Below are 61164 nucleotides of genomic sequence, written 5' to 3'. Positions count from 1 at the left end.
TGAACACAGATACACCCTCTCATGCTGATAATTCCTCAACAGAACAGCTGGTCTTTCCTTGGTGTGTCTCACTGTGAGGATGTGTAAACACTCAACATCTGAATAAATAAAGCATAGATTTGTGCTTTAACCACCATCCCTTATTTTAAAAACAGCAGGCAGTGTCCTCAAGAGGGATGACTGTGATTGTGTCAGGACAGATCATCATTTTATTGCATTAATCATCGCTGCATGGGATTACCGTCGACTGCTGTCCTTCCTGTGTGATCAACGAGCGGCAGCAATGTGGCTTGTGAACTTTGTGATTCTCTATCGATCCCTGAGCTGTTGCGTTGCCGCTCGCCTCCCCCCACCTCCACCACCACCAGGAAGGTCAGATGGCGGGGTCAGCTTCTCGTGGACCCGATAAAGATTTAGAGTCCTGATTAAAAAGGACACCTCTGCAGGGTGGACGCTCGGGGCTGTTATGAGGATCGAATGTGTGACTTTATGGCTTACAGGGTGGTTCTCTCTGACGTCGTGGCTACTCTGCTGTTGTATGTCCTCGAGGAAACGCAAGATAGATTCACACCTCGACCACCAAGAGCAAATAAATAGCTCTTCATTTGTGCACTGAGAAGCAGAGCCAGATATTGTGCCATCGCTTTGGAGAAAGTCTCAGCCCTTTAACAGTCTCACAGCAGCAGAAATGCTGCATGTTTAGTTCCTGAGGCACTAACAGTTATGTTATATATATTTTTATCGACTGACTGCTTAACACCTGCATTTCAATTAAACATCTTCACATCCTAAAAATCTCATTTATCTAATGCAATATATACAAATATCTAAATTATATTTAACATACTGACAATATTATTTATACATATATATATATATATATATATATATATATATATACACACATCATAAGTTGGAAACTCCATGGCAAGAATGAGATTTGATTAAAAACTGGAGAACATGTTTTTGAAATTTTATTATTACATTTTTGGTGGTATATAAAAATACATCATGCTGTTCAGTAAGCCTTCTAATCCTAAACTAAATTTTAAAAAATCGCCTATGAAATCTTACAGGACATGTGCCCAGAGTTATTTTTCTGCTGCTGGAAGGAAACCACATATTTCTGAAAACCATGGTGCACCCTGGGGATTTTTCTGGACCTGATTCAGTCTGATTGAGTCAACTGCAACTGAGATATCACATCTCAGAATGTGTTGCAGTTGAGAAAACTGTTAAAAGGTTAAAAATGGCATCTTTGGGTACAAATATTGTAAAAAAAATAGACAGATTTTCTTCTATATCCCATATGTTTAGCTCTGTCTAAACATCCATTGAGTGTTTTTATCAGGGGCTGCCTCTGTGTTGTCGCTTTTACATATTTGGAACAAGAAAATTGCTCATCCTCTGTCTCTGAGTGAAAGCCAAATTGGATGTTGGGCTTCCCCCTAACCGCCATGTTGGCAGCACCCCTATCATCCAATTTGGTGATAGCCCTGCCTATAAAAGACTACTACCTGGCCAAGCACAAACTTGTCGGAAAGATTTATGTCTCTCTAACTCTAAATTCCAATCTCAGCCTGTTAGTTATCCCTGGCTTTAGTTTAGTTGGCAGAATGATTGACAGCTGGCTGATTGGGGAGCCGCGGATTTCTGTGCCCTCAAGTCAGATTCTGGAGGGATTCAACCAATTACCGCTCAAGGGCATCAAGACAAGGTGCACAGGGGTTGATGCTGGTGCAGGTTGTACTCTAACCCCTCATGGTGCTCGTGCACGCCAGAGGGTACAGTAAAACGCAGAGAAAAGGAACAGCAGAGATTACGAAAAACACAATCAGACCTGGCAGGTTATGTCTCTTGTAATTGGAAGAAAAAGACGGCTTCAAGGTTTCACTCTCAAGCTGCAGAAACAAAGGAAGAAGCAGGAGGTGAATGAAAAGCTCGTTTCTTTGTCAGTTATCGAGGGTATCTACTGAAAGAAACATCACCACACTGCCAGCATCGGTATCACTTTAGCTTTCCTCTATCAATGATATTATTCAACACAAAGTATAAGGTAGAATGCTAAAACAACTACTATTACTCTTAATTACATTGGTAATTATTTTACAGGGCCATTATTTCTTAATGATAGATCATTTTCTGGTAATTTACCTGGAAGTTTCTTGGAGAGGTCAGTGTAATTTGGTACTTCCTTGATAGAAACCCTCTGTTTAAACCCAATTTAACAAGACTACACACTACTTGTGCCTGAACAAGTATCACATCGTAGATCAGCTTTAGCCATTCTATTGTGTAAAGTTTTGGGCTCCAGGGAGATTCATTTTAATTTTCAGATTTAATTTATAAAGAAGTGACGGTATAGCTAATGAATAAAGAGAAGAAAAAAAATATGCATAGTTTCAGCTGTCAGCTTGGTTTAGACTCAAATTTGTAAGATTACAGGGCCCTGGTTTGGGTTTTGGACCGCAATGACTGAAAGCGTCTGGGTTATTCTGGCAATTAATTGTAATAAATTAATTAGAAATATACCAGTTGTCTCCCAAATTATTGGGAAATTACTGACCCGTAATGTTAAAGCATTTTCGCCACTTGCTCATTTTATGAATCCCCTCTCCTGTGTGAGGTTAAGAGGGAAATGGCATCTCAAACCTGACCTATGAATCTTCCTTCAAAAGGTTACAACAGAGCAGTGTAAATTTAATAACACCTTTAGAAAAGATCATTAAGTTCAATACTCGTGCACCAAACCCATTTAATGCCAGCATGCACTGTTGTGTTAAAAGGTAACGCAGCATATGCCATACTGAGTTATTACTGTAGCTGGTGACATCCATTTGGAGTATTTAGAGAGTGTGTGTGTGTGTGTGTGTGTGTGTGTGTGTGTGTGTGAGAAAAGGCACACAGAGGGAGAGCAGACACCTACTTGTAAATGATGTCTTTCATCTCTTGACTTCAGATGTGGCTGTCACCCACTTCCATTATACAGCAGGATGAAATGGGACACACAAGACAGACTGTAAGACGTGAGTGTGAGAACAAAGGAAACTGAGAAACATGCACACACACACACACACACACCCCTTCCTGCTCTGGTTGGACGTGTCATAATCACAGAAACAGGGGAAGGAATTAGTCTTTTCTACTTGAACGTGCGACGCGAGATTTCTGGACAGATAATCTGGAGGATGTCTAGGTGTGGAAAATGAATGAGCAACACTCTCGGCTCCCTCAACAAACACCACTGTGGTGCCCTTGAGGAAGCCACTTAAACCCCAAATCGCTCCAGTGGAGCTGCTCAGTGGCCAACAGCACCAGACTGCAGCTGCACTGAGTGAGTGTGTCTGCATGAATTTGAAACGCAAGGCTGGGGAAAAAAAAAAGCAGCCAGCAAAACCCCACTCCCAAGATATATTTTAAAGAAATCTGAATCCAGGCAGTACCCAGGGGAACGGCAATTCATTTAAGCCAAAGCTACAAGGTGTAAAATAAGAGTCCCTTGGGGAAATTAAAGTGTGATAAAACAAGACATTCAAATATTACAGTAATACAGCCAGCCGTGCTCAACTTGGATATCCCAGATCCCAGTATAATTCCTTCCACTCTCTCCTATCAGAATCAGTCCTTATGTTTTTAGTGACAGCTCAGACAGCAGTCAGCAGTGACTGGAAATCGAAATTGCTTTTCACTGTCTTCAAACTCCCATTTCCAGGTAGATTTCCTTTTACAACAACAATCCCTGGCTGAATTTCATGAGGAAATCCCACTTGTCAGATGCAGAAAATGTTCAATGTCCGAGCCGAGACACAGAATATGGACTTTTACCAGCTGTAGTGATTTATTAAGTTAGTGTTATATCAAATTACCAAGTTTGTAAAGAGTGATAATTTTTTTTAGCAATCTTTTCACACACTCTCCATCACAGCGTGTAGTATTCATGTTACAGCCGACTCAAAGCCTCAGTGTATTTTTTAATTAAACTGTAATTTCTATTTGTATATGCTTTAAGCTGGTAAACACATTAAACAGGAACAAAATTAAAGCGAATTACACCTGTCACATTATGGTCATATTGATGGATGTGTTTTATCAAGTTGAGTTTAATAAGAGAGGAGCCTATGGATGAGTTTAAACTGTTTTAATTTGTACCTCTGATCTAAAAAAGTGAAAACAGACCAAACTGATGTCCATGAGAAGCGGAAAAAAATGTTTGTTTCACTTTGTCTTATCAAAGTTCTCATTAGCTTATACCAGAGGCAGTCACCACTCCTCCATGGCTCAAGATGTGCCGAAAACACAATTAGATAAACCTATAGTGCAGTGGCAATTCATATCACATTAGGGCAACAATGTTAAATAAGTTTAACAGACATTTGCTTGAGGACAGAGACAGAAGAGACGAGGGGGTTGTTACTATTCACCAGCAAAACTGATCTTAATGAGAGCTGCATGTAGAAGAGGATAAGCAGCACTCTTCACCTTACATACCAAGACCCTGGCTGCTGAGACGGCTTCATTAAGTCCGGCAGACTATGGGCTGTCACTCTCAAAAACGGGCAAGGCGGCAAAGGAATGGGGAAACAACAACACAGTAATAACGTTGACATTTACAATAGGCGTCGGATATCATATCCAATTTCTCCCTGCACACCCTTAATTCCTTTTTAATTGCTTTTCCGTGTTGGTTCCGGGATAAGGCTGTCTCTCTTCATTTATGAAAGTGGAGAGATGGGGACGGTGGTGTGCGGGGGGATGTCTGGTGTATATGTATGTGTGTGTGTGTGTGTGTGTGTGTGTGTGTTTGGAGGGGGTGGGTGGGTATCAGATGCTAAAGGGGGTATGGGGGGGGTGTTGGTTGCAGGCCAGTTGCAGGGCCAGAGCTGAGATAATTGGTGGCAGTTTCAAACAAATCAAATACTTTTTTAAAAAAGAGTTTTGATTAAACACTTTAGAAATCTGACTTCATTTGATGAAAGTAACCGAAGAATTAAATGATTATGATATACATGATTAATTACACCGTAGCACAGCCCTGAATGAATATGTTCAGGGTTTCAAATGCTTGAACTTAAAGGGTGGATTATGATACAAATGAGAAACAAGAAGCCAAATTTGTTGGTGTGTTCATGGTATATTTTCAGAACTGAGCATATTGGACCATTGATTATCAGAGTTAATCAGACAAGTAAATGTCAAGCGGTAGAAATGCCCATAAGAAAACAGTTCAACATTTTGGGAAATATCCTCATTTGCATTCTTGACAAGAGTTAAATCAAAAGATTGTCACCATTCTCATGTCTGCACAGTAAATATGAAGCTACAGACAGCAGTTGGTTAGCTTAGCCTAGCATAAAGACTGAAAACAGGGGGAAACGGTTAGCCTGGCTCTGTCCAGAACTAAAAAAGGCTGACTTTGACTCTTCAGCTTAGTAATGAATATTTCTTTGTCCAGTTTTATATACAAGTTTGTCAGGGTGCCTTTAGACAGCGACATGCTAACAATGACAATGCTAAGTTAACCAGTTGCTAGTATTTACTCCTGAATAGGTTGGCTATGTATTCTATTTTATTCTATTTTAAAGGTGGTATGTTGTTGTTAGCACATAAACAAACAAACAAACAGTTTGCAGAGTTTATCAATAACAAAAACCAAACCAAAAGTACAACAAAAACTCACCGGCTGGTCAGGCGCAGGAAAAGGTTCAAAACACAAGAAGTCCATAAAATCTAAACCAAAAAAATCCAAAAGCTCAGGGAAATGACACAAGAGGATCAGTGGGGAACAACATGGCACAGGGGCACACATTACATACAAGACTGACAACTGAAAAGGGGAGAGACAAGACTATATAGACTTGGGATGATTACAAATGGAACACAGGTGTGGCAGGAAAAAAGGCGGGAAGCAGAACAAAGGCTGGGCACCAGGAGCATATTACAAAATAAAACAGGAAGTAACAAGGACACAAGAGGAAGGGATACCGAAATAAAACCACCACCAGGAGATACTAGTGAAATAATAATGATCAAAGTAAAACCAAGAAAGGGGCAGATCATCACAGGTAACACATGACATAATAGAGTCAGGCTAGGTGTTACCCATGTTTTCAGTCTTAATGCTAAGCTAAGCTAACTGCCTCCTGGCCGTAGCTTCATGTTTAGCACAATACTTCCCAAAATGTCAAACTATTCTTTTCATAACCAGCATAAATCAGTACATTATTTTGGGCTGCTCCATCCCCAGGACCAAACTAACCAGGAAATCCATTAAAATACACCAGTTTTGTTCTGTGTGTTTTTTTGGGGATGGAGCTGTAAACAACATCAATCAAGCATCAGGTCCATCACACTGCTGACTGACTGGCGGCACAGCCCAGTGCACCACATAACTTGGCAACCCCGGAGTTACTTTTATCCAGCAGAGTGTGTGGTGGTTAATCAAAGCCCATAATTTCCATAATTCATGGATGCCCATCTGTTTGCCACCTACTCCCATGCCCAGTGCAGAATAAACAAATTCAGGAGAGGGGCCAAGGGGCTATTTAATGACAGCATCAGCCATGGCTTGTGCAAATATCCACACGTACACACAGCACAGCAGAGCACACACACACACACACACACATCACACACACAGCGTAGTCTAATCAATCTTGCGGCACAACTATAATTCACTCCAAACACAATTGTTTAATCCATCTAAGGTGTGATATTTGCATCATAATTCACAAACTGAATTTAACCAATTAGGCCTCGTAAGTGTAAGACTATTACTCATTCCCATCACACGGTGCCTTTTAGAAGACTCTCAGATAACTCACAACTCTTAAAATCTCAGATCTCCATCCAGACAGATTCTCACAAAAGTCTTGTCACACTACAGATTTCCGTCTGATAAAATCAAACTACTTTGATGTTATTGCAAGCCCTGGGACGACAGTGTGATTGAATCAGTAGAGCTCAGGATAGAGAAAGACGCTGATATAGCTTAGAGGGAAGTGGATTTGTTGTATGAATCAGGGATAAAGTCTTACCTAACAAACATTTAGCTGTAAAGCAGCCAATAAAAAGCTAAATCTGACTCTTCCTGTCATATGTTTTGGTCTGGGAGTGATAAGATGCTGTAATAATTCCATATTTTACCATTTCTTTATAAGTATGTAAGCATTCTTACACTCACTGAGCACCTGTTATTAATGTAACATAAGTAATTAGAATAAAATAAAATCCAAGTAAAGCAAAATAAGCAATCTTGTTTGTTCTCCCCTTTCACGCTTTGAGTACAGTGTAGTTTCCAAGTAGTATTTCATTGGTGCAAAATGTTTACACTATAGTTTTTTAGCTGTAATCTAAAGCATTACTCAAAATTTCCATCCTATTTCCTCCACAGCCTCCATTTAAAAACACTTAGACTGCACCAGTTGAATAATACTGTAGTATTTTAATGGCTGGAGGCTTGGCTGGTGCCTGCATGCTGAGAGCTGCTGTCACTTTCTTTGGAGTATTATTCCCTAATGAGATACACTGTATGATACATCACTAAAAGTGATGCCTGCTTGAAAAAAAAAGAAAAAGAAAAGCCAAACTATTAAATCTAATGATGGCACCTTCTAAACAACAGGAGACAACTGGAGTTTTAAAAAAAAACTTAACAGCATTTAATGCTATAAATCTTCAAGTATCGTCTGGTGTGACAGGGTCACAGATGTAATCAGAGCCCCTCTGACCCAGCTGTTGAGCTCCATTTAAAGTATTAAAGCTGGAATACACAGGGGAGAGACCGAGGGACAAATGACTTTTCCCACAAAAACACCTGGTGTGATAACCAAAGTTTTTCAACTCTGTAAAGTATCAAAAGTGTCCCTCCAAACTTGAAAATAAATCTGAAATGGGGTCGTATTTGAAGAAACTTTTATTCCACTCAATCTTGGCAGTAGTCTGTCTCTCTGTCTTCCAACACAAAGCCGAGCTGGCCGGAGAGCTGGGAGCGATTCTGACAGTTACTTGACTCCTGAAGTGCAGGTAAAGAGGCTGCTGCGGCTCCTGTGCTTCCTGCAATTCAGAAACATATTAAAAATTAAGTTGTTTTTATCCTTCGTAGATGTAGAGAAGGTCATCCGTGCTTTTATCTCTCCTCCTTTAGACAACTGTAAAAGTCACCCTCACGTCTCTGGCTCATTTGGGATGCAGCAGCAGCTTTTCTCTGCCGTAAGACTGGATTCTTCATAAGTAGCACTCCACAAACAAATCTACCTTTTCTTGCAGGATGAATGTCATTTACTTTTCCAGCTGACATTACCAGGATTTGAAATGGTGGCAAGCATTTTGATTTTGGTGATACAATACTAGTCTGTTCTCTCCAATTTCTTCTCTTCCTGAGGCTGGATTACAGAGGCAACTGCCCCAGGGTGTGGGGCCCTCGGAGTTCATTGCACATTTTGGTAATTGACCACTTGCTTAAACCCCTTCCCCGATCAGTGATGCTCCAACTGTGATAGGCACAGCGGCCATGCCAAGCTTTGCATTTCTTCCACGTTGAAGCAATAGTAGAGCGATGCTTCACACAGTTTGAATGGTAGTTTCTTTTTTCACCCTCTCCAAGCCCAAAAATACAACAACAAAAGTGCAAAGAGTGGATTACAGTTTGTCTGCTGTTATGTAAGCTGTAAAAGTCCAGCTATCTTACAACTTCCAACCATTGACCCAGTGTTATATCCAATGCTAGTGATAACTCACGCTATGTTTTTTGGAGTAAACACACTATTTCCTCATTGTGTGTGAGCCTGGCTACTATTATCATAATTATCAGTTATCCTAGCAGGTGTCATTAACTCGAGGCTAGCTGGTGTTTTTGCTTGGGAGCTTTAGCTTCAGTCTTTTAGATCTCATGTATGTAATCAGGTGCATATTAGGGTCCTTTATAAGGTTCATATTTTAAAACAAGTCAGCTGGAAACACTGGAAGTCGGCCAGAGACGGCATTTTAAACCAACTCACAAAGCTAACATTAGCTTGCTGAGCCAGTTAGCTGCTGTTGATTAGCTAGTTTTCATTAGGCTAAATGAGATAAGCTTCTGTGTCGCTCTGTTTGAAAATAAGCACCCACTGTTTTGTGTCTCTTGTGGCTTGTTATTATTATTGTAAACTGCATTATCATGTACAAGAACAAAGTTTGAAAAGTAGCAACAGTAAGGGTGGTAGGACTTAGCTAGCGGTTTGACAAATTTAGCTTTGGGCATGTGAAGCAGTACCATATGTGTCTGGGTATGAAATGCAATAATAAATAATTCAACAAATAAATAAATAAATAGCACAGCATTCAGCACTGTATAGCGGTTTATTCATATGTCATTTCTGCATGTTTTTTAAATATATTTTTTTCATTTATTTATATATTTTACATTATTGAATTAGATTTCATGTCTTTCATACATAGCGACTGAATTATAACCCAAAGAAAGAAACCAAAAGCTAGAAAATAATGAATTTGTAAGTTAACAGTACAAAAATTCATAATATACTTGTCTGAATGAGTTGAGTTAATGCAAGTTAGTGATAACGGCCAAGCACAGTTCACCGAGCACAGCATGTTTACAGTGAAGCGTTGTATGCATGTAAACACTTTGAGGGGTGTTTCAAGGAACAGTATTACACTGCAAATCCAATGGCTCCAGCTAGCCCCAGTTTGTTCCTCTCCTGTGTCATCATACATAAGACAAATTAGGACTAACTGCGACATAAATCATGACCTAACAGGCTTTGCTTTTCAAATTAAAGCTACGTCTTCTTCGGTTGCCCAATCATTATGTCACTTACATCTGTTGTGTTATGTCTGCTACATGTTAAACTCGTCAAATAGCTGCTCAAGTCTCCACAAGAGCAAATACACGATTTAACTTGTCAAATGGCGCAAGGCACCGTGAACAGCTTTTATCCCTAATTACTTCCTGCCCATTTTTGTCTGGGTAATTCTGTGTCTTGAAATATCCCTGAGCCGCGACGTTTCTAAAATAGTCTTCAAAAACCGCTTGATGGCTGTCTCCATAATGGCTCCATCATCTCATTTGTATATGCACTTTTATTGAAAAGCACCACTGATGGCATACGAGAAGCCAATTGTTGGCAATGCGTCTAAACAAAGACATAGCCAGCAGACTTATTGCCATGTCTCAAAGCAACATGGATCTCCACTACATCCATAAATGTTATTTTTGCTCAAATTAAACAAGAAGGTAAGAGAATAATGTACATTTTTCTGCTAGTATACACTGAACTGCCTGCCTGCTCTTTAACTAAGCTCATATCTCCATCAGTGAAAATGTCAACGAGACAAAAAGGAACAAAACAAACCAAAAACTAACTGAATCTCAGATGAATTTTCACATCCTTGGTAGCCACCAGAGTCCAAATATACCAATCACACACTGTTGCATGCACACAGAGCTGCCTATTGAATGGCAGCATTATAATCTAACCTCTCTACCATTCTAGCATAATCAGACTTCAATCTACTAGTCCATAGACTGATTATTTACAGTTTTTTTTAGTAAGGCATGCCATTTTATTCAAAAGAGAGTTTGCCAAGTTGAGATGTGAATTCCTCCAGTTTCCTTTGCACTGCAGAGCAAACAACAAAGCAAGATCCTTCACACCGGAGGGAGGAATTCACTCTGTTATTGTCCATTCACATAACAAATACGAGCTTCTGCTCATGTGCTCGTGTAAAGGTCAGTCAGACTCTGAGCTTGGGAAATGACCAGAAATAATTTCAAAGCCTGTGGTTGTATCACTGGAAAAAACCTGCATGAGAAATTCAAGTTTGTGAATGGATAGAAAAGACTGTACTTGTGCACAAATGATAAACAGGTGAGTATGGGTTCAAAACTGAAAACTGGATGTGAAACTCAAAGTTCCCACGCTGTGTATGGCACTGAAGTTACACATGCACACACACATTTAAGTTGCAAGTGTGAAACTTAAGCCCTACTTTGGGCATTTATGTGCATGTCACTATTGATATACATATATATTTGTTTTTTGTTTTTTTTAAACCTGCAAATATTTTGTACACATTTACAATTTGCAGAGTTATTCACGTTGGTAAACTTCATCGGAATAAGCTGCATACATGTTTAAAAAAAAGTACATTCATCTAACTATTATGTTTTATCAGACTAGCTTTGGTTCATATGAGACATCTTTAGTTCAGTAAAATGTTATAAATCAGATGGAACAAATGAATACTGCTTGTTTTATTACCGAATATGTGTGTGTGTGTGTGTGTGTGTCCCTGCTTAACAAACACAGTGAAACATGTCAAACACTTGGCCAGTATCATAAGTGGCACCTCAGGTAAATACACTGAAAGCTAAAGTGCTGAGGCTTTGTTATTAAACAATATGAAAATGAACAAAGATAATCAGCTGAGGGCAGGACCAACTTTCACACAGTTAACTTTCAGCTGGATAAATAATGTATGTTTTGCCACCACCCAGTGGTGAAACTGAGCACAAAGTTCATTGTTGGCAATTCTTTTTTTTTTTTTTTTCAGGCTGGATTTTAACTGCAGGCTCAAAGGCCTCTGTCATCGCTCATTGCTTCATTCAGAGTTTTTGGAGAAAGAAAAACAAAGAGGAGATTAATGGCTGTCGCACAATGCAGACCCAAAATAAGCCAAACTGGAGCCAATCTGTTTCACCAAAAATGTCAAACAGTTGATGATATGACTTCATGGCCCCATTTTATCACCTCTATTCCTTTAATATAATGTGTTTCATTTGATGGGTAGAGATTTTTCCACAGGAAATATGAGACAAATTTCCTGTTCAAATCAATATAAAAGTTCAGATTCATGTGGAAAAAACAGGATTGAGCCATTGTTGAGTTTTTCTGACATCAGTCACCGTGACAAGGAATCACCTGAATTGGTGCCAATAATAAATTTATATGGCGCATAGTCTTCAGTAGCTACCTTGAGTTTGTTTCTAACATTAGATTTATTGATGCCTGGTCTTTAAACACCAGAGTAAGGCAATCAGATATGGCTGTGGTTATAGCACAGGTGTGGCGTGCATGCTCGTGCGTGAATTATATTTTTGTCTATGCATTGAACTCTGCATCCTGAAACCCTCTCCTGTTCATGGTTTAGAAAATAAAAATAAAGTTGATCCACACTGTTTGCCTCAAGCCTCCTTATTTTGACAAGAATACATCTGCTGGCTTGTTTTTTTTTTTTTTTTTTTTAAATCTTCACTCATCCATTAGAGCACAGAAAATAGACTGAATGTTTGTTTGCTAATGGATATTGACATCAGTTTGAGTGGCAGTCCTGGTAAGATGGAAGAGGAGGCAGTGCAAAAAAGATGCAAAACAGATCAAACTTGTCCATTATAATACCCCACTGATCCTCCATCATGTTTTTTCTCCAAACATCCTCCACAGTTTGGATGTTCCCAGAGCACTAGCAGTCTGTAGTAGTCCCTATAAACATCAGGCTACATCTTCTGGGTCAAACGTAGATGCCCTCTGGGTTGAGGCTGGAGGAGACGGCGGTCTGCAGAGCGCGGAGGTCGCTGGGTAAGAGACGCGAGGATCCACGTCTCGTCAGAGAACCACACTCCGCTTCTGGAACAAAAACCAAACACAAAATTGACTTGCTGTTGATAAAGCAGGATGGACACCTTTCATTAGAAGAATCAGACATGTTATTCTTGTGATTTAAGACTCCGCTTTTATACATTTTTTCCATGTTTGTTTTCCAGTGCAAACATATCAAACTGTAGCTGGTGAGAAGTAGGAAAGTTTAGTACGTGACAAAAACAATTCTGAGGGATTTTTCCTTTCAGAATGAAAATGGAGGATTTTCTTTTTCACTTGCTGTGAAACTCTTACAGCATTTCAGGGGCTGCTGCTGATTTGTTCCATGTAATAGGGTTACAGCCTTAAGCTGCCTCACCAGCTGCAAGTCTGTAACCTAACCTGCGATTCGGAGGTCGACCACAAGGGGGCACTGTGTCCACACACATTTAAAAACATTTGTGTAGAGTGGCTCAGCCAGAATGAGGTTGGCCATGAAATTGAACTTAATAACAAGGTGATGGTAATGTGGCAAGTCATGGAGTCTCTGCTGGTGTGTACTTGGGTTTATATATATGTGTGTGTGTGTGTGTGTTTGTGTACGTGCCGTTGTTGTTCTCTCCTGTAGGTAGAGCGGGCAGCACTGTGACCTTGGTACCAGTCTGCTGAATGAACTGCTGCAGGTTGACCTGTCTTAGCTCTTTTGTCAGCTGCTCCAGCTCCTGTTCCTTTTCCTGTGCCAGGAAAAAAAACAACAACACAACAACGACAAAATAAAACACTCGACCATCTTTCAAATGGTAATTTTTTTATAGACGCTGGTGCAGGAGCACACATGACTTCAACTCCTGAGCCCTGATTTGCATCTTCCTCTACATTCAGTCAACTTTATCTGTGGAGGATTTAATGTGAAAATCAGTGAGGGATCATTCTCTGCTCAGGATCTCTCCAGAAGTCATAACCCAGCTGAGGCAGCTAAAGAGAAGAGTTCGCTCCCAGATGGTTACGCAACTGCAGGCAGGGGATTGTGTACTTACTCAGGCCCCTCTCTAATCAGGCGAAGAATGCTGTAACACTCCCCCCACCTCCCCTCCTCCCTCTCCCTTCTCATTACCTCACACTTCCCACACCCTACTGGACCTCGCCTGTACATAGAGCACTTCAACTCATACTAGGATGCATGTAGCCAAGGATCCGCCGCACATCCCTGCAAGCAAGAGATTAAACTTCGCTTCGCTGCCCACAACTTAATGAGCTTAGATTTCTATGGTTCCACCTGGTTGCTGGGGACTGAATTTTCACACACACACACACACACACACACACACACACACATATATATATATATATATATACACACACAGCTGCAGCGCTGAACTTATCCAACTTTTTAATTAGCATTTTTAAAAACATTTTCTGAAATCTAACTTCCTCAGCATCCTCCAAACAAACTGCCAAAAGGTGCCTCAAATTCCAGACAATCTTGAGGTTATGGTGTTAGAAAAAGAAACCAAAAAACCAAAATAAAAATACTAAAAAGTCGAATCCGAGCTGACCTGTAATCTCTTGCCTGACTGGCCAAGTGAGCGTTCCAATGCCCTGCAGCTGCTCTCCAGCCGTGCCGTTTGTTGGCTCTGCATTTCCAGCTCAGCCCTCACTTTCTCCAGCTGGGCTTGCACCTGAAATCCAGAGTGGAAAGGAGTGAAGAGCGAAAGCCAGAGCTCAACTCCACTTTTCAGAGGAGACGGGCAACTAAAGTAACTTAATCCTCATTGTAAAACATGTAGGAGGATTCTTTTATGCTTCAATGTGTTCAGAATTTAAATGACTTTTCTGTGAAAAACGATGCCATGTTTCAAGTTGTATTCATGTCAAAATTTGTCCATGTTTAAGAAAACTCTGTAGCTATACACAGGGGAAATCTCCTATTACTTCCTTTGTTTATAACCAGACGAGTGGATTACACATTTCTTCTCTGTGTTGCACTGAATCCTCTGTTTGGAAGAGATTTCACTGATTAAAGTCACTGATTGTGTGAAGGACAACTTAAATTGAGAGGGACTGTGAGTTCTCAGCAGCTCAACAGACGACCGTCCTCTTTATTTGCATGTTACTGAAGAGTGTTTTGGAAACTGGGCTAGACTGAATTCTACCTCCTCCTCGTTGACCTTCTGGTTGAGCTCGGCCTCCTGCTGTAGACGCTCCTGCTCCAGGCCTGTCTCCATGTTCTACACGAGAATACATGATGTGATAAATGATAAATAATATGGCAAAAGTGGCGTGAAGTAGTCCTTAAGTTTTTTATGCAGCAGAAAATCTTTTCACTTTAACCATGTTTTTGAAGACACATGGCTCACCTGTATGCGTGCTAAGCTCTCCGAGAGCTTGGCCTCGCAGTCGCGTACGCGGCTCTGCAGTTCGGCTAGCTGTTGCCGGAGCTGCCGCTCGCTCTCCTGCTCGATCTGCAGCTCGTTCTGCCAGAATTCCTCCTCCTCCATCTCGGCATCATTCCTCCTCACCTGCTGCTCTAAAAGCAGCAGTTCCTCCTCCAGATTTTCTCCCTATTGATGAAAAAAAATATTAAAGATTCAATTTGGAAACTCTAAAGCCAAATAGATGTAAAGACATGACTGCTTTTTCTGTATGAAACACTAGCAGTTTTCCTCACTTCATTGGCCTCGACGCCGGCCTCCTCCCATTCTCCCAGCTCGGCTTCACAGCCCAGCAGACGGCTCTCCAGGGCCTGGAGTTTGTCCCTCTGCAGCTGCACCAAACGGCTTAGCTCTCTGGCTGGGCTCCCAGGTACAGATGCCACTCCACCACCAACTCTGCTCAGGTTCAGGCTCACACTGCGCTGCTGGGCCTGTTTGGCTGGATGGAGGATGGATGGGTAGGTAGGTGAGATGGCAAAGAAACTGTCACTGACACTGGTAAACATGGACACACTGGACAAAAAAACACATAAACACACTAACTCAACACTCTACCTTCAGCATCTCTGCTTTTCCCGAATATCTCCCGCAGACCTTTGGCCCCTCCAGTGAAGGTCAGCGACTTGCGCTTGGGTTCCCTTCGTTTGAGCGAGCGGTCTGTCCCTGACGGGCGGAGCTTGGCCAGAGGTGGGAGGCTCTGCCGGTAGAAGCCACGCTCTGGGACGCGAGCCTGCCCGTCAGAGGTCGGCCGCTCGCTAACGGACGGGCCGGTTCGCTGGAGGATGAGCTGCACGTCGCTGGCGTACTGACCCCACTTGTTGAGGGACACCACAGGGTTTTCGTGCGGAGCCAGGTGACGTTCTGTCTCCCGCCATTTCTCTATCAAAGTGTATCTGCCAGTGCGTCCTGGGCAAATTGAAAGAAATGGCAGAATATTTAATATTCCCAAGATAAACAGAAAGAGAGTGAGCGAAGCCAAGCATTCTGGGGCTTTAATGTTGCTCCTTCACAGCCACATGATATTCTCCAGACTCCTTCCTGTACACTGTCATCTGGCTTGCCAACTCATTTTGAGTCTGTTTATAAGTGCACTTCAGAGGACGCTAACCCCTGTTCTGTCCTTTGATCTTGTAGCATCACTGTTCAAGTTCTGAAGAAGGTCCTAATATCTTACATACTGCAAGTTGCCTTTTCCACTTGATCTCCTGCTGACTTACACGTGCAAAGGTTTATCCTCTTGAAGACACACGATCCTGACACTGGATATTCAAACCACAGTTTAAGTCTTAACAGGAGAATGACGAGATCTCGTTGAGGCCATCTCTTAGCTCTTTATCATGCTTGAAGAAAACTTTGGCCAGTCTCTGTTTGCCCTTGAGTATTACTTTCATTATGGTTTGCATTTAAAAATGTAGTTTTAATTATTTTTGTTATTTATACTGTTATTTTTTATGTTCCATTTGTGGAAAGGAGTGCACACAGCTTCAGTTAAAAGTTAGAAACTCATATATAGTCATTTCAAAATGCACCTGCATGTTTTTGCATTTTGTCATTTAAGTTTTCTTAAAATGGTTTTCCAATCTTGTATTGTCTTGTATTGTTTTGTGAGCTGAGTGCATTATCACAACCCTAAGTTTCAATTTTAGGATTAACAGAGAGTGGAATACTCTAAATTAATCACTTACGAATGAAAATTAGCAATCCACAGATTATATATACCAATGTATACCAAAACACCAATGTTAACTTTATGAAGTGGCCAGGGTATCAGTTTAGTGTTGCAGCAACCCCTGGCCTCTTGTTAGTTCACATAAAAAACTATTCCAATGAGATCGATGCAGTGAGGTAAACGGATGTTAAATTTAGGAGAGATCGATACTCAGTGTTTGCAGATCACCTAAGTGAAGGTACTGCAGTCAATAACAGGAAAGACAAAGTTGGCTTGGATAAAAACATTTAATCCAGTGTCTCTGCTGCACTGAAACTGAACTCATCGAGGAGACTTTTTTAGTTTAACTTTTCTTGACACTTTATCTGTGTCCTTGGAGCTCTTTCTGACCTGTGGTGTTCCCCAAGGATCTATTCTTGGTCCCCTTAAACACAATAGTTGGAAACACAACATTCACTTTCCTTGTTATGCAGACAACACCAGATTTCTGGCTGTTAAAATATAACTGATTGACTTGTCAATAAATGTCAAGGATAAAACCAAAACTGTAATGTTACAGACAAATGAAGAAGAAAGTAGAAATTACTCACATTAAAGAAAAGTAAAGTGTGTGTCACAATGAAGAGGCTCAAAACAGAGAAAACTCATTCATTCAATTCTCTTACAACTCTCCCACGCTCGTGCACCATTGGCAGATTCAAAGAACTTAAGCAGTGTGTTTAGTGAAAGAACTTTACAGTGGGAAAATTCAACTCAAACAGTAACTGTGTTGGGAAAAGGACTCAGTTCAATGGTTCACGGCTTTATGTGTGTGTGTGTGTGTGTGCGCTCGCCTGCATTCTTGTCTGTACACATATAGATAAGAACTAAACACTGCCCATTGCACCCTCACCCTCATCTTGCACAGTAAGGGTCCTTGTAAAAGAGGCACATTCATCACCGCAGCCATTCACTTCAAAGTGCCCTGGCCTGGACAAAAGGCACAGGGAACACAAAGGACAGTGAACGCCGTAACTCCTGCTACACTGTCACTGTGAAAGACGCACATGTTTCAACTCTGAGAAAAATCTATCACTGGCTTTAGGAAGAAATCAAGTGTCTGTTTTAAACACAGTCTTGTCTCGTATTCTTGTGGTTTTGGATTCACAAAGCTTTTCTGTAAAACACAATCCATGCAGATGACAGAAGCAGAGTGTCAACTTATTTCTTTGCAATTGAACAGAACACGTCAATAAAGCAAAGTCTGCAGCATGACTCATCTTGTTTCGTGCAGCTCATTTATGGTGAATCTCTCTTTGTGCCCTCAAGCCGCTTTTCATTTTCATGCAATTTATCATCTCCAGTGCGTCTGACAACCTGCCTGGCCAATATTGGACGCAGCCCACATCACAGAATATCCCCGCAGGGACTTTTGTAGGACAAAATATCATTAACGCCGCTTCAAGTTTTCAGCATGAAACCCAGATCTCACTGTGTTAAATCCACTCTTCTGTGGTGGTGGTCTTTGTCATGTTACTGGTTTGTTTTGTGAATTCTCCAAGACTTTTATGTGTATTTATATTGGGCTGTGAATTCCCCATCGAGTAACCAATAACACATAGTTTTGAGCTTACCAATGGCTTGTGCCAAAGCAATGACCACTTCCTGGCATGTGGTGAACTCTGTGACCCCGCACACGATGCGCTGCACTCCGTCCACCCACACTTTCAGCTCCATGGCCTTCATCCAGAGGCCCTCATTCCTCCACACCACAAGGGGGTGCTAATAATGAGTCATTGTCCATCCTAAGGGGGGGGAAAAAACACTGTTAAAATATTCTTGTAAAACAGAAACCTTGAACCTGCATTAATTAGTTTTTTATATTAAGAAGGGATCAAATAACAAGTACAACGTGAAGGGTGTTGGTCGTAGAGTCAACCCACAGGGAATTATCAGCAAACTCTGCGTTTTAGCATCTTTCAGCTCATTGTTTTGATTGTGTGGCCTTGTAACTGTATTGTTTTGGCTCATTCTCATGACTTTCAGCTCCCAGCTGCAGCAGTCAGCTGTTTTCATTTAAAAAGCTCTAAAAACCCACTGTATGCTATCCATCCAGCACTAAACAGCAAGTTAGCAACTAGCTTAGTGGAAATTGTGGATTTTTTTTTAGCAGTTAAAGAGTCAAATATTTCCCTCAGCAGCTGGTGGAGACCAAACCAGAGATAAATTGATAGTGAATATTAGACTTACGTTGAAATTATTAAGTCTAAAGACTCAAACTCAAGATTTAATTACAATTTGCTTGGAATCACCAATGTGGACAACAGAGTTTTGTGAAACAATAGCACAATATGATTGTACTGTCACAAATACAACACCAATCAAAATGTTGATATGATACTGATCAGCTCCTGTTCCCAAATGACTTCACAACCACTACAGAGCAAGAATTAGCTAAGATTTGATATAAATATCAACCAAACACACACCACATGCTTGTGTACACCAGCTCCCTGTAAACCAAACTTACAACACTTGTTCTTTTGAAGCAGTTTCCTGCTGATAAATTGCTGCAGCGACAACACTTGTGGTGCACCAACTGTAACAGTCTAACAGGCCTCATTCAATATATTTTTCATTTGCTGGTGTCAGTGCCGGAAAGCTTAGAGCGAACGCATGCACGCAGAATGGGAGCCATTTCAAACTGCTGACACAAGCACCTCAGCAGCGAGGCAGTCATTACGAACCTGGCAAGGCCACGACAGCAGTCCGGAGCAACAGAGCAGTTCAGGAGCAGGTGCCTAATGCTCAGAGTTTTGCAACCCTACCGGGCAGCAGCCCTCCTTTTTCCTGACTGGGCCATCAGCTCTGCTCTGATCCTTGACTCTTCATATTGCTTGAGGCCTCCCTTAACAATTTAGCCGCCTTCCATCTTCATCGCAGCTGGAACGGGACTCCCGTCTCTCCTGCAATTTAACTACCGATTCCCCCTCGAGGGCCTTTTCCCTACTGAGACTGCATTGCACTGCACACCCCTCTGTACTGAAGGCATCTGGTAAGGGCGAGGCCTGCATTTGGCTGAGAGGGGGGGTGGGATGATTTGTAACTGTAGACAGATACTGCAGGATGCATCTGAACCCAGACGCCAGTTACAGCCCAGTAAATGAGACTGCTACCATGAATACAGCTCAGTGGGACAGGGAATAGAGGGGGAGATGGTGAAAAGACAGAAAAGAAATCACAGTAGAGGGACAGATGGATGAACAAAGCAAACACGGTGCATGGAAAGAAGAGTAGGAGGTCTGACGAAGCAGTGTAAACAAGTATATATCCACAAACATGTACTTCCAAGTTTACAAGGTGAAAATACTGTGTAGGTTTCTGATAAAACTGCAAAAAGAATCAGACATTAAAAAGATTCTCTCATCAACACATCTCGAGAGAAACTATTTTCTAAAAACTTCACTTGGAGTTTTTTTTTAACAGCTCGTTGACAACAGGTCTGCGACACGGTTTCATAACACACAGTACTCCTAACAGATGATGTGATGACGCCTTCCATTTTCACAGCTGTGGTCAAAATGTTGTAATACAATGTTTATTCAATGACGAGCGAAATCCAGATCACACTGAGGTTTCTGAGAGCCAGTTGACACAAGCTTGTGAAACTACATCTTGTGTTGATGTGTAGCGAGTACTTAAGTCATTCACTCCTATGTGATGCAATTATCGTAAACCTATCATCAAAACAGAGCGAGTTCAAGTAGTGAGTCAACAATTCACTTGCAGAAGAGATTTGTGCTTTTGCTGATGATTTAAGGTGAAATTACTTTTATAAAAATGTTAAAAATGACAAATGTTTCTAAGAGACATGAGTCTGTTAGAGCAGGTTTCCACATAAGACTCCATTAAGTGTCTTTTCCAGACTACAAGTCACCTCTTCCACTAAGGTAACTGTTATATTTAATTAAAAAGATGATTCAAGTCCTCGGAGACACTTTCTCCAGCTGCAAGTGCAGACGTGCGGAAAGAACACGTATAGAAAGAGACATCAGGTCGAGACTGACCGCACCAACAACTCTTGTTGTTTTGTTGAATCTACAGTAATTTTCCTTCCTTGACTCACTTGCTCCCACTGCCCCATGACACAAACATCACAACATATGCTTGGAGGTGTTTGCTGGATGCTGCCTCTGATAAAAGCACAGAGCCATAGGAGCAGGCAGCTGCGTGGGAGCAGATGTTCGGAGGTTGTGCAGCGGAGCTGAGTAGATCTATAGGTTCATAGGCTTTGATCCTTTTCATAACGACAGAGGTGCTCTCCACAGGAGAGAATCAAAATCTTGTATGTAAGCAGTAGCGAACAGGATATAGAAGCTGCGACTCGAGTTTAACGCCACACTGACTTCAGACTCATCAGCCTCAAACTAATTGAATTCCTTGCTGAGCAGCTCAAACAACACAGCCACCGAAGTCTGTTTCCTTGTGGAAACGATCTTTGATTTTCTTTACTCCACTAATAACTTCCAACACTTGAATCACTGGGATGCCTCTGCCACTCTCTCCCCAGCCGTTGCTGTTATTGTCCTACATTTTCATCATACCATTTCTACTTGCTCAAACGTCTTTGATCTAAATTACAGTTACTTTGAAGCCCCCCCCCCACACACACACAACCACTGCCACAGTGTGAATAAATAAATCATACAGGCTACATGGTGAGCACACACAAATTAACATGTGCGCTTCTATTTTGGCTCTGCTTCACTTTAAACCTCCACATTTAGTGCCAGGCTCCGTTCACTGAGCTTTACATTTCTAACCTCAAACCTGTGGGAAAGGTGGCTGAAGCTGCTGGAATTTCCTTTTCCATTAGTCACAGTTTAATAAACAGACAGACTCAATTCTCCACATTCCTACTTAACGTAGTAATCTATTCACAGAGCCCAGGACAGTAGAGTTGGTCTTTTATTGCAGGAGAGGCCTCCTCCTTCAGCATGGAGACAGACTAAAATCACTATAGGTTAGATTCAGGTGGAATTAACCTTTTTTTAGCCTTAAATTTGAATGTCTGTATATTTGTGCAGAGATTAATGTCCCTTGACTTTTGTCTTGGTGCCAGAAGTTTGATTTACAACCAGATACCAGCAAGACTAATGATAGTCCCATCCAATGAGGTATTTTGTGTTAGTTAGCATGCTAACAGGCTACACTGATGGTGGTTAATGACGGTGAACATGGTAAACAGAGAGCTGAAGTCTTACTGTCACAATAAAACATATCATTCAGCATTCAGCAGCTCCCATATCAATAAAACCCACTTACACTCTCTTCGTAGGTGATTATTTATATTTTCTAGTCATAAAAAAAACCTGTTTGAGCTCATGGACTTTGATGTTTAGCTCGCTAATACCTGGGGATATCAAAAAAGCCACTGGATTATTACTTATTATCAATTTTACAAATGTCATTGAGGTTTTGAATGAGGTTTTCTGTCCTCAGGAAAAAAAATTCTGGTTTCACTTCAGCTCTATATACCTAATTAACACCAGCAAGTTAGCATTGTTACTGTGACCATGTTAGCATGCTAATGTTAGCATCTAGCTCAAAGTACATCTGTTGTTTGGTCTCTCTCTGTAAATATTATAATTTAAAGACTACAGTGTAAACCTGCCCTGTATGAAAAGTGCCTTCAGCTTACTTCTCTGGTGATTTTGTGTTATATAAATAAAAACTTACTTCACTGTGTATTTATTGTATTTATTTTCAATTTTCAACAGCAAGTTGACATGTTCCAAAAGAAAGAGCAACAGAAAGACAAACAGAGGATTGATGAACAGAGTCTCTGCAGTGAAGAGAAAAGGTTGCTGCTATCTGTATGAATCAACAACTTCTGCCGCAGCCATTTAGGTTTCAGACACAAAAAACTCTGTCGTCTGGGCTGTGAACCGTTGAGCTAAACTTAGTGGTGACTTCAGTCTGCCTCCCCTGAAGTTTCATTCTCAGGATGCCACAGAAAGGCAGAGTTAGGGAGGGGACACAGTGTGGCAAGTCCGTGTTTATTTGTGTTTCCTCAAACATGGATAGTAGTTCATGAGACACGAAAATGCCACTGAAAGCTTCTTTAATATCCTCTAAACTGAGCATTAAGAACATACAAGGATATCAAGATTTAAGTGAAATATAAGGGAAAGCCTCTAATGCCACACTAACTACATGTCTGGGTTTAAATGCAAAACACCCACAGAGTTCATTTCCTGTCTTGCTCAGCTCAGTGCTCTGAGTCCATTGCTAAATTAAACTTTAACAAACTCATTGATTAGGTTTGAACCCCTGACCCTCGCTCATCTCTGCAGCAGCCTGTCAACAAACAGAATATCCAATTAAACCTGCAAATTTGTTGCTAAATGTCAGATACAAGCAGTATATTATTGCGTATCTTTAAAAATGCACTAATGTCAGTCTAATAAGCAGTGACAACAACAGAGGATGACGCAACCACAGGTCAGTTTTTAACAGTGGCAGCAGGAGGGGGTCCACTGAAAGATGTGGTGCACAAACAAAAGAGCATGCTGTAGTGTGTGTGTGTGTGTGTGTGTGTGTGTGTGTGTGTGTGTGTGTGTGAGCCCACATGGCTAGCGGCATGACTGGATGCAAACAATCCCTCACCATGGCGACACAGCTCCGGCTTTGTCCAAGGCCTCGCACAGATGACTGGATTGATTGGAGGGCACGGTCTGGGAAAGTAAGCCAAACAATCGCTGACAATTAAGAAGCAGCCCGTGCTCTCCTGTCACTTCCATCTTCGTCCCCCCACACACACACCCTCACCCCTGTGAATGTGGGGTCTGAGAGGACGCAGAGGTGCGTAACTGCGACTGGATTTCCCGAACTCAGGATTGAGTGGCTGATCTGCTGGTGGAGGTTAACACCAGTTTCAACTGGAGCAGTCATACGGTTTTACTTGACCTTCTTAAGGGTAAATTAATCTCTCACTGGAGCTAACTAAATCCACATCAAATTAAAGAAAAAAACTGTAAAATATAGTTACTAAATCAACAGGATTCCTCCACTGGGGACCAAAGATGTAATTTCAATCCAACTGACATCGCCACTCCTGGAGCCATGCCGCTAGCCAGGCTAAAAATAGCTGCAGGAAATGCTCATGTCAGCAGGTATTTCTAATATAAAAAGCAAATTAAATTAAGATTTGACCCTTGTCCTCGGACAACATGTCCCTTTCCTTGATGGAGTGCTGTGGAAGCTCAGGGGCCCTCTCAAATGCAGTAATGAACTCACGACTGATTTTGAGCGAGCTGCTCCTCCAGCACACTGCAATCTGATATATATATATAAAAATGAAAGCTTAACACTCCAGCCTCCTTTCAGTTTTCTACTCAGCTGTGTGGAGGAGCCTTTTAGAGATTACCTCCACATCAACTTTGTCAGCTGAGGAGAGTGAGGTGGCTGCAGGTTTAACACAAGCCAAAGACGGCGCAGTGAGAAGCTTCAGGTAATAATCAGAGCACAACAGCTTTCCTCTCAGGTGCTGCCAATCATCTACTCTGCAAGAAACAATGTGAGATTTTCCGGTGAACAAACAAGCTGCATGGCGTTTTACATGGATGCAACATTTGCATTTTAATCCAAATTACTGGAAAAGCATTAAATGTGCATTATGTTTATTATATTTCCACCGGTGTTGGGAAAGATCGCCATATGTTGACGGTGGGTGATCGAACTGCCACCTTGCAGTCTCAAAAGTTAAAACTAATCAGCTTGGTGGGGGCAATAAGCCTTTAACCCTGTAAGACTCGGAGCTTAGTGGACCACGAGGTGGTGGGAGGAGCAGGGGGAGGGGGGGGACTGGATTTGCACTGTGAAAATCAGGAAAATCACAATTTTCCTCTTGACACAGATCTGTATGCAAATATTGACGACATGGGATGAATCAAAGCTGAATCGATGCACTGTGAACTGAATGAATTAGATTATGAGAATGACCGAGGGGAGGGGGGAACACGCTGTCAGAAGAGAGCAGAGTTTGGTAAACAGACGAGGGTTTGGATCTTTGGTCCGACCAAACAAGATGATGACACCTGATGACACCACCTCAGACCTTGATAATGGCTGATCAATCAATCAATAAATCATGAAAACAGTCAAGCATTGCTCTTTAAACGGCTGTAAGAGGGGTAAAGCTTTTAAACTGATTTTGCTTGTGTAAGATAAGAGAACAGAAGAATCTCTGGCTGAATGTATTTCAGGTGATGAGAGTTGTAGTGAAGAAACTGCTGAGTGATCTAAAACAAACTCGTTAAAATCCTTTTACGTTCCATCATCCTGTGAAGAAATTTACTGCTTTTCGTCCACTTTGTTTTCCTACTACAACACACCAGCACCTGTGAATGAATGCTGCCCTTGCCTCCACCACACGTGTGCTTCAAGGACTCCTTTACTTCACCCCACTGTGGCTGTTTGACTCAGTTGAAGGAACTCTGATTAAAACCGCTGCTGAGTGAGCGCTTATAGCCCAACTCTATTAAGAGATTCATCACTGCAGGACTCACGCACACTGACCACACAGCTCACACACTCACTCATTCACTTCCTGCTGCCTCATGGACCAGGCATGTCACCATGTGGGAGAGAGTCTGTCCAGTGTCACACCATTTGAGGATGTACTCTTGTGTTAAATGTGAACCCAAAGTAGATTAGAACATTTTCTGAGACGTAAAAAAGGAGGATGATGGGAAAACATGAATAAATCTGGAATCAAAACAAAGTTATGCAGCAACAGCTGATCAGTCTGCTTTCATGTCTTACAGGGTATAAGAGGAAATTCACAGTGATTTGTTTTTTTTTTTTTTTTTTTTTTTTAAAAAGCCTTCAAACTTGTTTTCATGGCAGCAGCTTTTAAATTGTTGGCTTGACTGACGCATTCAAGCCACAGCTCAGACTGGCTGCATTCCGCCCTGTGTGTAACACACAAAAAAAGAAAAACAACCCAACAACATACCTCTTTTCAACCGCGGATCACAGCGTGTTAGTGCATTTCAAACTCTCCTGTGCTGCTGCAGCCTCAGTGTTTCTCTCTGGTGTAAAATCCGACACTTTCCGCTGCATGTTACACGAGAGATCCCTGTTTATTCCGAGCCGATCCGCCGCCTGCACCCGGAGTTAACGGTGTGCGCACATCCCCGCCTCTACAGCCCGTGTGCATGTAAACACGCGTCCCATCCAGTCACCGGACATCCGACACGGGGCTTTCAACATGTACCCGGCTCTGCCTGTTGACCTGCCGCTCTGTGAGGCTGGAGGAGGAGGAGGAGGAGGAGGAGGAAGGGGGGGGGGGATCACAGAGCTTGTTGTAAATTACATCGGAACAGAACTGGGACACCGCAAGGCATGATGGACCGGTTAAAGCTGCAATGCACTGGCGACGCAAATGGACCCACTCATCTCTGGTGCTGCCACACTGAGGTTTTGACGTGTGTCCTGGGGAGAATAATTGAAAAGAAACATAAAAATCGTTCATAATCTCACAAGTGTGTTGAGAGAATATGTGTCAGTGGTACTATCTATATTGTTTTATGTGTGTACATGTAGTTTTTAATGTCTTAAAGCTTTGTGCAGGTCTAATTTTAATAAACAAACAAAAAAATCATCTTTGTCGGTATAATGGGTTTTATTAATCACAGGTTTTAAGTGTTTTTCCTCTTTGAGTGCCACACATGTAGAAACAAGCAAAAGAAAAGAAAAAAAATTAATGTCCTTGCAAGGATCTTGTAGTGAAAAAGCAACAGGCATAAGTAAAAACATGTACTTTTAAGTCTTGACTGTGTGGGACATTAAAAAGTATAAAATAAAAAATACATCTGCTCTGAATAATTTAATGAAAAAGTCAGTAAACTGGTTAAAAAATACACTTCTCCCTCATTCAAATATTCATAATCTATGAATATGCAAATATGTTTCATTGTAGAATATGTGCATCACCAAGTTGCATATTTGACCGTGATTTGCCTCCAAACTGTCACAAAATCCTGGTTGTACGAACAGGTTTTGAACTGAGGTCGAGGAGGTGCGCATGGAAAAACGTTCCCCCCTTTCAGCATATGAATGTGAAAACAAACATTCTGGTGTCAAACTTTGCACATGCATCATCCCTCACAAATCATAAAGTAATGGACAATCTATTTTTGAGTGGACAAGGGATTTAAAGTGACACATTTTGCACCATGTTTACAGTATTTTTGTCAAAAGTAACATCTCTGCCATCTCTGAGAACATACTGATGTGATACTGCATATCTGCATCTTTTAAATTATTTATGGTAAATATGTGAGGGGCCTACTTTGCTTTCAACCCTTTAAACCCATGTTTTTTAATGACTGCACCATGAAGTGGAAATATTCTGGATGTCTCGCGCATCATTTCACACACTTGTCCCCAAAAACACAGGCTGACATAATCGGTATCTTTGGAAATGTTGTGATCTCCACTAGAATTAAACACATGTCTGTGGGTTTGAGAAAAGCTTCGCTGCACAACATGAGTTAGAAGGACATGGAGAAGGTTTTTGGACAGAGATAAAAAAGTCCTGAAACAAATGTGTAATTCAAGTAGAATGTTTATATTCCCACTCCTGAGTTATATTCAGTGTCTTTTTGGTAAGTGTCTCCTCTCCTTGGATAGTATCACAGATACAGATACAACATGTTTGGTTTTGACAGTGCTGTTGTGAGACTGTGTTTGTCCTTATTTAAATTCCAGTCGGCGCTCGTGTCTTCATGTCTGATAGCATTAATCATGACAGCTGCCTGTTGTGCTGATCGTGCAGAATCACTGATGACCTTCAGCTTTTCAGTAAACTGTCATTTCAGTGCTACCCAGCTCCTGATGTCAAACTGAAGAGAGCTTTTTTTTTTTTTTGGCCTCAACTTTTGACAAATTTGAGTCACGGGTTCTAGTTTTTAATCTGTTCTTTGTTGCTCAATTAGCAAATGTCTTTACATGATTCATAAATTTAATAAAACTCATGATATGGCTCCTTTTTCAAGCCAGTTTTAATTTTAATGGCAGTCATTTGTTCCAGCTATTATAGGTATAGGAATATATATCAATTTAGAACTTCACTCAGCAATTAATCCTCAACATATGGTTAGAATGTTGTGGCAATCAAGCCATGAGTGACTGATGTTTTCTCGCAGGCAGCGCTGACAAGGTTTGACAGATGCTTTGAGGATTTAAAGCCTGTCGTCAAACCTGATGCACACAGCGCTCTGGCTGCTGCTGATAGTGTCATGTCCATGATTCAACAGACAACAAAAGGTTGGTTATCCATCACAAAGTTAAAGCATGGGGCAGCCCTGCTGTTATTTACACAGATTTGCACTTCTGTTAGGTAGATAAAGCATTCAAGTTAGAAATTTGGCTCAAGTTCGATACAGAGACAACAGATTTCCATCCAAGTTGTTAAGGTCCCTGCACAGGTGTTTTCATTTTGCCTCATTAGACCACCTCCCAGTGTGTACAGACTGTGCTCGATGGACATCTTTCTCACTTTGCTGTTAGGTTGCTTGCCCTAGTTGGAAGAAAAAATTTTTCACCCAGTATAATTCTACTGGTTCATGAAGTTTTAAGTGAATCCTCGCTCAACTCCTAATCAGCCAGAGCAAGTGAAAACACCTGTGTAGCCTTGAATCTAAATGAAAACAAGTTGCACCCATATAGAAATGAGCTTTTACGTAGAGATTAGTATTTATACCTAGTAACTGCCTAGTGTAAATGTTTCATAGCCAGTTAAACAGATAAACATTATATTGCTAATATCTGTTCCAACTGTTGTCCTAATGTAGATTATGGTCAACACATTGGAGCAGACACTTGATAAAATGCTGTTTAATGATGCAAATTTTAAACATTATGCCAGTACTATCTCACTAAATGTCCTTATAACAATAGCTAAGTTAGCATGCTCAGATATTCTCTACTCTCTCTGCTAAACTTGAATACCACAAGCATATTTCATCATGTATTAAACAGATAATTTAATGAATAAACAAATAAATAAAGCAAAAGGGCATTGCCTACCTACATGTGCAAAGAATTAGCAGTTAATTTTCAAATATTTTCCCCCTTAAAAACTGTAATTTTTATGCTAACTTATGCTAATGCTCATGACACTACGGCAACTTCTTTCTTCACATGGTAGCTAGCTGGTGAAGAAACAAAGACGTGTATTGTTCCTATAGTGCAACTGATATAATAAATCACTAGTTTAAACCTAGTATTAAGAACTTATGATTTATGTATAATTTATGCAAACCATCAATGGTTAGGGTTAGTGCAGACTGTCGTCTTCTGCTATTTTAGCTAGCAGATCAATTCTTCAGTACTTATTTTGAGAAGATTGGGAATAAATTAGTCTTCATTTTCCCAATATTTCTCTCATCACCTCCATGACACATTCTTAAATTTTGTGTTGTTGACCTTCCGCCATTTTCTACGTCCATGTGTCCGTGTGCTGTTTACCAAGTGAACTCTTTACCCATCAGTCGTCAGGACCAACAGACTCGAGTCACTCTTTTAATCCTTTTCTCAAACTCTTAAATATGCTTTCTCTGACCGGCTTTCTCCATACCAGTCACAACACAACCTCCTTGACCCCAATCAGTCACAAGTCAGGTCAGCACACTCAGACGCTGAACCACTCAGAATTTCAAAGGCACTCCACTCTCCTCATTCTGCCTTCATTTTATTCACAGTCCTCATCCCTCTTGACCCGTCTGCTGTGTTTGGCATAGCAAGCCCGCTAGTTACTCCTTGGCACGGATGCAGACCATGAGATATTTGAGAATTTAACTATATGGTCTCTTTCTACCTGGCTGACTGCGTCTATATGGTTTTCGTTGCTGGAATCCCTCAAGTGCTCAGTCCTTGGCTGCCTCCCATCCTCACTCTCCAAGTAGTGAATTGATCTTCCCTGGTCAGGTAAAATTTCAGATGTACTCCCAGTTTTCTGTGTTAGACAGAAAACTTTCAGTCTGATGAGATTTTTTTCCGCCTCCAACTGACCTTGAAACCCAAAGCCAAATCAGTTCCAATGAATAGAGTACTTGATAGTTGTATCACCCCGAGGACACGCATGACATCTGAAACTAAAGGAAGAACCCTGGCACGTCAAATTAAATTGTGGTTGACCGAAAGACTCAAGAACCACGGAAAGATTTTTCCTTATGTCCCATCTAACACCAGTAATGTCACTGTTTGTTTTTTGTCTTTGTAATGGATACGGGCTTGGACAAAGATGGACACTTTTCAAAACTGCTTTTAGCGCCAGGATTGTTCTGGTGAACTCAACATGAATATGAAAGGTATTTCCTGCCAACTGTGTAAATATTAGACCACTGTTCAGAAGATAAGATGCATGATAAGATTCATGTTCTCCGAATTTTTGGCTCACGACTTCTTAAAATGAAAGAAATGCCTACTTGTGACTCTGCATACGACTAAACATGTTTTTCTGCTTTCCTCTTGTTCATCTCATGATTCCTCAGATTTATCTTGAAGGTTTCCTGACCAAGGTTGGAAAACACAGTGTCCACTGTATCATTGCGATCAAATAGCCTAATAAATATACAGTATGTTCCTTCCATTTTATGGACTCATACCTTCTTTCAGAGTAAAATACACCCATTTCATTTAAGGGTGTTACACCAAGTGGTTGTTGCGCCCCTAATGACACTTCCAATCTCAACTCATTTAGATTTCTGCTCTCGGATCACATCTTTCAGCTTCTAGCTCAAGTTCAGGTGGGTATATTTGCAGACATGTGGCCACTCACCCTTGAGAAAGCCTGCTTTGTCTTGGGAGGATCGCTCTGACTAGTAAAACACCTTTGTCCCACTTTCATAAGATCTCCCCATTCTGCCTCCTCTCTCAAGGAGAAATCTTCTCTGCTTCTCTACCGCTTCCCTGAACTCCACAATGATTACTTTGTTACTGCCAGCTGATGGCTGAATATCAGACTTGCCTGTTATCTGGCAAAGCTAGGTGTTTTTAATTAGCTGTGCTTTGACCAAGAAAAGGGATTAACTCAAACATGGACAAAACAAAGGCAAGAAAATAACTGGGCTCAAGGGGAACATGGGTTCTTTGAAACTAAGACCAAGGTGTGGTGCCAAAGGGAAACAGGCACTTGCTTTGAAATAACTCCAAAAATGCCATAAATGTATGAAGAATAAGTTTTAAAAGCCAGAATCAAAAAGACAGACACACAACAACACCCTCTGAGAACTGTGTGCTGGAGTAGACTGAGGCTTTTTAAAACTAAGCTCAGCTGTAGGCGATGCCTCCTGACGAGTGAGAAATGCCTACAGCTGTGCTCATTAACAATGGGTGGCTCTAAAACCAAAATGAATCAAGTTTTTAATCTTCTAAAAGTCTGTTTTTAAACCAGTATGGCGGCTGAAACTAGACGCTTTGTCATTTTGATTATTGCTTCACACAGCAGGCAGGAATCACTAAATAATGTGCTGCTTATTCATATTATTCATGTCTTTCAGGCAGCTCTGACAAGACTGAGCTTGTACCGGACCATGTTTTTCTGTGTCCTGAAGTCTTATTATCAATGTTAAGAAAAAATAAATAAATGAAAAATACGAACAACTCTTTTTGTTTTTTGAACAACTGTGCAACTCCTCAATTCCTCAAAACCACTTCTGACCAAACTCTTATTGGTTTCTTCTCATAATCAAGCTGAAAGTTACACATATATAAAATGTATAGAACAGTTATGATAAGCTATAGAATAAATATAAAATGTATGATCAGAATGACATGACAGCATTAGTACAGTAGGAAGAGTGTAAACATTTTGTCTGATAGTCATAGGGCTGGGAGGATGTGTTTGTATAAGAAGACCAAACTACATTTACATTTCAATAAATTTCAGCTTCAGTGTGCAATTAATTCACAGTTTGTTGCACAGCTGTGTTTTTGGGTTGCAGGTACCTATGTAGTGCAATGACTTCTGTGCTATTAATCATCTGGTCCTGACTTAAAACACCTAGTGTACTGTGTCTTGATTTGTGGCATTACCGGGTGGTACTTCAATCCAGACGCATGTAGTCCCAGGAAAACTGTGAAACGCTGGACGTTCTGCAAAACATTACTTCATTTAAATCCCAAATGTTCTCGAGTGATTATGTCAGTGGACAGAAATCTGCCCTGAGTGTTGACACCCCTGACAATGGCCTCAGTGTAAAGTAAAAAAAAAAAAAAAAAAACTGGCTTCCTTTTAGCCTGTTTTCCACTGCTGCTGATCTGTGAAAGAATCCTTTATTTCTTTCTGTGTATCAAACATGTTCAGTCATTATGTGACAACCCCAGCGTGGCCCACTTCTTCACCGCCCCGCTCCAGTAGCAAACAAACCCATTCTCATGTGTCTCAACACCTGTTTCCATTGGCTATTTTGGTATTTTGGACATATATTATTTCTGTGTTGGGCTATAAATATCATTCTTCAGGCTTCAGAGCACTTTATCCCTCACACTGACAAGCAAAGTAACTTCTCTTGGGCTCTTTTGAAGGAAAATTACAAATATGAACATTTAATTATTCTTATCGACTAATCCCCATGATGCTTGTCTTTAAGTCTGGTCACCTTATCCGTTACAAAAAAAGATGAGGCTCTCCTTGTGAAATAATAAATCCGACCAATTCTCGGAGCAGCATAAGCTGCGGGGAGACAAGAAGGCTGTTGTTAAAAGGATTTGGCTTCTTCAGAGCTTTTCTCTCTCCTCGCGCCAAAACCAAAGGCTTGAAAATCGCGGACTTTGTCACCAAAATAGTTCACAAAGTGGGTGAATCAGAGATTATTAGCAAAAAAGAAAAAGTGCAGAGTTTAGTTCCTCAAATAGAAAGTCTTAGGGTTTAATCTGAGTGCTAAACCACTTAAAACATGTGGGATTGAGAGTTTATGAATATGAAAAATAAATGTTATTTGAGGACAAAGTAGCACTCAGGGACAATTTTGCAGTGAATGTTCTCTCTGCTCTTCATTGAGGTGACTGATGATCTGTTAATGCAACACCACTGCCCTCTGCAGGACATTTTAATAATAACATCTACTTTTCTTATTGTATTGATCTGAAAACAAAGGTCACACACCTTTACAGGAAACACATTTAAATCTGAATTGTGGATTCATGAAATTATTCCACAGCCTGTCTTGTAATTCACATGTAAGTTAACATGAAATGCACTTTAAATCTGCCTTTAAACACACAAAAACATCCTGCAGTGGCCTGAAAACAGCAGGAAGACTTTCATATCAGTGCTCAAAAGCAATTTTATTTCATGTCATGCTACATTATGTACATGCTGACAGAGACTAAGTGCTTCCTACCAGCATGTATCCAGGCTGGATATGCAGATACAGGGAGAGTCACTGATACAAAGCTGTAATTACTTTGTGGGATACTGTTAATTTGATTTAGAAAATTCAGCCAGTGCCTGAAATCAAGTGAGGCCTTTGTAGATTTCCCAGGTGGGACTGGCTTCATTAGACAACGTGGATCTCTGGAGGGGAGGGGGTTAGCTGTTGAAACATAAAAACTGTGTCTGGGTAAGACCACCGAGGCTCTGAGGGTGAGTGTTCACCTGTGTTTTTCCTCACGTCCAGCCCCTTGTCTGGGAGCGGTGACGTTGACTGGCACCCAGCCTCCCGGGTCAGCCCTCCACCCCCCCACCTCTCCTTCAGCTGTGCCGCAGTGCAGCTCGTCTCAAAGTCACCGAGAGGCCTCAGGAATGAAGCCAAACACAGGAGGTTTGAGTCTAATCCACTGGCACTGACCTCGTCCTCCACACTAATGATTGAGAGAATTGTTTAATTATGGTTTAATGTGGAGGAAGTGCTGTGTAAGTCAGGTTTCCAAGCATAAAAAGGTCTTTAAACTTAATGATATTCATTGATCTCTGGCAGTTCTGAGCTATTTATAATGGATGACTCGACTTTTTCTCAGGCAACAGAATAATACACTATATCTGCAGTGGAAAATGAACAAGTCAAAACAGTTTATTCATTTGAATAAATGAACTCACGAAGGCAGAGCAGAAGATCAGCTTGTTGTATGTTACAGTGGGAAGTCATTCTGTCTTAAAATACATTTATATACATATATTAACAGTGTAATAGTCTGATTGATCTTCATCCTTCACTATGTCTTTAGTGTAAATATTAAATTTTTTCTCATTGTGGTTCTTTGTATGATTACCTGCAGTGTTTAAAAACACATAACAGTATCATTGACTGTCAAGCTGCCGTCAAAGAAAAAACACAGACAAACATAAATGAATACTTTGAATATCATTCATTATCGCTGCTAGAGAGATTTCTACATTCATCTGTCAGGAGTTTTTCTGAACATGAGGCACGAAGGCAGCGGACCAGAAGTCTTATGCAAATCTGATGAGGAATGTTAACAAACTAGAACGTGCTTTGAAGGTCCCATGAAATTAAAAATGGCTCTTCATTAATGCTCTTCAACCTCTCTCTTTTCCTGTTTCCACTCAACACTAACAGAGCAACACATTCAAACACATCAGATAATAACTGTTTTAAAGCTATTTCATGGGACTTTTAAGAGAAATGCAGGAATAGTTTACAGTTTTTTATCTGCAGCACTGAGGAAAAAAAATCCAAGGCTTATTTTACTAAACTGACACAGACACAGGAAGTGCTGTTACTGTTAACAAGTGCAGTTTGGAGTTTGGTGTAAAAGATCTTCAGCTCAGTTTCGTCCAGAGTTCACAGCCTTTGTCGTTCTCGCGTTAACAAAATCAGTTTTCCTGTACCCACACTGTCGAGAAAGAAGAAAATGTTAATTCTGGATATTACCTTGATGTAGTGGTTCTCAGAGCTATGAAAATGTTTTACTTTACTGCCCCCTAGTGGTAGCATCAAACAAGACACTGTGGCAGCTACCTGCTGGCTAAAGTAGTGAACTACAGTATATACCTGACAAATAAATCCTGTAAATTTAACGGTGGCATGAAAAAATCCTGCTCATGGATGAATAAAAATAAGTATACCAACCAGTTCTACCTGATGTTTGAACACACACACACGTCAACAACAGATTTAAATAACTGATAACTGGCTAATTTTCTTTATGAACAACCAAATTAGAGTCATTCTGTAGGATATGACTTGTCAGAAACACATTTATAATGTAACCTGCACCAGTGACAATCAGGTGATTGCACCAGTTAAATGAAGCAAATTAAAGATGAGAGGGACTTAATTTAATCCCCTAGATTAATAAAGAAATAAAGCATTTATCAGTGCTATCTATGCTGTGACACTTGGAAAAACTCAAAACGTTTCTAATGTGGGCCTTAAAGCAGAAAGACAACCTGCTTCGAGCAGTGTTTAAAAGATTCTGTATTGTATAAGCACCCACCTTCTTGTAGGCCCCATGGAGGTCGGTGTATTTCCACATGGTGTGCAGCAGGACACATGCAGCCTGACCCGCTCTGCTTGGTCCATAACTACGACACAGAAAGGTGAAATCATTCTGTGTTCATACTGTAGGTACATTTAACTGTGTATCAGGTGTGAGAGGAAACAGAAAACTCAGAGCTCATAAGTGCGTCATGTGCTGACTAACCCGTTGTCTTTGCTGCTGATGTTGATGATCTTCGGTAGGGCTCCCTGGTTGACGATGGCCCGGACGTGCTGCATGTCGCTCTGACTCAGGTTAATCAGGATGTGACACAGAGAGGCCGTCACCTCGGTGGGCAGGTCGGTGCCGGTGTCGTTGTTGGGCAGCATCCCCGCCACCTCTGGCAACACCTGGTTCACTTCACACGTAAAAGATATTTTAATTGTGCGCGCTGTCCCAGTGGAGACAAAATGGGTCAGCATCTCATGGTTTGAATATGAAGTTACCAATGTCAGGATGCAGCTCCTGGTAGCGAGAGAGGTTTCTTATTAGAGATATGGCCGTCCTCCTCACGGCACTCTCTCCCTCCTGTAACATCTTCTTTACATGCTGAAGACCGTTTTCCCGCTGAACTATTGTGAAAGCGATGGCTTCAGACACCTGCAAGACCACAGAAATATATGAATGACTGTGATATATTGCTATTTTAATTCGATTTACAGGTCTAAACACATGACAACAACTATGTTTCCTGCTGCTGCAGGTTTATGTGGATCAGTAAACAGAGGTAAAACTGGAGATCATGTTTTTCTATCATGATGGTCAATTTCTACAGTACATACAATCAAAGAAATACTCACTGTGTCTTTAAAAGATGTATTTATATTAGTAGTAAATGTACATCCACATGCACAAGCTTTCAAATCAGTCACAGTTGGTATATCCCATGAAATTCTCCATATTCTAGTGCTAAAATTATAACTTGAAATCAATTAGAAACAGAGGATTTTATTATAATTTTAGTAGTTAGTCAGCCATTTAGGCAAAAATTTGAGATTTTAAACTGATAAACAATCAGCTAAAGATTTAAATATTTGCTGGTTGCACTCTGAAATGCAAAACTTTGTTTTACTTTGTATCTGTATGAAATATAATCCACAGACCAGCTAACGTGTAGAACACAACATATTTACATTTATTTATCAATAGCAGAATATGGAGAGACTCTAAAACCATGTAAATATGTCTTCAAGTATTTAACTATTCTCCACCAAACAGATAAAACAGACACAAACCTGAACCTATGAAACTGTAAAAAGAAAGAGATCCGTCTGGCCTCACCGCTCCGTTCCCGGCTGTGATGTTCTGCAGGGCTCCGATGGCAGCCTCCTGGGTGTAGTGGCGCACGCTGCGGGCGATCAGTGACAGGTACATGCGGATGGTGATGGCGCTCCACAGCCACTCTATGCCCCGGGGGTTAGCCTTCTCCTCCAGCAGAGGGCTCTGTCGCTCCAGATGCTGGGAGGAAACAAGTGATGAGCTGCAGCTTTCAGGTGGGTTCATTGGGTTCATATCGACGACAGGAGGCAGCTTTTATGCTGCAGGTTAACAATGAATGATGCACATATGTCTTGTGCTCACTGTGTGTATCTGCAGGCATTAAATGTTTATATAATCAGAGAAGACTGGCTGAGCTTCAATGCCACTGTGCAGCATCATCATCAAACTGTACATCCACATAATTATAAAGAATTCACACTGCAGCATCTGAGTAGCTGCAATGCAGAAGATTATTTACTAATGAGCGTGCAGTGACCTGTGAGGAGAAAACAGTTTCCCTGTATTTATAAAATACAAAATCTGCTTTCTCTTCCTGTTAAACATTAAAATATTTTTAGGCTAGCTAACCCTGCCCACTGTATAAAGCCATTCTTGACTGTTAGCTTGTGGGTTATAGAAACACACACTGGGAGACATAACCCTTATCAGCCAACATCAGTGGCCGAGCTCACTGATCCCTGCAGTCAGATTCCAAAATCAATTCAGAGGAGAGTGGAGGCTGTTACAGCAGCTCATTAATGCCCACGGTCTCGTAGACAGATGTTCAGCAGCATCATATGGGTGGCATTTTTGCGTGTCCACAAACATTCGGTAATTTAAGACTAAATTAAAATTGCAAATGTGGTTAATGCAGCTTTTGGCCACTTGGGGGCGACAGAAACAAGCTGCAAACATTACACTGACATACCTACTTTTAAAGTAGGTAGCTGTGGTGAACCCAACCAACTCCTGAGGGAAATATCTGGCTCTTTAGCTGCTAAATACTCCACTATGCTCCTCAGCTAGTTGCTAATTTTTCAGCAATTTTCACAGAACTGCTGTTGAATATCAGACCACATCTTTTGTTCTGTTGGTGTGGATTATTGTCTGAGGGGATTACCTCTGTGATCTTGGCACTGCGTGAAGGGAAGCAGCTGACGGTCTTTGGCCTGTGTGCCAAGTTTTGTCGGGACTCTGTGAGATCTTTGGTGTACTTCTTGGGAAGTTCTGCCTCTACCTGATAAGACAGGTTGTGCAGGATGCAGACGCAGTTCTCTGTGGACTTCAGAGTAGATATAAGCATAAATAAATAGCAGATTATATGCAGCATGGCATGTTGTTTCATCACATATATAGACAGAGCATACTGAAGCTTGAATGGGAGCTATAGGTAAAGTGAGCTTTACTTTGCCATTAAGACCCAAGTGTCCAAAAACTATTAATGTTTGGAGCTGGACTGACCCTTTTTCAAAGGTGAGGTGTGTTTTAAAGTGTAGTGTGCAGGTGTGGAAATATCTACTTGTCAGCCTGTAACAAGCTGCATTCCAGATCAAACCAACTGTGACAACGTTTTTTCTCTGAGCTGCTTATCATTTTCATTTCACCTTGTCGTCTGTCTTATAGTCAGCTATGGTTCCCCGAACGTAGTAGACCAGAGAATCAATAAGATTCTCACAGTCCCTCATTGCTTTCCTGCCATCCGGACCAGCAGAGCTCAGATTCCTGGGAACAGAAACAGTCAAAAACAATCAAGGTAATGTGACGTTTGTGGGTTTTAATCAGATAAGCAGTTTTCAAGTCCCGCTGAAGCGTATTAGTCAAGTCAGCAATGTCAATAACAGAGAATTCCCACAGTGTAATCAGCCCCTTTCTGTCAACTACATCATTCTGAAAGTTAATGGATGCACTGTTTTGGATCTCAAGCTGTTCCAAGGCCAGCTGCAATCATGTCAAATTATTTCACAGACTACCAAAACATTTCTATGTAATCCAACTTCCCTCGGAAAATGAATACAACAATTAACATTCTAACTCCACACAAATGGGTTATTTAATGTAATATAATAAGAGGAACTCATCATTTTTCTCATCCACAGGGAGCTCAAAAAGGGTTTGTGAACATGATAAGGAGAACTTGATAACACTGGGCCGACGAGGACGGAGTGATTTCAGTTCAGCAGAGCGGAGAGAGGAGAGAGCGTCATGAATAATTCAGTCTTTCACTCTTTTCATCCAGCTATAGTTGCCAGGGGAGCAGTGTGTCTGATATCTCCTGCTTTGTAAACAGAGAGATGATATATGTCCACACAGGAACATGTCGTGCTAGAAACCAACAGTATGACACATGGTCTTAGACTGCAACAGATAAACTGTGGTTTAACACAATATACTATGATATTAGTGTAACTGTGTGGTAAAAAGGTTGGTGATTACTAATTGATTTTGGTGACTGGTTTAATAAGAATGCAGTATCAGTTTTCCTTTAAACTTTATTTGATTGTGTAGCTAGCAGCCATTGACCTGACTAGTTTTGGCTTATGAGGAAGAAATTTTAAATATCAAGACCTAACTTGTTTTAACTTTGTTTTTAGGCAGCTTCTTGAGAGCTTCTAGCTCAATATTTCGTAAAGACTTTTGTAATCCCCCAATCTTTCCTCTTGAACCACCTGCAGCTTCACATTTGAAGTTTTGGATGAGATATTTAGATAACTATTGGAAAATACAATTGTTAAGTGCTTCAGTCTTTTGGCCAAACACCTGCAAAGCGCTAAATTAGCCAATGTTAGCATGCTAATATGCTAACTTAAGACAGTTGGAATGGTCATTATTATATCGCTTAAACATCAACATGTTAGTATCATAATGTCAGCATGTTAGCATGCTAATATGCTAACTCAAGACAGTTAGAATGGTCATCATGATACCTTTTAAACATTAGCATGCTAGTATGTGAGCATGTTAGCATGCTGATGTTGGCATCTAGCTCAAAGACACATACTGGATAAACTGGATATTTCTTTAATCCGTCTGTCTTGCTGTTTGTTTTTTCTTCAAATAGTTTTGTTGGCAAAAACTCAATAAAGTTTTCATCGGAAAACCAAAAGGTCACCGGTTCTCTCCACAGAAGTATAGTCAGCGTTTCCCGATTGTTATTAGAGCAGAATGCAGACGGATCTCAGGTTACACCACGGAGAGAGACTGTTTACTCATAACTCAACTTGGCAGAGACTGACTGTGTGTAAATGTAGCTCTGCCATCTGTTAACTCTTGCCCTTTGTAATATCATAAAATGATTGCCTTATGCTGCACAATGACCTACTCACTCCTGACAGACTGTAAACTTTTAACTTCCTACTTCACTTTCTCCATATGAGCCATAGAGAAGTCAAGCATAGTCCATTTTTCTTCAGGATACAAAGTTATTGATTTGATTTCAGGCAAAGTACATGAACATTTTTGCAGAAATTCTCATTTAGTTTGGTATGAGCTGATTATCTGACACCAGTAGTGGTGTCTGTTTACTCCAATCTATAATCTACAATGCAAAAGCAGCGGCGTGTCTAGTTTCAGAGCTAACAAAGAGGCCTACCGCAGGCAGCCTGTAGCATAGTGGAAAACTTCAGCATCAGCTAGGAGGTCGTCTTTTGGGTTCTCGCCTTCAGAAATGCCAGAGCTGGGCACGAGGACCGACTGGGTGAGGATGTTTAAGGCTTCTTTTGAGAGGCGCTCCTTCAAAAGGTCATGAGAGGAGAGGTTCCACAAAAGACCTAGGAGTTAGACAGAAATATAAATAAGCACCAGTCATGAAACAAAAATATAAAATGTGGATTTTATCATCTAAGCTCCACGCATAGTAAAAAAAAAAACTGACCAGCAAGTTGTCGTCTGGTCTCCACATCGCGGCTGCTCTTCAGTGCACCTAAAATGATAGCCAAGCCTTCATTTTCCTTCACCTCCATCTTGTTTTCGTTGCTCTGGTAAACGATGTTACGCAGCGACCCAGCGGCGACACGCTGCACCTCCTCGTTGTCGTTGTGGAGGAGCTGCAGGAGCTTTCCAATTCCATGGAGATAGTACACCTGGAAACCAGAGCAGATTATGCACAGACAGATTCAAACATAAAATAATGTTATGTAAGCCATGACATTCAGAGAAAATGTCATTTGATGATCATCTACCACAGACATTTATCAACAATATGAAAGGATTGATATCAGTTCCAAAGACTTGGGTAAAAGCTGTGCCTTTCTGTGTGGAGTTTGCATGTTCAGTTGTGTTTGTGTGGGTTTCCTGCCACTACCACCCAAAAACTATTGAACTGCTAACTGTAAAATGATCCTATACACTGCTCATGATTAGACATACCATCCTTTTAGCATCTGCGCTCTTGAAACATTGATTCTGTATGTGGCTAGCTGCACAGATCAGTGTTTCCTCATCATCCTGGGACAACAGGCTCACGGCCCTCTCCAACGTCATCTCTGGAGGCTTGTTCTCTGACTTCCTGTGTGAGGAAGAAAATGTACAATCCACCAATGATTCAGAATACCGTTCATGACCGGAGTCACACATCAGGACAGTCCAGGGATATATGAAGTTATTAAATGAACACAGTCTTACAGAGTCGTGACTGTCTGAGCCTGTATTGGCTGAATGGGGAGTTCTTCCCCCATCTGCCTCCCCACATCCACCTCCATGCTGACGACTGAGGGCGGGTATGAGTTCAGTCTGCGGAGCCCCAGGCCATCATTCCTGACTTGAGCAAACCAGGACAGGCCTTCATCATGCTGGGCTGCACCAAGCATCATATCACAGCTGTTTCCCTGCACGGCACGGCTCTCCTTTTTGACAACACTTTGGTTACGATTCCAGTGAGAGCTGTAGCCGCCACTTTGCTGAAATGCTGCGTTTGCAAACACAGGCTGCTGCCCCGCGATCTGTCTCAGCGACCTCTGGCGGAAGCTCCCGTAAGCAGATGTGGAGGCACGAGGCAGCGTGGCGCGAGGCGCCTCGGAGAAGGCGTAGCGACGAAACGTGTCTGAGTTCTGCAGAGGGTTTACCTTGTGAGACTGACTGGGTGCTGGGAGGGTGTACGTCCCAAAACGGTGGACATTGTAACTGAAGCGACCTCGAGATAACCCTGGGCTCGGCGGTGGAGACACCTCCACCCTCCTGGATGGCCTTCGTATATGGCTGCTTGAAAGAGAGTGGTTGGTGAAGGACAATCCATTCACCTGTGAAAACTAAACAAAACACAAGCAAAAAGCTTTTTATTTTTTTTTCAGCTAGTTGATCAAATGTATCATATTTTAATGTATTGCTTTACGCTTAAATCAATTTTATTAACTAATCAGTGATAAAGGGAAAAACCCCCCCACTTTATTTAACCACTAATCAGCAGGTAAATTAAAGCTTCAACTTCATTTATTTTATTTTGTCGGTATCAGGGCTCCATACAGCTTTAGCAAACACAGTCAAAAGGTAATAAATCCTGACGTCAAACTAAAACAGAAGAACACAATGATTCATCTGATAGGTCGGGAGGCGTTGATCTGAGCAAAAAGCACCTGCAGATCATTTGCCTGCATTCAAATTCTGGCGTACAATATTTAAAGTGCAGGGTGATCGGCATCTATGAGACAATGTAGTCAAAGATAGGACAAGTAAAACACACAAAGTACTGAACTGACTGCAGGAATTAAGAGTATTTTCAAAAACAGATGAACCTTTCAGTAACACAGGAGGAAGGTAATAAGCGTGACCACAGTGTGTGTGTGTGTGTGTGTGTGTGATTAAGTAATGAGGCACCTTACCTTCATGTTTGGTAAAAGTCCATCTACAGCATCAAAGCTCTTTGCTGTGCTCTTCTGTAAATGGACGCCTCCTGAAACAAGTCGAAGAGGTTTTGTTAGAGTGTACGGTTTCACAGAGTAATCACCTGAACGCACAGGAACACCAACACTTCCTCAGGTCAGGGGCGTACAGGAAGTACAGTAAACACTCAGAGTGCTCCAAGCGTCTTTGTGAACCACAAACCAAATATTGTGTTCATTTGCATTAAGAGGGACTGAGAAGAAGAAGGCAATGGAGGCGGCAGGAACGCAGAAAAGTCTGATAAAAAAACGTTAAAAACACATACTATACCTATGTTTATAATTGACATAAACATCTAATATGAGCAATGTAAAGTGTATCTCCCAAAAGCAAACAAAACTTATTATTTATTTATCTTTATCTCTCTCTAGTTTAATGTTACAGGATATCACATAACAAGACACTTTAGAATAAGTGTAACTCTTTTCTATTGTTCTGTAGAGCTGAAATGATTACTTAATTGATAGACTGGTCAATTAACAGAAAATTAATCGGCAACTACTTTAATAATTTATTAACTGTTTAAAAATATAGAATATTTCTACGCTGATTAAAACAATTAATTTAAAAGATGTCACCTTTGGACCTGAGAAACTGTGAAAGACAATTTTTTTTTTCTATCTTCTGACCTTTAATGACCAAATTATTAATCAATTTATTGAGGGAAAACATCTTCACACCTTGTTAAATTCAGGAATTTTATCTATTACTCTTAGCCCATATGCTAAACCATCAGCTAATATATAAAAACAGGCTGACTGATGAGCAGTGACAAGATCTTTCACTGCGTCAGTGCTTTCCTGAGAATAAAATATTACTATCATGTTCGTCTGATGACTGACTGGAGTTTATAGATGACTCACCCCCATAAAAATAAGGGCATGACCCCCCCCCACTGAACAACCAGCAGGAGGTGGGTGAGATATTCAAGTTCTTTCAGCTGTCACTTCCATCAGCACTTCAGACGGAAAGATGAAAATGCAGAAACCTGTTGGACAAGTAACCTACAATGCAGCATGCATTCCTGACACAAAAATGTCTGTATTTAGTCTAAATGATAGTAGACCTACACTTAACACAAAGTATAGTGCAGGACCTTGGTAGTCTACGGCAGAGTCCCCAACCTGAGGATCTGGACCCATCAGAACATAATAATGGTACAGGAGAGAAGACAAATACTGTTCTGTTTCTCCAAATATTTCTATAATTTTGGCTGTGTTAATGTTAACACTCGACAGTTTCACCTCTACAGGTTTCTAACAGATGAAATGAAAAAACTATGAGAGGTTTTAGAATAGAAAATCCTTCTTTAGTTAAGCTGGTCACAGCAAAATTGTGCCTGTATAGAAGCAGACACTGTTTTATTTAAAATACTGGGAAGTGTTGTTAAATAATGTGGTTTAATTGTCTAACACGGTAATAAAAACTAGTTGTAATTTAACAGAGATAATTATTCTTTGTTGACAGTATGAATGGTGGGAGGGACGAGTGAACGTCCTTGGTCTCCAGAGTAATTACCATTATGAACAGGCAATTCAAATGTGTGAAAGCGTCGTAAGTAATCATAATCACACACACACATTACCATTTGACACAGGCTTCTTCGCCCTCCGTGCCAGTGTGAGCTGAACTTGCTGATGAACGCGCAGACTCCGGTCGTTCGAGTCAAGTTTCGTCGAGGATCGTGCGCTCGGCTCGGCCGGCAGAGCCAGACTCGTGTCATCCAGCACGAAAGAGTCCTGGGCAGGTAACGCCGATTTAAAAAACACCTCGTCCATGGTGAACAAAATCCAAATCCGCGAAGAGTTCAAGCCGGTCGATTCATTTAACTGGACAGGGTGAATGTTCAGTCCTGCTTTGTTGTCCCTCGGCTCACTCAGGTGGGTCGTCCCGACGTACTGCCACTGGGGAGGGCGGGGCCACAGGCGACGCACCTGAGGTGTCAGGTGTCGCTGCTGGGTGGTATCGGTTGTTACTTTTCACTGTTAAAACCAGTGTGGAACGTAACTAAGTATATCTACTCGAATAATATTGCACTTAATTTTGACATAAATACTTTATGTAAGTACTTTCATTTTCTGCTACTTTCTGCATCCGCTATTGTGCATTTATTTAACGGTATAAATTACTTAACTATCTAAATAGATTAACTAATATCTAAAACTCACTATAAATCTCTTATATTTGTTTTGTTTGTTTGTTTGTGTTCAGAAAAACAAGTGTAAAAATAAGTGTAAAAACAAGAAGTCGCGGTTTAACAGTTGCTAGGCAACCATCAGAGACGTTAGCACCCCAACACCATCTCTGTAAAACAACAAATCACAGTGTTTACAGTTTGTTTTTCATGGAGGAAACAATAAAAAAACAATATTTAAGTTGTTATAAGCACTAAAATTTGAAGGTTTTAGTTAGTGGGTTTTCTTAATGTTTGACAGAGCTAGGCTAACTGTTTCCCCCTTCTTCCGGTCTGTATGCTAAGCTAAGCTAACCAGCTGGCTGCAGCTTTATATTTAATGGACAGATAACTGAGGCAAAATGCTATTTATACTTTAATGCACAATCAAGTAATATATTATACAATATTGTACCTCTTACAGAAACTATGCTGCTGCTGCATAAGAAGTACTTTTACTTTTTAAATACATTTTGTTGCTAACTTCTATACTTAGGATCTACTGTACTTGTAATGGAGTATTATTAAACTGGTATCTGTCTACCACTTAAGTGTAGGATCTGTCTGAGCAATTCACCCACCCTTTATTAAAAATCATTTTTTTTCATAAACACAACAAATATGTACTGATACCGATTATGTTTCAACTGCCTTGGTGCCCCCAAGGTGTGTAATATGAATATGTAATAAACTTCTTTGGAAGTCAGCACTTTATTGTTTGATAAATTTTCCACAGTGGACCACAGGACCACCCTCTTTGGCTTGAGTAGTGAAGGGAAACCACTGCCAGACAATACCAGGTGTTATTCCAAGGAAAGGAGACTCTGTCAGTCTTTAAACAAGTTGTTAAGTGTAATTAGACCAGTTTTTACAGCCATGAATTTTACCAGACATTTATGATAGTCTGTTTTTTATTTGGCCTTATATTAGTGCTGTTGACACTGTGCTACAGGCAGCTGCTTGGCCTGTTGGTTTCCCAGATGAAGACAAAGACCAACCTCTGTTTCATTCTGTTCTATTGTTGAGATATTGTAATATGTTCAATTATTTATAATTTTCTTTCCAAACAAAGCTGAATTACTGGGCAAATCTGTCCTGAAGGCTTAGTCAGTGTGTCCAAAAATCCAACCTTTTAAGAATGATGTGTAAAATTATACGGGGCGTCCGAGGGTTAGTGTCTGGTCTTGTACCAGGTCCCAGAGTCAGAATGTGTGTTTTTTTTTTTTTTTTTTACGGCCCCCTGTCATCTGATACTGTGCAAACGGTCTAACCCAAAAACGTCAGCTAATAAAAGTGTAACATTACAGATGCTAATCCCTGCTGAGAATGGAGGGTGTGGGTGGGAAATGACCCACATTTTTACCATGGGGCCCTACAGCAGGTTAATCTGGTCATGAGTCAAAATCTATTAATACTCTAAACCTTCACATCTTTTTTCTTTTGAGTGGGTCATCAGCTGCTGGGTCTCTCCTTATCTTTTAATATGGTTACCTGCTGCTGCTAGAAACAAAGCTGCTATACAATATTATTAAGATTCATGTGGTTAATATGAATTGTGCTAAAATGAACGATCAACAACAGCTGCAGTAAGATTTTTCCCCTTTAATGCAATCTTTTCTCAAAAACAATCTTTCCAGTCCAGCTCTTTAAGTCACTTTCACATTTAACTTTTCTGTGCATAATATTCATGAACAAATGGTGACAAGTCTTTAGTTTGCTTTGATTCAAATGTGCCTGACACATCATTACAACATTACAATGTGTTCAGCAAACATTCAAGGTGTCCAAATCCACAACAACCACAGTCATTTAGCAGACACTTGTGTCCTGGCTGTCTTACATTTCTGTGTTTGAGCACATACATTTTTTACTGTGGGTTTCTTTTGCTGACATGTTTTAGCCATAAAAGGACACAGTCATAGATCAATATAGACCCCACAGCATTTCAACAAGTAGAGAAGGAAGGTGTTTCATGGAGCATTGAGCTGCAAAACAGCAGGATTAATGGGCTTCAGTTAAATTTATGTTGATTTAGATTGCAGTCAAGTGGATGTTAAAACAGTACGGGGTAAGGAATAAGTGCCTAATCATAATTTCAGTTATGGAGGATGTAGTCAGTCCCTTTCCCACATGATAGATGATTACATTTGGAGATAACATTGATTAATCAAATAAAACAATGTTTAAGATCTTATTTCACAGACTTGCTGACCTAAAGGTGTGTATAAAGTTTACATCCCATCTGAACACCAACAAACTTTATAATTTGGCACATCATATTTCATCAATCCACAATGTACACTTCACATACACTCAGGTTTAAGGTGGTTGGAGTTCCTATTTCACCCATCAAACAAGGCTGAAAGTTGATGAGAAGATTTGAAGCATGACACAAATCAGTGCTGCACGGGAAAACCTAAGAGATGAGATGTGTTTAAACTCATTCATTTCTTACCAAAGCCTCAAAAACGTTGCTCTGATCAGCACCATCCTGCTTTTATTCTCTAAAACTGTAGTTTTTTCCTCAAAATGTTACATATTTTTGTAATAATCTGTAGTCATTAATACTCAGACTTATGTGCTTGCTTGTCCATAACAAACACAACTTAATTAGCATGATGCTATATATATATTTTGTTGAAAAAAAAGAAAAAAGCATCAAGTTCTTTACTTAACACCTCAAAAATACTGAGGCTCTAGTTGGTAATTTTTCTGTCAACCTAATTCTGTGCTGTCTTTGTACATCTCATTCTGAAATTCACCTCTTAATTCATTATGGACCAAATCACATTTTAAAATGCATTAATTCCACCAACTCTATTTCACACGAAACACAAACCAACCAGCCATTGTACTCTAAACCTGTGGCACATTGTTGCTGATACAAACATATGGTACTGTACATACTCAGTGAGGCTTTTCTACACGTGTTTTTCTGCCGTTTGTACATTGTTAAAAAATATATAAAATATTAAGAGAATTTTTTTTACAGGTTCATTCAGGTTAAAAACACATTTTCAATGTTTCTCTTCAAAGCTATTTACAAATCTCTGTATGGTTACCAGTCGTCATTCAGCTGTCGACACAGGAGTGAGGAGGTGGATGAATAAGCAAAAAATAATGTTATTTAATTATAATACTTCTGAGGGGGGATTTTTACCTTTGATTGAAAACATATCGTCATGAGGCAGACAGAAACATGGGGGAGGGGTTTTAGTCCCAAAAATTCTGTTTGCTTCCACAGTAACCAAAACAATTAGTACAAGAGTTAAATTAAAGCTGCATTATTTTTTAAAATCAAAAAATAATTAATCAATAATGAAAATGATGATTAGTCATAGCCCTAGATACAATTAATTTTAGTTACATGTGGATGGTAAACCAAAAGAATTGCACCGTACATGGACATTATGAAACAAATACCTAAGGCAAAGACCTACTTTGCATTGTTAAATAGTTTAACTTTGACAACATGGGAAAAACCATGCGTTGGATAAAAGTTATGTGACTTTAAACAGACAACAGAGCAGTTTGTTGCATCAGTCAACGTTAGCTGACCTGTAATTCACTGTAAACACAGCAGTGTTGTGTCAAAGGATATCGAACAGCGTCGTGACTCCAGATCCAGTTTTCAGTTTACTGAGGTAGCAACTCACTGACAGCTTTTATCAGGGCAACTTTTATCTCATTTTGTTCTCGTTTTTGTATTTGTTGATACAAACTGTTTAAAATACTTGAGTATGTTCGCTTTAGTTACTTTTATTTTAAGTGGATTCATCATTTTTAGGCAAATTAACCTAAAAAAACATGAATAATCAATGACTACATTGTGTAAAGAAAGATCCCACTTCACATTAAAACACAAAAGGAGATTCTTCTCAATGCTCAGGTGTATTTTTTTAAAGTTAGATCCATGTAGTTTATCATGATATTTGGTTGTTATCATCATGGATCGATGACAAAGACATTATTCAGTCTGGAAACATTCCCCACGTGGACGTGCTTTGGGGTCAATTACCCTTTTTATTGACTAGAAAGCATCCATTCTGCTAAAAGAAACTAAAAATGACCGTTAGTGACATTAAACGACCCAAATACAACATTCGTACAAAGTTTCTATAAGGCATTCCTTTGCCAGGTCATTCACGCCAGCAGAGTCTGCAGCTTCCTCTTCCCACACTTCAACTCATCAGTCTGGTGTTTGCCAGCAAAAGGAAAGGGGTTTTTGAGTTGTAGCCATATCCACAGTTTTTCCTGTTGTAGATGTGAGCTGTACCAGCTTCTCCTGCTCAGCCACGTGAGTCTTTAACACAGTTCTGGCAACGGCTTTGGTCTGTCCTGCAGCTAAGACTAGAAATTATACATTACAAGAGAGCCAGAACTCTAAAGAGTCATTAGATTCATGCAAGACTGTACAGACTTTCAGTGAGCTGTCCCGTGCTGGACAGGACAGAAAAAAAGGTTTAGGTGCAGTCCTATCTGCAGGAGGAGCCCAACACGCTCCCCGTCGAGGGCGTGGTGGCGGTGGCGCTGTAATGGGGGTAGTTGTCGTTTGGCGGCGGGCTCGGGAGGATGGAGTTCCCGTTGGTGGGTGAGCAGCTGAGCTGGAGCCTCCGCAGGTACTCGGCGTGGACCGGTTTGTGGCTCTGCAGCACTTTGATGGCCTCTTCCACGGTGAACCACTCCCGCTTACGGCCTGCAGGGGGAGACAGAGGTTAATGTATGAGTTAAGAAGCTTTCATATTGGGTCATCAAGACTGTATCTCCAAATATAATGCAATAAGACAGCCACAACATGCAAATGCTCAATTTTCTGTTATTATACAAATACTTATGTAATACAGCCTGCAACAAAGACACCAGGTGCTCTCTTCCTTTCACACAGCTTGATTTGAACTGTATCAAAGCTTTTTCTTCTGCTATATATGCAGCAGTTTCCACAATTTCAATGTTCTCCTAAACTAACTGGTTAAAAAGATGAATTAAAGCAAAGTGAAGTAAGATATCTGATCTTGAGGACCACATACACATGACTGCATGTGTATACATATGAAAATATGACACATATACCTACATATGTGCATGCATATACAAAAACAGACAGCACATGTGCTTAAACTTAAATTTCAAAACAAGAAAATGGCAAATGCAGCAGGCTCTGGTTTACACTCACAGACACTATAGGCTGCTCTGCACGTTAAAAACTGACAGCTGTAATATACTGCAGCTAAGATCAGTGGCCCAGATTTATAGGCAGCTGTTGTCACTGCACAGCCCACTGCTCATACAGTCTCCATACAATACAGTCACCTTCAAAAATACAGTATTTTGGAGAAGGTGAAATACACACACACACATAGCAAATGCCTCTGCAAACATTCGTGAGAAAGTGAAGGGGAAACTGTACCGATGTTGACAGAGTCCTCCCAGGCCTCCAGGGTTTCTGTCACAGTCAACACATACACGTACGTCCGGTGCTTCCGATCTTGGTTTTGCTTTAGGGGTCAAACGGAAAGGAAACAGAGCATTTAATGATAACACAAAACCACCCACCTGATATTAGTAATTGATTTCCTCATCTGCTGAAGTGTCAATAAGCACAGTATCCTGACACCGACAGGGGGCTTTTAATTTGAAATTTATATGATCACTTTATATGATCATTTGTGCACTTTAATATACACAGAGTGTGTGGTAGGCTCACCTCAAACACACCGAGCAGGCGTCCTAGCTTGCCCTTCACACCGGCCTGAGGAAGAAATGAAGACAAAACATTAAAATGGGCTTTTTTTTCTTCTCTCCAGACTGGTTCTAGTCTGCAGGACAGACAGACAAGTAGAGGACACAACAATCACTCACAATGACAAATAGAGGGTGAAAACAATAGACTAAAACCACAGACTGTAATTTGTGTCAAAACATTGGGTACTGAGTATTACATTTCAATGTTATAAAGAACTCCGGGTCCACCTCTGTGTACTGAACTCAACTGTGACCTCCCAGGCTTTGTTTTGATATAGAAATGCTTGACAAACAATTCCCCAAGCATGAAAACTAAACTAAACTAAACTGTGGAATATATCCATGTGCCAAGACTGAGAGAGTTTATTTTTGTCCTCTGTGGCCTCACAGCTTCTTCAGTTTTTGTAGAAGCTGTCAGTCAAGCTATAGTTGTTATTTATCTTGAAGGTGTAATGATGTCTCTGTAGAACAATGTTTAAGGACATTATATAATAATAATTGTCATTATCAATCATTTGTACTGTCCTGCTGCCTGGGAAAAAACCTGGCATGAATCCTGGAGGGAAATTATAACGGAAATGTAATTACATCCCTTTCATAACACCTAACAGTTGTTTTATTAATTCAGATGCACTTCACAGGAATCAAATTACTGTGACATCTGTCCTTTCCCCTTCTCAGTGTACTTCACAAGTGTCACTCGGTCCCCCGGATGAGTCCAGCGAGCTGGAGCTGCTGGGGTCTGTGAATGCACAGGAATCCAGCGAGGAGCCAAGTTTAGACCGCTGACGTGGCCTGAGAACACAAGGTTCTCAACCGAGCTGGGACCTCTGGAATACCAGCCCTGGTCCTCAGTCACCCGGCTACTGACACCGTGGCCCTTCAAAAATCTCGCCCCCTTAACACGCGTACTGCTGCCGACCACGCAACTCCAGTTCTTTTACTGGAAATGAGTGCTGGCAGAGGGCCGTGAGAGAGTCGCAGGGTAATTCTGAGGATGCACAGACGGGTATTTGAGCAAGATTTCTGATAATAATGACGACTACAAAGAACGTTCCCCATCCAAAACACTGCAGGGGTAACGTCAGCAGCCATATGTCATCTCAAACGGCCTCGGAGCGGATTCTGACCCCAAATTTACCAAGTCACTCTGTAAAAATGTGACGTATACATTATATTTTTACCTCGTTTTCAACATTACAGCAGTATTTAACTTTTTCTTAAGGCTGTTTTGACCCTTGCAGCAAGAGTTAAGTTCCTGCAGTTTTGACTTTTACATAAGCAGCTGTGGCTCCACTTCCAAAGAGCAATTTTACATGCTCTTTTAGGTCCTTGTTATATAACAGACAGGTGGTCTTTGGATGTGGGTTAAGATCACAATGATGCAATTTTTTGGTTGGAAACCATCTGGGGGTCGAGACTCGGTTAACGTGAGGTTAAAACAACACGAATCCACAGGTTTATTCACCTCCTCAAACACCTCTCGCACTGCGGCGCCGCACGGCTCCTCCTCCGGCTCCATCCCTCCTCCGGGGACGATCCACTGGTCCGGGTGCCGACTGCTGCTGACCAGCAAAACCTGTCAAAGGAAAAAAAGAAAACACACAACTTAAAGAAATATAGACATAGACACTTCAGAGGGTTGTTGATTCAGATTTGCCTCATTGACTTCACACCTCTTCTCCAGTGGCCATGACTTCGCCTATCACATTGAAACTGAGCTCGTAGACATGAGCCATGACCCTCTGACCCTTTTGACTCAAGTCTCAGGGACCGATGACTGATGATGCCTCTGCTATTTATTCTCTGTTGTTGCTCACAGGATCCTGAATCTACCACAGCATCCATACAGTCCCATTAAACATTCATTTCTGTCAGATAAACCGTCCTCGGAGTTACTGCACGACCTTAACCAACCAGAGCAAAACTATTTAATTCCATCATTTTGTGGGTTCTGTGGGTGCACGTAGCTTCCAACACAACATGACCCCAGCAAACAATGTGTGTAAAACCACACTCAAAATCTCAGTGCTCTCCTGACCGCCCTACGCAGGGTTTGAATTACACTACAGTTGCAGTGTGCTCTGATACGTACAGATCAGATGTGCCTGTGTGTGCGGTTTGGGGTGGTTTCCACGTAGCAACCACAACAGACTCGAGCACACACACCTGCTGTAAACATTATCACATGTTGTGTGAAGCCATTCAATCATTGTTAAAACACAGTCTGACAGCGCACAGGTCGTAATGATATCAACAGCCACATACAAGACTTACAGTCAATTCAGTTTATTTACTTGTGATTCGACTGCGTTTTCTGAATCTCACAGCGTTTAATTTGCCACATTATGTGAATTTTGGCATATTTATATGACACAAACATACAAACAAATCTGTTACACCACATGGGGGCAAGGAACATGACCATTAACAGCACCTGAGGAGCAACAGAGTCTTCCCTGAGGTCACTCAGGCTTGTTATCTTTTGTTTATGATCATATTAACACCTCTTATGCATCTTCAGCAATCAGTAAATGTAAATATACATTCAAGAGGGAAACATGTGTTAAGCAGCTTGCACGGCAGATGGTGGCACCCACCTCCGCCACCCATCCGATCGCCATACCCAGTAATCTGCCAGAGGAGTCAGCCTGTCACTTAATCCTAACTCAGCTTTCGTATGTTCTCTAATGGGATTGTGTGGCAGCAGAGGCCTCCTGAGGCTACTCCGAGGCCTGGGGGCCAAACCGATTGGGCGGCACATGCCCCTGAGGGCCCTCGGCTGCGAGCGGCGTGTCGACTGCTGCCTTCCTCACGTGCCGCACTCACTCAGCTCAGCCACCTGCTAATGCCCAGACGATATAGGTTAGGACGAAGGGGGAAGGGAGGCAGACGGTGCAAATGTCAAGTATGAAGATGTGGATTAAGTGTATGCACGCTCAGTCAACACTTTCCACAGATGAAAAGGTTCAAGAAAAACATACAACAGGTGTTTATCCTATATAACAGGTGGAGGTCTTATATAGTTTAGAGTGAGTGGTGTGCATTAAAGGAAGGGACATTTACAGCACAAGGAGTGCAGAACTCGACGTCCTCTCAGCAGAGTGCAAACTGTAAGAAATGTGCAAAGTTGAACCTCATAACCTGCTCTCTGAGGAACAGGATGAACTTTAGTCCTCCAGTCAAGTATTTTTTTTAAACTAAGAAAAAACTTGGGCATTATCTTTGGAAGATTCAGAGCCTCCCTTTGCTTCTGCTGTCCAGGAATACATGTGTTACATGTAACAAGGATTTATCTGTTTTCATGTGACTGTGTGAAGTACTTCCACACGGCATGACATAATGAAAGATTCATCCGTTCTTTGTGTTTTGGATGTGTTGGAGATTTCTCCTACCTCCAGCCCTCGCTGTCTGATTGTATGTGTCTGTGTGTTGAGCTGCAGCCAAACAGGCTTAAAGGGAGATCACTGGTGTCAACGTGTCCTAAGCCGACAGTGTGTGGTTGTACACAAAACAAAAGCCAACCGAGCTTCCGGGGCAGCGAGGACAAAGCTGATTTCTGCTCTGCTTGTTCCATTTTTATCTTTCCCGTTGTCGTCCCGTCCTCAGAATACAGAGCGGGCTACATTTAGTTTTGTTTTAATGAATCGAGGAATGTAGAGCACTGAATCAACATATTACAAACTGTAGATAATTAAGAATTTGCTACTTCACATGTGCTGCTGAGATGAATGCAGCTATTAGTTTTATGAGAGGGAGCAGCAGGGGTTTGGCACTGCCTTTGAGCTTTGCTGAAGGACAGAACAAAATCAAGCCTGCATGCCATGCCAATTCACTGAAATAAGTATTTAAAAAGAGAGTATCTAAAGTTCATTACAGCTCTTACAAATTCATTACAAATGAGGGCTGGGCGATAAAACAGTAACAATGATTATCGCAATATAAATAAAATTTTATCACGATACAGAAATAAAAAAAGTGGTTGGTAAGCGCTTAATATAATTAGAGCAAAGAGCAAAGAAATGAGTCAAGAGCTGCCAATCCCATCACAGGAAAAGAGGTATACATTGCACAAGTTAGATTGTCAATTAAAAAAAAGGTAGAATTTCATCATTATAATTGATTTTCTACCTCATATTTGCTAGATGTTCCACTGTTTGGTAAGTGTTTGTCAAGTTCCGACCATAAAGAATTAAAACCACAATTAACTTTCACTCAGGAGCAAAAATCAGCCTTTAAACATGAATGAGATAATGATCAGTTGATAACGATAATTAGAGCCAGCCACAGTTTGGGCCATACTGCCCAGCCCTATTACAAAACTGTCATTTTTATTTAGTTAAATTAGTTGATCATATGGTAACTGTACAACCACCCTTGGGAACATGTAACAAGCATTATAATCTATACCTCAGATTCAGCTCCATAGGCTACGTTTGAAAGCGTGACAAAAACAAAATAACTCACACCGTCATGACAGATAGGTCAACGGTCACCTGACAGCTGAACTCTGAGCACTGAAAACCCACTTATATTTGGAAAGAGGGGCAGGGTGAAGGAGAAACCCTAGAGGGAATACTGCAGTGTTTCCCAGTGACATTTCCCTGTCCCCTGGGCCCCCATCCCTGAAGAGGGAGGTGGGCAAAGTCTGAGGCAACATACAGTAAATCTCCTCTGTGTAATCAAAAACACTATGGACAAATGTCAGATGCAAGAACAAGCTTCTTGTTACTGATTTAGAAAAGAAAAACCACTCAGTCTTACTGGTAGTAAAACATGACAGCAAATCCTCTGACATGGCCTCAAACAGTGACGGCAGGCAGGAATATTCTGGAGGACATAAACACCTCCTCCTCCCCAAGGAGGAACGCCTGTAGCTGTCAAATAAAGAAGGTTCCAAATGCCAGGCCAGGCCAGGCCAGGCTGGGCCGGGTGCCGGCAGGAGAGAATGATGGAAAGTCACAGACAGTCGAGTACACAAATGCAAGGGCAGAATCAATAGTGCTAAGACAGTAATGCAGTCGCTGCATTACACAGGTATCAACAAATAAGAGGAGTCATAAAGAGGGAGACAAACAGCAGGGGGCAAAGAGAGAGGGAGACTGAACGCCTCCATTTTTGATTTTATGGTGAAGCATCCACTCACACTGATAACCCCCCCGCCATTTCCACTTTGACATTATTTACAATCTGCTGCAGTTTCTCCAATACCCACCCACAAGGTTATAATCTGATAAACATGGAGGTTATTGCTGGAGCTGTTGGTAGCAATTCATTTCTCTCATTCTCACATTGATAAAAGCTTCTGCCGAACACTGACCAACAGAGTATGTCTCATATCACAAATCAGTTAGTGTAAACATGCATTAACTGATTTGTTGGATTTCATACAGTGAACTTGTTGCTACCTTATTCATCCAGCAGATTCAGAGGAAGATTATAATTCATTATGGGTCACTTTCTTGGCCACCTGGCAAAATATAAGTCCAGTGTTCACTTTGCTTTTAGCTCTGTTTTTGTTCTACATCAACTCCTGAGGGAAAAATCTGGCTCTTTAGCTGCTGAATGCTGCAATACAGCACGTTCGGCAGCTAACTGCTAACTCTGCCTGCCTTGTTGGTGCGAGGCAGGTAACATACAGTTTGTTTTTAGAGTTTTCCCATCAAATGGAAACAATGATTCAAGTTGTACGGGTGCTGTACTTTAGATACCAATTTTATTATTTCTGAGAAATGAATGAAAGTTGTGATGAAATCATTTCCACTGAAGCTGCTAACAGCTTCACACCCACATATCTGTGGCTTTCACTGTGCGCATCACAGTATCCAATAAGAATATTGATATTTAAACATAAAGCTGGGAAATTATGAAGGAAATGTTTGTACAAACACTCACTTGTTTTCATTTGAATTAAATGTATGATTGAGCAGTCTTTATTCATTTCATCTTTTAGAAAAACTCAAATACATTGGGACTACTTACCTAAACATGGGTTTCTCCAACCTATCACTGCATTATTATGATGTAAAATAATTAAAGAGGCTTTCTTGGCACACAGGCCCCAAACAACTCACACGCTGTTAAACTCAGGTGGCTCCACTCAGATATCACTGCTGTCCCTGTGCACTGTCAGGTTCCTGCTTTCCCCTGTTGGGAGTTTAATTGCTGTCGGAGTACCTCACCCTGAGGGCTCAGCTTTCTCCTTTCCTCTCCAAAACAAAACACTCGAGCAGCATGCGTGGCTCTTATTTCACCACAGTTGGGTCTCCTGTGTCTAGGAACTGATTGTGTATGTGTAGGCATGTGTTTAACAAAGGTTTTGATACCACAAAGGCCAAAATCTCAAGCTTCTTTAAGCAGAAAATGGATATTGTTATCAGTGCACCAGATTGGTTCTTTTACTTTGAGCAGTGTCATCTCTGTGATTGCATGAGCAGACATGCTTGTCAGAGCCTGAAAATCCTGATGGTGATGGTCACACCTACACACTTCTGTTGTCACAATACTCTCTGACTGTCCTTTTATGTAATTACAAGTTTTAACTAAAGCATCACAGTGTACAAACAAGTTCTGAGAAAAACAGCAAAAATGCAGGTGCACAGTTTATAAATAGATAAAAAAAGATAAATCTCAGATTTAAATCACCAGTTTTATCAAATCTGATTTTTAAAAACTCAGACATAATGATGACATAACATCCGTGCATATGTATGCCAGAGGATATGCTTGTGTGTGTGTGCAGATCTTCAGATCTGTGTGTTGTGCAGGCAAACACCGGAGGGGCCAAGGCAGAGCTCTTCATGCCCGTCTACTGACACCAGACTGTTTTTATTGTATATTGTGTAACAGTCTGTTTATGCCGCGCTCAAAGAGGAGGCTAAATTTAGACAATATGCCACAATACAAGAGATATGGCCCTGATGTTTTTGACATAAACACGACTTAGTAGTAATACCCATGCATGGCTATTGTTAGTCCAGGTAAGCATATATGTAAGAATAAGGTGTGAGTGACCCAAAACATTACTCAGAGAACTTAATATATCATGGGCTCACCACAGCTTTTGTCAAGAGGGACATTTTCTGTAAAAGTCTTATGTAAAATGATTTTGTGTGCGTGTGTGTGGATTTGTCAATATTTTGGGATTCACTTTGACATTGGATTTTTTGTTGGGTTTTTGTCCTTGTATCCTGTGCAAAAATAAAGAAAAATCAAATAAGAAAATTTAAAAGTGAGTTAAACAAAGCATATTATGTTAAAAAAACAATCCAACACTATCTTATGTTAGCTCTTTTAATAGGTTAATATCTTGGGAACATCACAGCTAATGAATTTTTAATTAGGACTGGAGTGGAAAACACTGCTGAAGGCTACGGAAATCTCTTCTAAAGTGGCTCTTCCGTGTCGTATATCACCGAGAAAAGTCTTCAACACACAGCAGCAATAAAAGTCTGTCACCCCATATTCATTATTTACATAGTGAGGGCCCCTTTAAATCCTCATCCACATAATTGCTACGCAGCTGCCCGCTCAAGGCCGGCGGGATGCAGCAGTATCATGAATGACCACTGCCTGGTCATGGATGCTTGCCCTGTCGTGGTATTAAATATGGTGAGGTGACTCGACATTTGACAGATATATTTAATAATAGACTTGTGGCCTATAATCTCATCTCCTCACTCAACCCGAACCGCTGTTGAACCCGCTATTAAAGGAAACATGCAACAGAGAGCCTCGCCCCCTCTGCGTTCGCTACTCCAAGCTAGCAAGAGGCTAAAAGGAAGTACGGCGAACGCGTCTTCAAAATAAGACATTCATGTTAAATCGAAGCAGAGTTTCGAATGGGGGTCCAAGTCAGGGGGTTTTATTTTGAAAGCCGTGACCGTTAGTCGCGTGTTGTTAAGTGAGGCACCCTTGACAACGGTCATTTTTCTCTTTTCTCTACGTGCTCCTCAAACTAGCCTAAACTGGATAGCCCAAGGCGCATCAGCAGCAGGACGGCAACACAAACCAAAACAGTGGCCTTGAGAGAAACAGAAAAACAGTGGAAATGTAGCTACCCCCAGAAGAAGACGCCACAAAAAAAAAAACAAAAAAAAAAAACACATGTATTATTAAAGAATATTAGCAATTTTATTTATATTCCCTCCCCTGTGCTGTCTGAATGACTGGGTGCAGACTAGGCCACAAAGTCATGCATATTGTTCAAAAGGTCCATTTACACACAACGTTACACTGCGGGGTCTCTTACCTCTTCTTCACGTTCATTCTTAAAGCACAGACACGCTGCCCGTTTCTTAAAGCCCTCGCCATCGTACGTCCTGGTCTGGTTCGGTTTGAGCTTCATCCTGGGTTTTAATCTGCCTCCTTCAACTAGAACCGGCAAAAACAACAGAGAGGGGGAGAGATAGAGAAGAGACCGGGGGTCGGGGGCGGGAGGAGGGGGGGCGTCCAGCGAGTTAAGAGCGGAGCCGCCGCATCGTTGCTGCTCTCTGCATCCGTGGTCCGAGATGGTCAGTCATAAGAGGAGAGAGGAAAGGAGGAGGCGGGAGGGGGAGAGCTTTGCTGGAGAGATGATCCAAAGGTACCCGACAGACTCTCCTGGATTTTTCCTCACAAAAAGCAGCGCGTCTGGGAGGCGTGTGGGTCTGTGTGTATGCAGAAGTCCCGCAGGCAGAGAGCTTATGTAGACTACAGCCTACACAGCACTGCCCTTCTCTGCGTCCATTTGCGCACGGCCGCTGACTCAGTACAATGAACAGGCAGACTGGAGTTTTTAGACATCCAGATCACTCCTCTGAGGCAGCGATGAGCTCATTGGTTGGCCGACTCTCAGTGGGCGGGGCTACGTCCCTGGTCAAAACAGTGGTAAAAACAAATGCGTAATTTGTGCTGATTTTCACCAAACTGGCGCAGCAGCAGCAGCAGCAGCAGGGCATGAGACTATTTGTGCCCTGTGTTTTCTACGAGTGCGCAGTTCACCTGCAATTATAATCAGTAACAGTGTTTTACAGATACCTTCCAATCATTTTCAGGTGTTACCTATTCAGTTAAGTATTATATTTGCAGTACATTTTACTTACCATGCAGTACATTTTACCACATTTCTTGGTCTAGACAATGTCAAATTTAAATATATTGAGTGTAATAATATTTAAATCAGCCCATACAAAGATAGAAAGTCACAATATGTGTCCTAGGAAGACAGCTTAATATCTAAAGAAATGAGAAAACATCCTTACTGTGAACTGTAATGTGACTAACATAAATGGGAACAAGACTAAATGACACATCAAAGAGGAAATGTATTTTTCAAAATAAAAGTTGTGTTAAAATCAAACTGATTTTTTTGGATGAAAGACCCAAAGTTCAAATTCAGCCCTAACATCACAGTGTGTTTTCCTTTTTCACAGAAGACATTTTGTCATGTCATAGCAGATAAGCTGTTTCAGTGTCCTGGTATTTCTCATGCAGCTTCACTGCCACACTGTCATGGCTTACTGGTATACTTCGTTAATGTTACTAGCAACACCTGTTCCTTTCCTACTATGGCAACTCAAAACGTTAGGTGTGGAAAAGGCCTGTCTTGGAAATGGAGGATTATAGGTTCAGTCCACACCCTGCTCTGCTCTGTCTCAGTGTGGTAGAGAAAGCACCAATTCTGAAATCAAAGCTGAAAACATGTTAATCAGACCCCAACAGGCCTGGAGCTTCACTTCTCCCTGATTTATTAAGCCTCAGGCTCAGCTCAGCATTAATGCCATTTAAAGACAATGAATAAAACCAGCCCTGTTATAATCTCATGTATTCGTCATGATAGCCATGACATTTTAATTGCACTTTTATGGGAGTTTTCTAATGGGAGTTCCATGTGTCAAGTTCCACCTGTAATATAAACACACCTAACACACATACCTGTGTTGGTGTATTTGCTGAAGGAAAGCTGCCTGTATAATACATGTTACATGAAGTTTTTCATGTTCAAAGGGTCATGTGGCTTGAAAAAACAAAACTGAGCACCACAGTGTTGTCTAGTTTTTGTGTCTTTTGTTGGCAAAAATTGTGCACAAGATCACGTACTACATGTCCGGTAGTTAATGTGGTGGTTACATCAAATCCAGTGTGTTGAGAAATCAATCAGCGACTCCCCTCTTTCACTGAATTTACATCATATCTGAGGTCATTTTCTGAATGTGAAAAAAATTAGGGAAGCAGCCTTTTCACAATCATTTAAGCATTTTGACGAGGTGGTTTGGTGGTTTATGAAAGCGCGTGTGTTTTAACTGCAGGTCAGAGGTCACTGTGTTGTAACAGAGGCTGTTAGAGGAGGGGACTGTCTCTGTGAATAAGCACCACTCCTGACTGCTCCTCCTGACTAAACACATTAGAGTAAAATCTGTCTCTAATCATATCTGATGGCACTCCCATGTTGTGGCTGGATTCATGTTAAACTCCTGTGATGTAAGGTGAATGAATAACACTGTCCCTTCCCTCTGTAAAGACCCAACAGGTGGGGTTTTATATATTTCAGCTGCATCATAGGTAGCTGTAATTTATTAACTGATTAAATGAAAAATGTAGTCACAGGTTCAACAATCTGGGATACCAATGACAGTTTAAATACGTCTCCAGGTGCTTTAACATCCTCCTTCACCCTCAGTTCACCTTTGACCCGCAGGCCGAGGAGGATCCACATGTTGTAACTTCCCAGATAACATCAAAAGCCAAGTGACCTCCAGGAGACAAAGCTCATTCAAAGAATTGGTTGGTGAAGATAATCAAGCATTGATGCTTTATCTTTTCTGACTGCCAGCAAAATGTGACAGGTTAACATCTGTAGTAACATAATTACCTTTGACTCTCAATTGTTGTGAGATGTATGTGGGTAGTTTGGAATATTTCAACAACTTTTGCCTTAAAATTTTGAAATTCAGTCAATCAGTAAAT

General features: G+C 41.0%; 3 protein-coding genes across 7 annotated transcripts; all 3 read right to left on the bottom strand.

The window, feature by feature from the left end:
* Window positions 1–9317: 9317 nt before the first annotated feature.
* Window positions 9318–31920, bottom strand: rassf8b (Ras association domain family member 8b). 4 transcript variants are annotated; one of them, XM_051077620.1, is made up of 12 exons: window positions 31761–31920; window positions 25675–26153; window positions 23325–23392; window positions 19403–19733; window positions 18290–18460; window positions 15563–15913; window positions 15244–15446; window positions 14933–15136; window positions 14729–14803; window positions 14132–14254; window positions 13183–13309; window positions 9318–12623 (listed from the first exon to the last, which is right to left on the bottom strand). In XM_051077620.1, the coding sequence occupies exons 5-12, from the start codon at window positions 18399–18401 to the stop codon at window positions 12508–12510; spliced, it is 1311 nt and encodes a 436-aa protein (XP_050933577.1). In that variant the 5' UTR covers window positions 18402–18460; window positions 19403–19733; window positions 23325–23392; window positions 25675–26153; window positions 31761–31920; the 3' UTR covers window positions 9318–12507. The 4 variants fall into 4 exon arrangements, with proteins under 4 accessions (XP_050933577.1, XP_018542500.1, XP_018542501.1 ...); XM_018686984.2 differs by lacking the exon at window positions 19403–19733; XM_018686985.2 differs by lacking the exon at window positions 23325–23392.
* A 1789-nt stretch (window positions 31921–33709) lies between these two features.
* Window positions 33710–44383, bottom strand: pkp2 (plakophilin 2). Of its 2 annotated transcripts, XM_018686991.2 has the most exons (13): window positions 43888–44380; window positions 42242–42312; window positions 41049–41671; window positions 40794–40932; window positions 40300–40507; window positions 40018–40195; window positions 38033–38150; window positions 37549–37710; window positions 36450–36626; window positions 35615–35768; window positions 35334–35526; window positions 35127–35214; window positions 33710–34523 (listed from the first exon to the last, which is right to left on the bottom strand). In XM_018686991.2, the coding sequence occupies exons 1-13, from the start codon at window positions 44078–44080 to the stop codon at window positions 34455–34457; spliced, it is 2373 nt and encodes a 790-aa protein (XP_018542507.1). In that variant the 5' UTR covers window positions 44081–44380; the 3' UTR covers window positions 33710–34454. The 2 variants fall into 2 exon arrangements, with proteins under 2 accessions (XP_018542507.1, XP_018542508.1); XM_018686992.2 differs by lacking the exons at window positions 33710–34523; window positions 35127–35214; window positions 35334–35526 and having other exon boundaries at window positions 35656–35768; window positions 36404–36626; window positions 43888–44383.
* A 1679-nt stretch (window positions 44384–46062) lies between these two features.
* Window positions 46063–59019, bottom strand: nudt4b (nudix (nucleoside diphosphate linked moiety X)-type motif 4b). The gene is made up of 5 exons (XM_018686987.2): window positions 58469–59019; window positions 51686–51796; window positions 50180–50224; window positions 49883–49970; window positions 46063–49171 (listed from the first exon to the last, which is right to left on the bottom strand). Exons 1-5 carry the CDS (start codon window positions 58562–58564, stop codon window positions 48951–48953), a joined length of 561 nt encoding a protein of 186 aa, XP_018542503.1. The 5' UTR covers window positions 58565–59019; the 3' UTR covers window positions 46063–48950.
* Between the last annotated feature and the right edge of the window lie 2145 nt (window positions 59020–61164).

The sequence above is a fragment of the Lates calcarifer genome, linkage group LG18 (assembly GCF_001640805.2).
Source record: "Lates calcarifer isolate ASB-BC8 linkage group LG18, TLL_Latcal_v3, whole genome shotgun sequence".
Taxonomy (NCBI): Eukaryota; Metazoa; Chordata; class Actinopteri; family Centropomidae; genus Lates; species Lates calcarifer.
This window is presented reverse-complemented; position numbering and strand designations above follow the sequence as displayed.

What these genes read in the sequence shown, in the direction of transcription:
- nudt4b (XM_018686987.2), bottom strand. Translation starts at nt 58,564, where the DNA reads ATGAAGCTCAAACCGAACCAGACCAGGACGTACGATGGCGAGGGCTTT. An exon ending in TGCGAGAGGTGTTTGAGGAG is followed by an intron (nt 50,225 to 51,685) that starts GTGAATAAACCT and finishes TTTCTTCCTCAG; the next exon opens with GCCGGTGTGAAGGGCAAGCT. An exon ending in GCCTGCTCGGTGTGTTTGAG is followed by an intron (nt 49,971 to 50,179) that starts GTGAGCCTACCA and finishes TGACCCCTAAAG; the next exon opens with CAAAACCAAGATCGGAAGCA.
- rassf8b (XM_051077620.1), bottom strand. Translation starts at nt 18,401, where the DNA reads ATGAAGGCCATGGAGCTGAAAGTGTGGGTGGACGGAGTGCAGCGCATC. An exon ending in TGCTTTGGCACAAGCCATTG is followed by an intron (nt 15,914 to 18,289) that starts GTAAGCTCAAAA and finishes CAATTTGCCCAG; the next exon opens with GACGCACTGGCAGATACACT. An exon ending in CCGGCGTCGAGGCCAATGAA is followed by an intron (nt 15,137 to 15,243) that starts GTGAGGAAAACT and finishes TTTCATCAATAG; the next exon opens with GGAGAAAATCTGGAGGAGGA.
- pkp2 (XM_018686991.2), bottom strand. Translation starts at nt 44,080, where the DNA reads ATGGACGAGGTGTTTTTTAAATCGGCGTTACCTGCCCAGGACTCTTTC. An exon ending in GCGCAGATGCTAAAAGGATG is followed by an intron (nt 40,508 to 40,793) that starts GTATGTCTAATC and finishes TCTGGTTTCCAG; the next exon opens with GTGTACTATCTCCATGGAAT. An exon ending in ATCAGCAGCAAAGACAACGG is followed by an intron (nt 35,215 to 35,333) that starts GTTAGTCAGCAC and finishes TCTGTGTCGTAG; the next exon opens with TTATGGACCAAGCAGAGCGG.